Source organism: Dermacentor albipictus, chromosome 7, assembly GCF_038994185.2.
Source record: "Dermacentor albipictus isolate Rhodes 1998 colony chromosome 7, USDA_Dalb.pri_finalv2, whole genome shotgun sequence".
Taxonomy (NCBI): domain Eukaryota; kingdom Metazoa; phylum Arthropoda; class Arachnida; order Ixodida; family Ixodidae; genus Dermacentor; species Dermacentor albipictus.
In genome coordinates this window covers 94869401-94937821 of record NC_091827.1, presented here as the reverse complement: position 1 = coordinate 94937821, position 68421 = coordinate 94869401, and the positions used below count along the sequence as shown (strand labels likewise).

The following is a 68421-nucleotide window of genomic DNA, read 5'->3' as shown; positions in this document are numbered from 1 at the left end:
TGGCAGCGCAAATCTCTGTTGTCCATGATCGGCGTCTGAAAAGATGCCGCACCGAAGTACCATTTCAATTCTCCTTTCGAAGCAACGCTCCATCTTTCTCCAAGTACAATGTAGTCCACAGCGAAACCAACATGCCAGTAAGAGAGCTATCTCCATTCCTTGTGACCAAATGCCTGAAAGATATAATCGGACCTACCTACAAAGCTTTCAAAATGTCTTGCGGGGACCTCATCCTAGAACTGAATAATAAAGATCAAGCAGATAAGCTGTCTATATTGGCGAGGCGACAGTGACTGTTTCAGCGCACAGAACACTTAATACAAGCAGGGGAATTATATCTGAAGAATATTTTATTGGTTTAAGCGACGAGGAACTGCTGGAAGGTTTCCAGGAACAAAATGTTACCATAGTACAAAGAATAGTAATCCGCACAAACGATCAAGAAATCCCCACCGAACACGTTATACTCACTTTCGGAACAAGCGTAATGATGCTTGATGCATCATTGCCTCATCATGCCTCGCTTGATGCAGGTTATGCCAAAGTCAATGTGAGACCATATATACCGAACCCCCGACGATGTTTCAAGTGCCGAAGGTTTAGACACGCTTCACATGCATGCCGAGGACAAACAACTTGTGCTAAATGCAGCTCCAACGAACACCAATCTGAGAATTGCACCTCTTCCCCACATTGTGTTAACTTCAAAGGAAATCATCCCGCTTACTGGAGGTCTGGCCCTTGCTGGAAAAAAAGAAAAAGAAGTAATTGCACTAACTGTGAAAGAAAACATCTCATTCTTTGAAGCCAGAAAGCGACTGTCATACCTTTCGCGACGTAGTTACGCCGATGTGACGAAGGTGGGGGCGTCGTCACAGAGGCCTGAGGAGTCCTGCGAACCCACGCACAGTGGTCCCGTACTGACGCCTCCCGCCTCCGTGGTGGAAGCAGTCACTACTGCTCCACCCTCTTCGAAGGCCGTGCAGACACCAGTCCCGCAGGGCCCTAAGATCAAGCGAACACCAAGGCCCGAGACACATGTCTCGGTGCCAAACTCTCGGTCCTCCAGCGCCTCAGAGAGAGCGATGGAGGTCGACGCAAAAACCCCGATGTCATCGACACCGAAGGACAAGCGCTCGAGCGCTTAAAGAGGGACAAACTCCCAATAACTACCCAAAATAAGAAGGTAATAACCTAATCGGTTATCGCTCCATTGTATCTGCCTTCTGCAGATCCATGTCACCTAACATCTTTCTTATCTCCTATTCACTCGTTTTTTTACCTTCCAATTTTATAATTCCTTTTATGATCCATTGGAATTGTAGAGGTTCCTTAGACAACCTGGGTGACGTTAAAGACATGTTAAGTAACTTCTCTCCTGTGGCCCTGTGTTTACGGGAAACAAACCTAGGCGAAAAACACAGAAACGTTTTAAAAGGTTTCACGGTTGTAAAGCGCGACCGTACTCCGGCCAACCGGCTGTCATGTGATGTAGCCATTGTTCTGCCAGGTGGTATAGCAGCCAAAGAAGTTCCCATTAACACTCACGTAAAAGCCGTTGCTGTCACCGTTTTAGCTCACAAAACCGTCACCATTTGTTCAGTGTACATTCTGCCGCATTCACATTTTACCGTAAGAGATCTAGAGTTAATTTTAAACCAGCTACATGAACCATTTTTATTAGGCGGTGATGTTATTTCGCATAACAAGTTATGGGGCAGTAAAACTACGGACAACAGGGGTCAAACACTTGAAGATTTTATCCTTACAAATGACACATGCTTTTTAAACGCCGGTGCGGCAACTTACTACTCCCCAAGCACAGGAGCTATGAGTTGCTTAGATCTGGCAGTGTGCTCTCCATCTCTCTTTGGCGATTTTCAATGGGATGGTATTGACAACCCCTATGGTAGTGACCATATGCTTGCTATCATTAAAGGAACGTCTCCTTTTCCTACCGTACCGTTAAGACCACCCCGTTGGAAACTCCGCCTAGCAGACTGGCCTTTCTTTAGTGAAAATGCCACCACGGATAACATATCAGATGAGCTAAAAATAAACGAAGTGAATGAGAAGATTACCGCCTGCATACTCGCTGCAGCAAAACGGACAAATCCCACAATCCTCTAGCTTCTTAAGAAAAGCCTGAAACCCTGGTGGACGAAGGAATGTACACACAAAATAAAACTACAAAACAAAGCGTGAATTATCTTTCGGCGATACCCAAAACAAGATAATCTACTCTCTTTCAGAAAAGCAAAAGCAAAAGCCAGGTACACACGCAGACAAGCCGACAGACAGTCCAGGAAAAATTATGTCTCGTCTATAAATACCTCCATAACATCCAAACGAATGTGGGATCAAGTTCGTAAGTTTAGAGGTGACTACGCTTCTTACACTATCCCTACACTATCACTGCCAGGCACGCAAACAAATATAGAAGAACAAGCAGATATTTTAGGGTAACATTCCCGTGATATCTCAAGCTCAGAGAACTACTCTCCTGCATTTCTAAAACATAAGCAATTATCAGAAAAACTAAAGCTTCCGAACACAGGAAGTTCAGAAAGACTGTATAATGCCCTCATAACACTTCCAGAAATCAACAGAGTACTTACTAGTGGCAAAAAAACAGCACCCGGTCCCGACACGGTACACTATGCAATGCTAGCTCACCTATCCCTTAAAGCAGTTGAGACCTTGCTTCATTTCTTCAACATAATTTGGGAAACGGGAAAAATACCCAAAGAGTGGAAGAAAGCCATAATAATCGCTTTCTTGAAAGCTGGAAAACCTCCCACAACAGCAACCAGTTATAGACCCATAGCACTCACAAGCTGTCTAGCAAAGTCCTATGAAGCCATCATCAACATAAGATTGACATACGCCCTTGAAACGGAGAACCTGCTAGATTACCACCAGTGTGGATGCAAGAAAGGTTGCTCCACAATAGACCACCTAGTCCGGCTAAAATACGAGATACGTGCGGCCTTTCTACACAAGCAATATTGTCTCACAGTTTTCTTTGATCTTGAAAAGGCGCACGACACAACATGGAGGTTTGGTGTCTTAAGGGACTTAGCAGGTTTAGCAATCCGAGGTAGAATGCTGAAATATCTAGCGAATTTCATGTCGAACCGAACATTCCAGTTGCGTTTAGGAATGGCGCTGTCACGTGTATTCATTCAGGAAAATGGTGCGCCACAAGGATGCGTATTAAGCACAACACGCTTTATAGTAAAAATGAACTCTGTTAATAAAGTCATCCCCTCTCTGTTATGCCCTCCATATACGTCGATGATCTGCAAATAGCATGCCGCGCCTCAAGCTTACATACATGTGAAAGACAGCTCCAGATAACAATTATTAAACTAGTGACCTGGGCTGAGAAAAATGGCTTCCGCTTCTCTACTAAAAAAACTGTTACAGAGCTATTCTTGCAAAAACGAGGATTGTACTTAGACCCGGTTCGAAAATTGAATGATGTCGCACTGCCGTTAAAACAAGAATATAAATTCTTGGGAGTAATCTTTGATGAAGAACTAAACTTCCTAGCGCACATTAAAACACTAAAGATTAAGTAAAATAAAGCATTGAATATCCTAAAAGTTTTATCTCATAAGCAATGGGATTCCGACCGAACCTTTCTTTTACGTATTTACCGGTCTCTTGTCCGTAGCCTTTTAGACTATGGCTCCGTGGTTTATGGCTCAGCCAGGCAGTCCTACAGCGAACTACTTGATCCAGTACATAACCTTGGATTGCGACTGGCAAGTGGTGCCTACAGAACGTCTCCCATTCAAACTTAATAGTGTGAGTGTAATGAACCGGCATTACAGCAGCGCAGATCATTACTCACATTCTCTTACCTACTCAGCATTCAGTCATCACCGCGACACATATGCTACAACATCGTCACACAGTGCAACTCACGCTTACACTACACAAATAAACCGAACATGATTAGTACAGTTGTCCTGCGGTATGAGCAACACTGTCGGGATTATGACATTCCCCACGAAGTCTTCCAGGTTGCCAAGAAACCGCAACGGTTGGCCCCGTGCTACGATTTCACACAGTTGTGTGACTGGACATTAACTCATTTAAAGAAAAGAGACACTCCACACGAACGTATTACACAAGGATTCCGTGCTTTCAGGACAAGTATCAAATTCACATGGAATTCTACACGGATGGCTCCCAAACAAAAGAACGGGTGGGTGTAGGGGCCGTAACAGAAAATTGGGAAAGAAGTATTCGTCTACCAAAACATGCCTCTGTTTTCACTGCTGAAGTTTATGCTGTATGGGTTGTAGTTAAAAAGATTATCAGTGGCAACCATAAAAACACAGTCATATACACTGATTCCTTAAGTACACTGAAGGCTCTAAATCTGAAATCTGAGCGTGAACCCTTGTTAGGAGACATACTAAACATGGTCGCGCTTAACAAATACGGGAGATCAATCCGCTTCTGCTGGGTACCAAGTCATGTTGGGATATCGGGTAACGAAGCAGCAGATAGATGTGCATCGATGGCAGCATGCAGATACATAACAAACACAACACTTCAACATAAAGATAGTATCCGTGCCATCAATGAGGCCTTAACGTCAAGGTGGCAACATGAATGGGACCATTGTAGAGAAAACAAGTTATATCTCACTAAACCTGTACTTGGTGAGTGGAAGTCGTGCAACCATCAGGAGCGCTTCTTTGAAGTAGTTATACGCTGACTACGCATTGGGCACACACACCTCACACAGAATTATCTACTTACAAAAGATGTGCCAACTTGTGAAATATGCCAAGAACAACTAACAGTCATGCATATATTACTCACACGCACACACATTGAAGTACACAGACGAAACTTTTTGCACATCCTATATCGAATGCACATACCTTTGCATCCCGCTTTAATTTTAGATGATTCGATAATCCCATTACCTGACCTGCGTAAATTCCTAGACGACACTGGCTTTTTACACAAAATATAGACTAACACAGCCTTTCTCCTCTTAAATAGCATTATGAAACACCTCGTGTTTGCCGCAGCATAGTCTTAGCCGCTTTTGCGCCACTAAACCACATTTAACTAACTAACCAATAAGAACAAATTCATCATACTAAAAGGGAATGATATCGGAATTTTTGTGCCCAGTTAAGCGTATGCACATCGATTACTGACGTTGAAAAAAATTTTTTGGCAAGTGTTTGAAAGTGTCTTGCTGCGGTTTTCAGCTGCGTTTCCCATGGTCAGAAGAAAATCCTGCGTGAGAACAATATTGCATTTTGCAGAAATGCAGGGAATGCTTGCTCAATATATAGCAAAAGCTTTGTTATTATTTGTTTATTTAGTAAAGTGAAAAACATTTATTGAACATTCCTTTTTCATGCATAATAGGACGTTCGCATAATGTCGTCGATAAATCACACAAGGCACGTTCTTTATTTCCAGTGAGAGTAAGGGCACGGTAGACGATGATAGTATACGTAACGTTGAAAGCACGCGCGTTGAAGGCCCCTTGACCATATTACGCGTGGAGGTCTTGTTGAGCGTTTTGATGTTGTTTAACGAGAGACGCGTATTTGAGCCTCTTTATCTGGCTGGACTGCAAATTCCATCGGAATATAATTTAGTGACCCTCAGTGGAAGGCTAGGAAAATAGATGTGTGAAGTTAAATGGTTGTTGACCAAGTACCGCTTTGATAAAAACTTATTCAAGTGTTAGGTGTCGAAGGGCCGCTATCACCTATGCAATTCTAAATGTCACGACTGAAGTGCAGGTTAATGCATGTTTATATTAGACAGAAAAGGTGATCTTGCTGAGTACTACTATGACAAAACGTGCACATTAATGACCTAAAGAAAAGCATCACGAATAATTGCTGAGTCCACTGTTTTATTTTTTAACCATCATACGACCTTTTTATTTGGTTTCTCTGGTGTCCTTGGTCAAATAAACAAGGCGCACCATATCTATATTTCTCAAAAATAAGGGACACCTTACGGGTAATGTGTCGCAAAGGTCAAAGCGTGCGAACTCACTACTATAGTTCCACTAAATAACGTATCCTAGCGATAAAGGGTTTCTTATGCTTAATATTTAACTAAATATACCGATTGTAGGCCGCTGCCCTGGGAGAACTGTGAACCCAATCGAGATAAAATTTAGCTCATATTATAGTGGGGATTGATATTGGGGACGGAGGGGAAATTTTACTGTGGCCAATGTTACGGCCGAAAAAACGAGTGGACCTGAATTACTGATACCTTACAAATGTATTGCCTAGTGGTAGAAAGGGTTATATGCTGGCAAAGTATCACAAGGCGCCGTCATAACAGGCAACATTTTCAAGCGCGTGATTAAATTAGAGGAACTGATACTCTTTCATTAGCAGTTCTGGAAATAAACACCTTCTCTGGAAGTTGGCTTGTGATTCGGCAAGGTCGCACAAGTCTTCTTTAGATATATTTTATGTATCAAAAAGACTTCAAATGTTTCCTCGTTCCTTTGCTCTCGGTGATCAGTATTTATTGTCATCCGCTTTGAAAGGGGCAGGGACAAACCACAACGTATTCTTGCACAGTCAGCCACCTGTTGGAATCTGGCTGACAGTGTGATTGGCTAAAACGCACAGCGAGACTGCCTGATGTGGAAATGGTTAATGAGTTGGCGTGTTATCCCAGACAATCGTTTACATAACGATTTATCTGGCCCACGTAGAACCAGCTGCCCCATAGCATAATCCCCTGAATTTTCCCATGGGCTCTGCGCATACTTTCTAGCGTATTTATTTTTGTATGTCTCGGGTACTTTTTTTTCCCTGAATAAGTACTCCGCATACGTTACGTTGTTGCCGTTGTATGAAATTGAAGGCAAGAAAGAAACTCGTACTCTTGCTAGCGACAGCAATGCGTTTGTCTCTGTATTGTATGGGCTTTGTCCAAGCGCTTTTCATCGAAAATCCTAGCCTCGCTACACTTACCGAGCCAATTTCGCTCACGGGAAATAAAGGGAAGTGTATCTTCTTTTTTCGAAAGGACCAAGCCGGGGCTACAGATTAAAGGTCCGGCTTAGGTCACTGCTCCCCTGTTTAGTTTGAAATATTACATCGCAAATCAAATAACATGGAGAAACAGTAAATAAACAACACCTAAATCGCAAGGGCACTGCAAGTGTTGCACAAGAGCAGCTACCATGCAAAAGTAGCACACTCAGCATATCAAAGCATTCATTTAAACTACCACGAAACATCTGAAGGGCTCACTGCTGCATCAATGCACACTCATTTATTGTATTTCGATATGCACCTATTCTTTATATAGATGAAAAAATACAGAGCACAGGAAATTCCGCCAGCCCATTGAAACAGAATCAGCCTATGATGTGACAGGACCAACAAACTACAATTATCTTGTACTGCCTATAGCTTGGAGCCACTAGCGGAAAGTGGCAAACTTGCCGCGTTCATGTCGAAATTCCAAATGTGATACGGCAGACATAGATGGCGCAAGAGCCGTGAGTGCATCGCAATTGGGCCAGCGCAATAGTGAAGGCCAAGGATCGACTGCGATCACCGTGCTTCAAACCGAGGAAGTGTAACGCTGAGCTTAGTTTCACAAACTGTACGCGACAGCGTCTTAAATTTTGAGTAGAAGCAAACAAAGCGTGTTCGTACATAGATAACCTTCGCCGCACCTATAAGTGTTTGCTGCCACTTCATTATCAGCCGGCCGTGGAAGCGAGCTCCCGTATCTTCGGTATCGTAGGACCGCGGGAGTCGTGCGGAGATAGCAGTGGGTTTTCTCGTATGTGAAGCAGTACATGCCCGCTTCATGGCCTTCATATTAGGCTGGAAGCAGCGTAAAAGCCCCCATATACAGCCTTATTTGGGCGAAAGCCTTGAGTGCCTCATGGGTAAAGAAAGCCGTAGTCCACCTTTGTCCGAAAAGAAAAATAAACCACCCAAGCACTCCGTACAGATGGTGAACCAGCGAAGCTGAAACATGCGGCCCCGGTATTTAGCACTGGGTTAATGCAGACTGTTCATTAAACGACGGTTTGGCAGGCTGCCGGATTTCCGGTACGCACTTGCTGCTTGCGCTCGGCTGCACGAGTCTATTCTTGTGCCCAAATTGCAGAATCGGCACGGCATCGATGAGCTAGTTCCTGGTTCTGCTCGTGACGTTGCTGATCGAAAGCTGCCGGCAACTCAGGAGTACGTATGACTCGTGATCTACCCCTTTTGTAGCCGTGGAGAAATTGCTGCACGCGCGCTCGGCTGCTACGGAGACCAACGCCGTCATTAGTGGCACAGCCAACAGACCGCCTTTGCATCACTTTCATTTTTTTACGCATGCGCATCGGGTTGCTCCGGATTAGTTTTCCGCATACACGCGACGGACGGACGGATGAAACGGCTAGCCACATACAGCTTCGCTTTAATATTGACTGTCTCACGTTCTGGCTCCAAATTCCAATGGCACCAAAATTGATGATGCCTCCCTGGACCTTTGGTGGTAGCTGAACCCTCTACATTTGGTGGGACCTAAATGCAATAGAACCAAAATTGATGGTGCCACATTTGATGGTCGAACCAACGACAATTGCTGGGAGTCGAGTCTGGAACCATCGGCGTGGATTACGGCAAATTAAGGCACAGGAAATAAAGGTACAGTCCGCTAAGGCACTGGTAGCCACGATCTTCGGTGCGAGTCGAAGCTACTACTTTTGGGTGGGACCAAAATTAAATTCAACCAAGATTGATGTTGCCACCATTTATGGTAGAACCAACAACAGCTGGTGGCAGTCGAACTTACAATATTTACTGCTAGTTATGGCGAAGTTAAGGCACAGTTAGTGAAGCTACAGTTAATTAGGGCACACGTACCGACGAGCTTTAAAGGATTCAAAACGACAACCTTTGGTTTAAGAACAAGGTAATGAATATATAGCTAATTAAGGCACTTGAACCCACAAGCATTGGTGGTAGCCGTATCCTCGACCTTTGGTGGAAGTCGAACCCACAACTTTTAGTATGGGACCACATTCAATGGCACTAAACCTATTTATTTTTGTATGTATTCATCTCTATTGAAAGTATTCATTCGCTTAGACTGTATACAGCAATTTACAGCTGACTGCGTCTCTTACAGGAATTACTGTAATATGACTGGGCGTCATTATAGTGCTGTGAAATGCAGCTATGGTAACCTGTACATTTTACGGAAAATACAGGGCAGGCGATTCTACCGGGAAAAGTCCTGTACAAACAAAGGCGCATTTTGTTGACATAGCAATAATATGAACACTCCAGGCGAATTTTCTGCCGTCGGCGTCACCGTGACATTCAATATAAATACCAAGAGTGACAAAGTTGTGGCAGCGTGCCATATGCTGCATGCGCCAGTGAGATCATGCGAGGGGGAAGGGCTGATTGCGGATCAACACGCTAGCGAGGGAAGCGGAGAGGAAGCGCGCCGTCTTGCATCGCGCGCAAGGATCCGGCGTGGGGAGGGTGAGGGGGAGGTAGGTAGGGCGGGCGGCGCGTTCTACTTATTTATTTTTTTTTATTTAATGTACCCTCAAGACCGAAGTATTACAGAGGGGAGTGGGTAAAAAAAACATACACAAGTAAATAAACAAAGCAGCAATAAACAACAAATGTGGGTGGGCGCTCCGGGTGGGCGCTGCATCTGTAAAGCAATTTACGAAGTGCGCAGAGTCCACCCAATTGCTGTGTTCTCGCGGCTTAGTTCGCGTTTGTGCAATATGCAGCCCGAAGTTCAATTAGATCGATGCAGCGGCCGCACTTGCTCACTCGAACGATTTCATAGCGGGTTTCCGCGGTCATCGAATGAGATGTGTTCATGTTTGCTTGCGCGCGTGACAGAATTCTTGTTAATTTAGTTAGCATGTCTATGTTTCCAACTTTATATGACCAATAAAACTCCTCTCCTCACTAATTTACTATCACTTTGGCTTTCGGACGACATTGTGACTCTTTTTACAGTGCTTTCACCGGCTGAAAATAACATTTTTGGGGGGCGTGGAAAGGAGAGTGCGGAACAGTCATCATTTTAGATTTCAACCTATGGCATAGAAGCTGGTGGGCTCACCTTTGCGCGCCACTGCAGTTTGTTCACGCAGCTACGGCGAAGCACATTATTCAATGAATGTAATCCGTTCTACATACGAAATAGAGTAGGTTTTGACGAATACCTTAGTCGGGGGCCCCAGATTAATTATAGTATGGGCGATCGTTTAGTGTTATTGCAACTGCTCTCGTATTCTCACCGATTGCATTGCACGCATTGCGGCAAGGACTAGAAACCGCATCATCTTGATCCATATAGGAGAAAACACTCGGTGAAGCTCACAATAGTGATGCGCATTTGAATATTTCTTCTTGAACCAGATGTGAAACACATTCCCATCAACGTTGCTCTTAGAGCATTATAAGTGATTGGGGGTGGAGAGGACATATTTCAAGATGTTCGCCGAGATTATTGTTAAGGATAGATTTGCAATCACTGTACCTTTTATATACCTCGTACATTTCTCATTTTCAATCCATTTACCTACATCTGTCACGCCTTGGAGCGGCACTCTCCTGTTTTGTCCTGCCCGAGTCTCGGTGTAAATTGAGGAAGCATTTTGGGAGACGTTACATGGCAAAACTAATGGGGGTAGCAAGTCAAAATATTCCAGCGAATGATGACCACATGCCCATGTATACAACGAGCACAGGCGTTAAGAGTGTGTCAGGCAAATCTATTTGACGTAAGTTATCGCAAATTGAAAAATACCAGATGCGCGGGCAGGCGCATATTAGAGAACGACACTAACCACGATTTGCCACTGTGCGAGTCACAGAAGATTGACTTTGTAAGTATACTAACCAATAATCCTAGCCCAGAAGCAGAGAGCAGAAAGGCCAACGTGAACTATTTTAAGTAGTGCTTATGCCTCATCACCAAAGACAGACATAATATGTGTTATACTTAAGTACTTTACTGAGCAGCCTATAATAAAGAGAATGCAAGGAAATTTCAAAGAAGTCGTAGGCGTCACGGCAGCCTAAAGTGGTAGAGACCCTTCACGAGGTCTCCCCAAGTCACCCAATTTTTCTTGCTAATGTCCAAACAGTCAGACTACACATTTAAAAGCTCCGCCATTGCCTAAGATTACATTTGGCACACGCCTAGGATGACAGGGTTTCACTGTCATTTGACTCTATTTTCGTCAGAGGCTGAGTAGCAGTTTTCTGATTTTAGCTTCTGTTCTATTCCAAAGAAATATGTTTGTCATATTTTACAAAATGCTTTTATTCCTCCAAGTGGTAAGCAACAGACGGGACGCATTTTCCAGTACCTCAAATACAAGTCCATTAGCAGCAGTTGTCTGGAGATTACTTGATTATTTTGCGAAGTCCCTGAATGTTAATATTTTGTCAGTGCCTTAATACTTTATTCGTCGCGTCATAATTTCTGTTTTTAGGCATGCGTCTTAGCCACTCATGTATTCTCAGTGCGCAGCCCGTGTGGGCGGTGTAGCAGAACGGGTATTGTGAGAAGGTGTGTTGTGACGCAACATATTGGGGCCACCGCCGTAATGCGTCACATATAAGGCGCGTACTACAGCGGGACTTTTCTCTTGAACTTCCTCCATGACAAGCTGTTCCATCCAGGCGCGCCACCACCAAGTCTTATGTGCTACTGCCGGTGCGCATGAGTTATCTGCTGCAGCCAATCTGCCATCTCCCGTATACCTACGGACACGCTGCGCCATCTAATGGCGCCGCAGCCAAGCCGTCGTGTAACCTCGGGTATGCATGTCGCAGCGGTGCGTGTTAGCACTCAGAAATCAGTCACACATGATGCTTGCACTGCCGCAGGGCTCCTATTTCGTGATTCTCTATGGACACGCTGCGCCGTCTAGTGACATTGCATAAAACTGCGAGATGGTCCTATCTCGCACTCGCTAATAGTTCCACAAAAGATACACCAGCTTATTTTTATGTATGTCCGCAATCGTCGCTTCACGATCAGAAACATTTACGTGGCTCCATAACAAGCTCGTGGCGAATACAAAAATGAGCAGGAATCAGAACATGTCCGTGGAAGATTACTCTCCAACAAAACTATTGATTTTTAATGCCATTATAATTCGTGGGTTACGTGACGCAGTTTTTGCTCCCCGACAGCCTTCGTGTCGAAGATTTTCTTCGACATCTTCAATAGAAATAGACGAATCATTTCTATTCCATCCCGCGCTGCGTTGAATCGAACGCATGTCACATAGGTTCCTCAAGCACAGCAGCAGATGCTTGAGCGGGCTGCTCCAGGAGTGCACAAGTTAAGTGATGCTCCTTAATTAATCCATCTCAAAGAACGCTATAGCACACTGCGCCATGACCCTATGTGCCGCTCTTCAATGAACCAATTACACGCCAACTAGGGTCACTGGGTACGCGCAATAGGGAATGCGGCCAGCAAGGAAACCATAATCAGGTCAGGTGAGGTCAGTTTATTTCCTGAAAGGCCCCTTTACACTGGGGTACATCTTGCAACAATTCAACATGATAACAAACGGAACTTTTCAAATGTGGTAGAGAGCCTGTAGAAACAGGTACATACTCATCACAAATGGACAATTAGAAGAAAAAGACAACTATTTTGGCCGAAGAGAAGAGACAGCAGCAATGAACAATTCACTTCAGTAACTACCGGAACATTTGAAAAAAGGTAGATACATTGCATACAATAAAAATGCAAGGTATAATAATGAATTTGTTCAAGAAACGGTAATTATTATGACAAAATTGAAGCAACCTAAGCACTTAACCCATGGTGATTATTTGTATATACAACATGCACTGCAACATGCAACCATCAGTGCGCTCATCTTCCTGCTCGCCACGCATCTCGTAGGCTCTCGGGGTATGCTCTCGAGATGGCGGGAAGTGCGGAAATCGGTCCTTCGATGCCTGAACCACTCAGCAAGCCTGGCCGACTGGGCTCCAGTCTATTTCAGGGGCGCTGATATATCTTACTCGCAGAAAATAAAGACATTCCAAGCCACTCTTACGGTGCTCTTATCGGCAGCTCATGCAGAGGCGAAAGCAAAGCCCGTGGGTCAACTGGCGGAAAACAACTGTTCGTTAGGTTTTCGAATGTCTCGCTGTCCTCGACAAGGTCCGCTTTTATCAGAAATATGCATGAAAAAATTGTATAAAACAAATTGTTACAGTTGGGCTGGTTGTTATAGTGTTTTATAACAAATGCAAGGATTAACTAAAACAACTTCTATTGCGCCAAAGAAACGAAACCGCTTTCTCTTTCCATTTCCTGAGTGTTGCAATTTTGTTTGAGGCAGCTTGACGGTGACGGCTGACGGCTCCTCAGCTCAGCTGGCTTAGCCCATCATGCCTGGCGTGGGTGTTGTTGAGTGTTGATCGCTTTTTCTCCGCCTTTGGGGAAAAAATAGCTTCACCAAAAGACCGGTCATGAGAAAATACGGCACCATCCGCATTTGCAGCATGCCAAGAAATGACTGAATCGCAACAATTGTGCGGCTCTGTGGGTACGCCAGGTTATTTATAATCGCCAAATCGGCAGAAAACCGATATGTTGCGGGAATTTTCACTATTCAATTACTTTCGGATAGTCGCGGAAACAATAAACAATCTGTAATAGCTTTTCCCTTCTGCTTCGCGAAAGCTTAGTTGAACGTATTGCACATTCGATGAGTTTACTTTAACTTTGTTATTTTTTAGCTTTGCAATAGTAATTTTTGTCCCTTTAAGAGCGCAAGTTTGTTAAAAAACAAGCTGATTCTCGCACCATATCATTGCAGTGTCTGAACGCATGCAGTGAACTTGCAACAATTCGCTATCGTAACGGGAGTGTGTCTGTTGTTTGAGATATGCGATGGTCTTTTTCTGCATTTTTTTTTTTGCTGTCCCATTGCTTAGTGGCCATCCTAATTGCCTGGAAGTAAAGCAACGTAGTTTTGCATTTTTTTGTATGTAATGAACCAGAAAAAAATAACACTACACTGAAGGTAGAGATGCGGGGGAGCGAGCCAATTTGAAAGTTCGGCTACCCTTATTTTGTACCACCAGAATAACAGTAGCTGAACTGCTGCAGCCTTCTGTGGTTATACTTATTGCCATCGGGACATATATTTCAGTCAGCGGTTATAAATGCGTCCAGTAAGGGGAGGCAGGTAATGATGGTATCAGTGCCATGTTCCTGATGAGCAAAGCTATCCTTCAAGAAGCCTCTTTCTTAATATTTAAAACAAAAGCTTTTACGCATAGCTGAAAATGTCATACCTTATTCTTATCCTTAGGCAGGCATTAGGAAAGCCAATTATTCATTAGTCATTGGCCATTAGGTCATTTATATTGATCTCGCTTTTAGGAAACAACCGAATAGCCGATTGTGGAGGCAGCGGCTGCCTCGATGCATGGCCTCCTCACCAGGCATGGTGTCCTCAGGGCTGCAGAAAGGTGCAAACAGCGTTCGCTAATAGCTTTGTTGCTACAATTTAGAAGTAATTTCAACAGTGACCCTGTTTCTTAGCTTGCTGTTAAAAGGAAAAGAAAGGTCTTGTAAGACATTTTCACAAATGTATTATAGAGACAGCAGTATCAGTTCCTGCCAGAATGTAGAATAACATACGTATTAGAATGCATGTAGATCGCATGGCATGGCTAATAATTTATTTATGCTTATCCCCCGTCTACAAGTGCTATGTAAGAGCAGTGAAGCAGGCCAAACCTGCAGATCCCCAGCTACTCGCAAACCTGCGCCAGTCAGGGCAACATAAGGGTGCCCAAGGCTGTTGTTAACTTGGTGTCTTAAGAGAGTTTTGCAAATAAACAAAATGTATAAGCAGACATTTTTAAAGAGGTATTTTTTAGATATCTAAGTTTTATAGCACTACCACACGTGGCAGAGTAGTTCCAAACACCTAGTGATAGTCTCACGCTCGTCTCACGTTCCTTATCGCCTAAAAGTCGCTATCACGTTGCTGGGATGGCGCTTTCTCATGGGCTCAAAATGTTAGCCTGTACCAACAGCTTTATGTCATGCTTCCATCACATTCAACAAGCATATTTACGTGCTTGTTCGAAAGTTAGTTTTATAAAGCACCTTAGATAATTCACGGTACACATACTGGCACTACAACAATTATTGTGCAACGTTACAAAATTGTTCACTCAATTCGTTCAGATGCAGGCTATACACCACGCTGACAAGTCTTTGTGTGGTAAGGGCTTGTGTATGATGCTCAGTTATGCATTACCACGAATGACATCGTTTTGTACATGCTGCGCCAATAGACAGTAATGGAAGACAATGTTATTGGAGAATGTTTCGAAAACTTTGATGAATTGCTTCACTGAATTGTTGTCCTGAATTTCTATGGGCAAGGACGCCCCAAGACGGCTTGGAGACTCAAGACAGTTTCAAATTTTTGAACTTTGGTCAACGCGAACGTAAGAGGAGGAGGAGGAAACACTATATTTTTGTCGTATGTTGGAGTTCTTCGAATACCTGGGCAGTTTCTTCTCCCAAGCGACGTGAGCTAGCCGCAAGTTCTGGACTTTCGACGATCTCTCAAGCACAGTTAATGTTCCGCAGCTGTGCTGCCTGACCCTAGCTGCACAGTGCTACCTCCGAGTCCGAAGTGTTAATAAATTAGTGTTCGGCCTTAGGCTTTAGCAGGGGCAATGACCATGGCTGGTTTTGTATTTAGGTGAGAAGCAGACGCACTATACACTGAATACTTGTGAGGGTACGCAAATGGAACAGTCTGCAACTGTGTCCGGGTAACGTGTTCAGCCTTATCTAGTGATTTACATGGCGGAGGCTGTTTTTGTCTACATTCGTGGTAGTGCATAGTAATTTCGTGGGACACCACCATGCGATCCCTCGCTAAACCCAGGTCGAGGCGTTCCACATAACGGTTGACCAAACCCCGGGAGTAATTATGGGCAGCTTCATTTGGTTCGTGCGAGAATTGTGCCGGGACCGAGATGATTTGAATCTGGCGATAATGTGGTGGATATTTGTTTAGAATCAGCAGGGCCGGTTTGTAAATTTTACCACTGGCAAAGGTTTTGCCTGCAGTTTTATAATCGCCAAAAATTATATTCCCGGTGTTGCCATTGACAGCAACGGCTATAGCTGCCTATTCTGCTTCCTCTGGATGCATACAACTTATTTGATTTGCATGATATGACACTGGGTCTGCTCCTGCTTAAAGTGTTTTCACTCTCACTGCCGCTTGTCGTATTTGTCCAAAGGGTGCTATCATCATCTTATAGTGAGTGCCTTAAACCAAGGATTGCTTTAGGTACGGTACCTAGCGGTATATGAGAGATATGAAACATCAAAGATGATAGTACTGATCCAGCTGAAGTTTATTTCCTGCAAAGCTGCAATGTAGGAGATGCGATGGAGCCTACCTGTAGTTTGGCACGCCTGTCAGGGAGGAGGGCTTTCATATAGTTCTAAGTCTTGTCTCTCATCTTGAGCCAGAAGAGGGCTGTGGAGAACCGCCTACCATCTGGCCGAGCTGTTAGCGATGATAGAGCGTGACCGGGCACACTGCCAGAGCATATGGTATAACGCGGCTATATCTCCACTATCGTGGCAGGTAGTGTTGGTGTAAGTACCCGGATAGATTTTATGCAAGAGCGATGGATTCGGATAGGTATTCGCTTGTAGTAGACGGAGCGTTAATGCTTGAGCTCTACTGAGGCGCGGATGAGGAACAAAGTAGGTTCTGCGGCTGAGATAGTAGTGTTTAGTAATCTCGTTGTAGGTGGAGGGCGTGTCACTGTTCTCTGGAAGTCGGCTTCCGATTGGTCGAGGGTAGCGCGGTGGGCAAGTGCACGCGCAGCCCCATGAGCCGACTCGTTGAGGTTGGGAGGAGCACCCTTTATATGACCCTGATGTGCCGGAAACCAGTAAATGAAGTGATGCGTGATTGCCTTGCCCCCAATATGTCTGAGGGCCTGTTTGGTAACGGTGCCTTTTTCAAATGCTCTGACTGCAGATCTTGAATCACTATAGATGACATCCCGTGAGCTATCAAGCAGGGCTAGTGCAACAGCCATTTGTTCAGCTATTTCGGAGTCCCTCGTCCGAACCGAGGCAGCATTGGTGATTCCTTGCTGACCATCAACAGTGACGATGGTGAACGCCCGAAGTCCCTTACAAGAAGCGGCATCCACAAAGCTGACCTGTCGCTGATCACTGTGTATTTGCCTAAGGAGATTGGCCACCCTTGCCCTCCTTCTACCGCGATTATGATCGGGGTGCATGTTCCTAGGTAGTGGCGCGACCACAATGTTCTGACGAATCGACGGATGAATGTCAGAGAACTCCTCCGCAACTCTATCGGGGTAATATCCAAGTTCCTGGAAGATGGATCTCCCTGCCTTCGTTGTTGTGAGGCGAGTTAGCTGTGCGCGCTCCTGGGCCTCTGCAATCTCTTCAAGAGTGTTATGAATGCCAAGCTGCATTAAGCGCTCTGTACAAGTGTATACGGGTAACCGGAGAACCCGCTTGGTAATCTTCCTAAGCTGTTCATTCAATTTACCCCGCTCTGCCCGTTTCAATCGATGCATGGCTGCCACGTATCTAAAGTGGCACAGAACGAAGCCATGCATTAGTCGAATGAGGTTATCCTCCTTGAGTCAACGATGCCAATTTGATACCCTCCGAACTAACCGAACAGCACTTTCAGTTTTAGCAATTAGCTTGCGTATAGTCTTGCCATTTGTACCCCCTGACTCAACGATAATGCCCGATGATGATATGTAGTGTTTTATGGCGCAAGGGCCAGGTTTGGCCAAAGAGCGCCATGACAGGTGGTAATGTTGACGATGTGTTGTGGATGACGTGCACAATGATCGCATCATGGTAAATGAGATATGGCTGTAAAAGGGCCTAAAAACTTCCGCTGTAAGTGGAGTAGAATACATAGGTGCTAAAATAATGACGGTGACTAGGATGTGATGTGGGCTATGGCAATCGGCTTTCGTTAAAAACATGATGCAATAAAACTTAACACTGACAACAGAGTTTCAAGAGAGCCCTTGAAAGCAGGGCTGTTAGTCGTGTGCTTAAAAGTTGCCTGGCCAGATGATCTTCAGGGTGTCCGTTTCGGCTAAAAACTCTAAGACTGTTTGCAGATTAAAAAGAGGTTCATCGCTAAGAAAAAATGCAGGGTGAAGGGGTAAATTCTCGCGATATGCAGCAGGGAAATACTTTTTCTTCTCTGTTTCTAATGCAGGGCACTGAATAAGAGCATGGAGGACAGTGAGATTATTGCGGCACTTAACACAAGTTGGAGGATCGTCCTCCGTCAAGAGATGAGAGTGGGTTCCGTATGTGTGGCCTACCCTTAAACGGCAAAGGAGTACTTCCTTGTACCTTGCTATTTTCCCATTTATCCAGTTTCCCAGTTTTGGTTTTATTATGTGAAGTTTATTCATTGCCTGTGTGTCCCATTCACCCTGCCAGTGATTCCTCAATTTACTGCGTAGAAAGGGCTTTAGGTCTGTGGCAGCGATGGGGATATTTGAATGTGCATGACTAAAAATTACTGACCTAGCGCTTTCATCAGCAGCTTCGTTGCCTTTTATATCTTTGTGGCCAGGTACCCAGCATATGACAATCACTTGATTGCACATATATAGGGAACACAACAGACTGTACAGCTCACTAAAAACTGAGTTCTTGTATTTTCTTGGACTAAGTAGGGCTCTGACTACACTCAATGAATCTGTAAACACAATAGCCCTAGAAAGTTTTGTGAGCCTTATGTTTTGTATAGCCGATAGTATAGCGTAGGCTTCAGCTGTAAATATACCTGTGTGTGGATTTAGTGCCCCGGATTCTGAAAATGAAGGTCCCAGAGCTGCGTAGGAAACTCCTTTAGAGGACTTGGAAGCGTCTGTATAGTATTCTGTACAGGAGTACTTCTCCTGAAGTTCACGAAAATGGAATTGTACATGTGCTTCTGGTGCCCTCTTAGTTATTTCTACGAAGGAGACGTCGCATTCAATGGTCTGCCATTCCCATAGTGGGAGCAGGCGAGTGGGTGCCATTTGGACATTCTCTGGGAATAAGACACCTGTTTCTTCTGCCAGTGTTGTCAAACGAAGGCTCAACGGAGGTCTAATAGCTGGGCGGTTACGAAATAATCTGGCTGTAGGCTCTTCATGAATAAGTGAGTGACATGGATGCTGAACATCTGATTTGACCTTGAGAGCATAGCAAAAGGTTAAATATGTCCTTTGGAGATGTAATGACCATTCATTACACTCCACATACAGGCTTTCTACGGGACTTGTCCTAAAAGCGCCTGTAGCCAGGCGTATACCCAAGTGGTGAAGGGGATCTAGCATCTTTAACGCACTAGGTGCAGCAGAGCTATATACTATTGCTCCATAGTCGAGACGGGACCGTATAAGGCTTTTGTAGAGGCTCAAAAGGCATCTCCTGTCACTTCCCCAAGATGTGCGGGACAAGAGCTTTAGCGAATTCATTGTTTTCAGACATCTCGCTCTCAGATATTTAAGGTGAGGGACAAATGTTAGTTTAGAGTCTAAGATGATTCCTAAAAATTTATGTTCGTGGCTGACAGATAGCCGTTGTCCATTAAGATAGATAGCAGGGTCAGGTAATATACCTCTCTTTTTCGAAAATAGAAGGCATGTGCTTTTTTGGGGGTTTAACTTGAATCCATTCTCGTCAGTCCACTTAGATATTTTGTTTAGGCCAAGCTGTATATGTCGCTCACAGATAGAAATGTTGCATGATTTAAATCCTATCTGTACATCATCCACATACACTGAATAAAACATTGTTCGTGGTATTACGCTATAGAGGGAATTCATTTTTACGATGAAGAGCGTGCAGCTCAGTGCACCACATTGTGGCACACCTGTTTCCTGCGTAAATTGACGAGACAGCACTTCACCAATCCTCACACAGAACGTACGATTAGAGAGGCAGCTTTGGATCAGGTTCAACAGATTTCCTCTGAAACCCATACTAGCCAGATCACGAAGAATTCCAAAACGCCAGGCTGTGTCGTATGCCTTTTCCATGTCTAAAAATACCGCTAATAAAAACTGCTTGTGCACCAACGCATCTCGGATATTCGCCTCCATACGGGCAAGGTGATCTGTCGTAGATCTGCCCTCCCTAAAACCACACTGCAAGGGGTCTAGTATTGTGTTGCTTTCAAGATAACGAATTAGGCGTCTATTTACCATTTTCTGAAATAGTTTGCATAGGCAGCTTGTCAGAGCTATAGGCCTGTAGCTGCTGATCGAAGTTGGATCCTTGCCCTCTTTGAGAATAGGAATTACGACTGCTTGCTTCCAGACAGATGAAATATAACTAATGGTGAATATGGAATTAAAAAGTGATAGTATGGTGTTGTGTGTTTCGGCGTGTAGGTATTCGATCATCTCATAAACTATTCGATCGCCACCAGGAGCTGATCTGTTGCAGCACTTCAGTGCAGCCTGAAATTCCACCATGTTAAATGGCCGGTTGTAAGGTTCGTTTTTATTTCCTCTCTGATTCAGAGGCTGCCGTTCCGCTTGTCGCTGATATCTTAGAAATGTATCTGAGTAATGAGATGAACTGGATATGTACTGAAAATGTGTTCCTAGCGAATCAGCCTGGTCCTCAATAGTTTCTCCTTGAGTGTTTACCAAAGGTAGAGGATGAGTTTCGCGGCCTTTTATTCTGTTGACCCTATTCCAGGCTTTTCGCTCGTCTGTATATGAGTTAATGCTACTAATGTATTTTTGCCAACTTTCCCGTTTGGCCCGGCGGCGTGTTCTTCTGCCTAGTGACTTTATTTTCTTGAAATTGATCAGATTCTCGGCAGTTGGAGATTCGCGAAGGTGACTCCACGCCTTATTTTGATTCTTAGGAGCTTCCCTGCACTCCGCATTCCACCAGGGAACACGTCGTTTGAAGAGCGATCGATTTGATTCAGGGATACATAGTGACGCCGCATCAACAATAAATGCTGTTAGATATGCCACGGCGTCATCAATAGAAAGTGCAGAGATGTCTTCCCAAGTCATGTGGGTGAGTTCTTTATAACGTTTCCAGTCGGCTGACTCGGTTTTCCAGTGGGGGACGTATGGAGAGGATTCATCACGTTTTGTTGATTTTATGACAATTGGAAAATGGTCGCTGCCATATGGATTCTTAAGCACGTTCCACTCTAGATACGGTACGAGTGTACCAGATGCAATACTCAAATCGATCGATGAAAATGTTTTGTTTGCCACGGTATAGAATGTAGGCTCTTTATTATTTAGCAAACATGCACCTCTAGTGAAGAGGAGGCTTTCTACTAGGCGTCCCCTGGCATCACAACGACAACCTCCCCAAAGGGTGTGGTGTGCATTGAAATCTCCGACGAGAATATAAGGTTCTACCAGTTCATTGATAAAGCTTTGGAATCCTGTTTTTGAAAGATGGCAGTTCGGAGGGATGTATACAGAGGCAACCGTTACTAGTTTATTAAACAGTATCGCACGAACTGCATCTGCCTCTAGGGGTGTTTTAATTTGTAATTGTCGGCAAGCAACACTCTTATCTACAATTATTGCCACGCCGCCGGACGAGGCAAAAGCGTCGTTGCGGTCTTTTTGGTATATGGCATACTGCCGGAGTCGTGTGTGAAGAATTAAGATGTGTTTCTTGGACACACAGCATCTTTGGATTATAGTTATTTAGCAGTTCCTTAATGTCGTCTAGGTTGTGGAGAAAACCCCTGACGTTCCATTGTATTATCTGCGTATCCATAATGTGTGTGTTTTGTGCAGTGTGTCTAAGAAATATAGATTATACAAGCTCACGAGACCTTTTCAGGCCCCTTGATACGAGCTCTCTCTTTCTTCCCGGCGCGCTCGAGGGAGCTGCGCCGTTCCTTGGGCGTCTGAGACGCTGGGTTTGTGCTTGTATCCATCACCTCGTCTGAGGTGGTGGATAATGCCCGCGGGGCAGGCACTTACGCGAGATTGGTGGGCCGATCTGTACGAGCAGTGGCCCTGGGTACAACAGGCCCGGAGGCCTGCTGGCCCTCATTTGAACAGCGTTGGCTGTTCCAGTCAGGGGGGGCGGATGGCGTGACCACCGTCACTCTCCGAGTGACTTGGGCGGCCGCCGAACGATGTGGCGCTGCCCCCCGGCGTGCCACCTCGGTGTAAGAAGGACTCGTCTGATTGTTGGAATGGAAACGCTTGCGTGCCTCTGGGAAAGTCAGATTTAGTTTTACCTTGAGTTCTATTATTTGTTTTTCTTTTTTCCACGAAGGGCAGGATCGCGAGTAAGCAGGGTGGTCTCCACAGTTGGCACAGTGGGTTGCTGAACTGCAAACGTCAGAAGAGTGTTCGATGGAGCTACACTTGGCACAAGTAGCACGCCCTCTGCAGGTTTGGGACCCGTGCCCAAAACGTTGACACTTAAAACATCGACGTGGGTTTGGAATGTATGGCCTGACACGTAGCTTGCAGTAACCGGTCTCTATTGATTCAGGAAGAATGCTGGTTCCAAAAGTTATGATTATGTGCCTAGTTGGTATTTCCTTGTCATCTCTTCTTATTTTAATCCTTTGCACCTTGACAATGTTCTGTTCTTGCCATCCTTCTAGTAATTCACTTTCACTAAGTTCCAGAAGGTCATCTTCCGAGATGACCCCGCGCACTGTATTCATTGTCCTGTGTGGGCCTACTGAGACGGGAATGTCCCCAAACGCTACAAGTTTTGAGAGTCTGTCGTACTGTGGCTTGTCGCGAACTTCGAGAAGAAGATCACCGCTTCCCATCTTTGTTACTTTATATCCTGTACCTATGCTTCAGTGAGGGATTTCGCTACAATAAAAGGTGATATCATACGGACAGTCTTAGTTTCATGTTGACTGTGAACGACGTGGTATTTCGGGAAGGACTCTTTTGGTTGCATAAAAAAGCTGAACGGTTCATCGGTGCGCCCCCTCTTCAGGGAGCGATCAGGTAATAGGGGAAAAGCTTCAGCCATAAAAAATTGGAAAATTCGGCGGCGATGGTGGCCACCCACCACCGAGCCGGGACGCTACAAGGTCGGGAAAATACCTGCAGACGCCAGCCATGCATCGCCGCTATAACCTAATATACGATACCCAAGGTTGGAAAACGACACCAGGTTAACCCTCGCCACCGGGAAGTCTGGAAGTAATAAGAAGCGAAGAGAAGACAGGAAAGATTGAAAGTGAGAGAGAAAGACGAAGATTGAAGAGAAGGACAGGAAAAGGTGACTGCCGATTTCCTCCAGGTGGGTCAGCCTGGAGGTGCCGTCTATGTGAAGCCGAGGCCGAAGAGGTGTGTTGCCTCCGCCGGGGGGCCTTAAGGATCCGAACACCCAGCATCGGCTCAACCTCCAGGATCCCCTTTTCCCCAGACACGGCTAAGCCGCGCACGGCTACACGCGGGAGGGTCCAACCCTCGTGTGCTCGGGTACGTGGTGTCGCAACACACCAAACGCCTGCTTGCGCAGACGCCCCTGCGGGGGATCATGCCCGAGACCTTGATTGAATCGACTCTGTGTATACGGCAACCGTTTCTTGTATATAAGTTAATGTCTCTGTCTTCTAACGACATCCATCCCTTGGGCATTGGACCGCGTTTCTTGGGACTATACAGCAAAAGTTCCGACTTCATACCAGAAAATATTACCCCCGTCGTGTTTCTCGTGTGTTCAGTTGATTAAATGTATTATGATTCTAAAAGCAAACGGGCAGAAAAAATTCTATCGGTTACGATAATGGTTGCCGTGTCCCAGTCAGTCCTGTGCCCGGTTAGTTCTTGATGTTCAGCGAAGGGGTTGGCAACTCTGGGTCCTTTGGCGACGTCATTCATTTTCTACCTCAAGCGCCGTTGAACATTTTCGCTCTCGCGAATGTATGACACGTCTGACTCCTTGCATGGTATCCGTGCATCACTGCAGGGTAGTCCGTGTGCTTCAAAGGGTCTTCTGCGCGAACCAGGCGTTGGCCAAGTCTTCGGGAAGTGGGCGATCTGCACACCACAGCCCTTCAAAAAATTTTCCAAGTGCTTGTTCTCCGTATAGTCCAAGGTACCGTCATGTGCTTTACTCTTTATATCGCCGTGTTACGGTGGAGCTTTGCTGATCTGCTCTCCAGCGTTCAAAGTAGATGCCAAACATGTCGTAATGGCGAAGCAGTATCAAGTATCGTAGTACGTATGCCGCGCGAGAGGTATCCAAAGTAGAGACGAGTTTGGCCGGGGGACCGCACGACCCACGGGCCAATCGACGACCGCGGAACTGCACGCCACCGGTGACGCAAACAGTGGTTGCAGCATCTCTCCCAAGCAAAATAATTTCCGCTGGATAAAGTGGTGCCCAAATTGTACACTTTGTGAAAAATAATATCCACTGTCAAACGTTAAACACGATCGAGAGCTCTGATACTTTTTCGAGCTCAGCTGCAGCACACGGCTGCCGACTGCAGACGACCGGTTCGCCTGTGGTCGCGTCGCAGCCGACTGCGCCACTAAAATTGGCGCATTTTCTTCTTTGTGTATAATTATTGCGAAGAACGACGATATTGCGAAGAGGACGCCTGGCGACGATACCGGCGCCGCTGAATGGTCAGCGGCGGTGAGGCTGACGTCGATCCCAGAGTGACTACACCTCGATCACTGATTGGCAACTTCGATGTAGGGCAATAATGGGCACCGGCCGCATGGTTTCTACGGCAAAGAAATCTTCCCGTCCGCGAGCAACAGCACCGTCGAACGGTGACCCAATAGCTGCAAGGGGTGTGCAGCGAGTTGCCGTGGCGGTGACGTTGACGGGCGTTAACCATCCTATTTCACAACGTGCAGATCTTGCTTACGTTTAATGGGGCTGGAGCTGACGCGGAACGCCCCAGAAAAGAGTGCTGTGGTGACGGCACGCTTCTAATTGTGTTCGTCGAGTCGAAGCTAACGTATTTCCCCGTGTGCGTTGGTTTTCAGTAGTCCTCAAGCTGTTTGAAGTTCTCTCATGGAGGACATCCAGGAAGGGAATGCGCCCATTCGTTTCAGCTTCAGCCGTCAACTTTATGTTTGGCTTAAATGAGTCCAGGGCCGGTATTTTGTAGCGATGCCTTTTCCGATTCTATGCCTTTTCAGGCTTTTCGCGCTTGGCCACTGGTCAGAGCGACGGTCTGCCCACATTATCAACGCGATCAGACGGCCGTGTATGGTGGATGATAAGAAAAGCATAGAATAAGGCATAAGGCATCGCTACAAAATAGCGGCCCAGGTGCTCGAGGAAATGTGTTGCATGCCGGAAACGAATACAATAGAAGCAGCCGTCCACGTATATTAGAGCTGTGGCCGCGTCCTGATAGAAGACGGCACCTTTCACATCCTCCAGAACAATTCTGGCATAAATGACAGACATAGATGCAGCCATTGCAGCGCATAATGCCTGTTCGTAATACTCCTTTTTAAAGCAGAAATTACGTATTCTCAAGGCAAAACTTCAGAAGGCATCATATGTCGTGGGTTTAGAATGGCGTGCGTTCGCGCAAAGAGCCAGCCTCGAGAACTTTCCTGCAGCACTCGCCCCCAATCATATTATATTTACAAAGACAGTGCGCTCAGTGCATCCAATAGGCGCACTAGCCTTGGAACCTTTGGTTTTAAATGTAGGACATTTCTTTTTTGATCACCTTGTGCTTTCCCCGATTGTTCACAAAGCAGTTCCAGAACAAGCCATTTTAGGCTTAAGAAACAACAAAACGCATTGCTACTATAAGAGAGTAGGCTATTATAATAATATTAGCTTGTTACGCACAGGCTTCTGTTCATTGTCATAGGACACACAAACAGAAATATTTTACGTAAGAAAAAAGAACGGGCCGCAGCTATAGATAACCTTTCTCTGGTAAAGAAATGAACAAAAAATCTTGGCTTCTTTAAAAAGAGATTGACAGCCAACATTCCCGATTTTATTCAGCACACATACATACATCTCTGAAACCAAGCGAGAGCGTTAAAATTAATGTCATTGAATATTTACTGTGATAACACATTATATTTTCATTATTTTTTTTACTCCTACCGGTATCATTCAGATTTGCTAGATCCCTGCCTCATCGTGGCTTCGGAAACGGCGCCTTCCGTCCCCCGCAAGCCTGCATGCATTCACTTGCGGTCCTGAAGTTGTTGCCGTTGCTCTTGCAGCCGCCGTAGGTGAACGTACGACACGAACTCGAGCCAGCATCAAAGTAGAATCGGGTAAAAGCTGCCCTGCAGGGACCGCTGGAAGGTGGCCTATGACATACAGGTCCGAATACTGAAAGTAAGAAGCAAAAAAACAAAGTTTTTTTCATCATGGAGAAGGAATAACCACCGTATTCAACAACTTTCCTTAGTAAAATACTCATATCATGTAAACTGCAGGAGCATATCCGCCTCTCACAAGACGCTGTCTGCTCTCGCCGAGAATGCTGTTTCATTGCTTAAGTGCCTAAACATTATCACAGGCACGGTCAGCGACTGAAAAATAACGTGCGAATGGAAGTGCTTTTGCAATTCCTTCCTCAAAGCAGGAGTTCCTAGCGATTATCTTAAAGCCCAATGTGTACAATACTGAAATACGGGAGCCACATTTTTCTTCACGCAGGGCAACAGTGGAATATTTTCCTGTCAGGGCCAGCTCTGCGCGTCTTAGTCGAACAAGCAAAATACTGGAACATGCAAACATGTCCTTGTGGCTTGATTGAATCAGGGAATATGTGCCCCGTCCCGTCGCCATGACGGCGCCGGCCTCCGTCTCTATAGGGTGTTTAGTTTTCCTCGAAAACAGGATGCCGCCGACGTTTAGGTCATCGGCCGGCGTCGTCGGCGCTGCGTTCCTCAGGTGAAACGAATGAGAAAACGATCTTTCATGGCAGGCGTGGGCATCGTGACAGTGACGGGACGGGACACACGACGGTTGTGTGTTTCAGGCCTGACAGAAGGAAATCTCAAAAGCTACAGCAATATGAAAAGAAAGCTTATTGCAATCCTGATTCAAACTCTTGTTCTGTTTAGATAACTGGATTAATGCGCACATGTTTTTGTCGGCCGTAAACAGAGATAAGCTCTCAGTGTCAGATCTCGTGCCTACAACGAACTTGAATATTGTAGTTGTAATAGTTAAAACAAGACTCACGTTACGGCCGACATCATTTTTATTAGAAGTCAATGAAGAGATGGACAAGAACAAAAATATCATGTAGCTTTTTTAGTGAGCCAGGAAGCATGCATCCGATAATGAAAATAATTCCTTTATCTTGTAAACCGAAAAGAAGTTATAAGGTGTCAATTTAAACAACTTCATTGCTTGTGATACCACAATATAGAGGTAACAGCGGCACGGTGGACCGTTTCCTTGGATAGAGAGATGAAAATGGCAACTAAAATAGAACTCTCTGCCAACTTCAGTTGTTTTTTAGCCGATCTATCTATCTATCTATCTATCTATCTATCTATCTATCTATCTATCTATCTATCTATCTATCTATCTATCTATCTATCTATCTATCTATCTATCTATCTATCTATCTATCTATCTATCTATCTATCTATCTATCTATCTATCTATCTATCTATCTATCTATCTATCTATGTACCCTCTTACGCAGACCCAATGGCACAAGTTGTCTTCCTGCTTGGGCCACTTTGTATGTGCTCCTGGTCGTGATGTCATGGTAATAGTTCCATTCTCGTCATTCTAGCTCACTCTCGTCAAGACCTTGTGGTCACGCCTTTTACCCGGAACAAGTGGCAAATCTTTAATATCATGGGTCATTATCCATGAGCTCGTAGTGGTGGTGCCGTCGTGTTTGTTGCATCGTCGTTGTTCCAGCATTGTGATCCGACACTCGTCATGGTTTCGTCATGCCTTCGTCGCCATGCACTCGTCATGAAGTCGCGGTCACACCACCATAGGATGCCGTGCACTTCATTAAATTGTCGTCTTTACAGGTTGGATATCTGACTCTCGTCAAGGTGTCGTGGTCACGCCTTCTATCCCCACCCAGTGGTCAAAGTTGTCCACTATCTAATGGCGGGGGGCCCATTGGGTATAGGATCATGTTAGCGATGTCGTCGTGGTCATTGCATCACCGTCATTCCAGCTTTGTCATCCAGCATTCACCATACCGTCGTCTTCACTACATCGTCGTCATACAAACGTTATGTATTCAAATTCACGGCGCCACAGTGACGTCGTCGTGGTCGTTGAATCATTGTCACTGCAGCTTCGCGACCTAGCTCCCATGATGCTATCGACGAAAAGCCTTCCACTCTACCCAGTGGTCAAAGTTTTCTAATTGCTTAGAACACTAGGTATGTGTTCGAGGTCGTAATGCCGTCGTGGACGCCGTCGTGCTCGCCATACCGCCGTTTTATGATTGTCCCTGCTTGGAGAACGTCATCCCATTGAAGGTATGCTGTCGTCTCAATACCACTTTCGTCTTTAATCGACATCAACCTTTCTTCGTTATTGCAATTTGATCACAAGCTAGTCTTTCCATCGTGATTATGCCACCACTGTGATGCCGTCATTGTCAGAAAGTCGCTATATATGCCTCCATTGTCAGGCGGTTGTCATAATGCCGTCGTGAAGGCGCAATCAATGACCCTGCAATTTCTTCACCTGCGTCTCGTCATGCCTTCATGGGCATGCCATCGTCGGCATGCCATCGTCACCATAGGTTTCGTGGTACAGTCATCCTCACTATATTCTACGCATACACAGGTCATCATCCTTATATACTCATGCCGTTGTCATGCCTTTGTCGGGAATGCATCGTCGTCACGTGTTCGTTCTCATACCATTGTACAGGTGCGTCGCGGTAACTCCATCGACATCAATGTAACTTTGGAATTCGATTCGTGTGATGCCATTGTCGTGACGCTGTCGTTAATTCATTGTCATCGCTTTAGTATCATAATCAACTTGAGATTATGATATGTCAATTATGATTATGATTATGTCCTTCCTTCCTCGATCGGTCGACGTCGTTCTTTGTTCGCACTGTTATGGTGTGGTCAATGAATTGTGTTCTGCCATTGTTGTCATTGTGTCCTCTTCACACAGACGCTGCCTTCCACCCGTTGTCATAACGACATCGCCCTGCCGTATTCGTCATATCATCGTCATTGATCCCGATTCTTCATCCGGTTGACGTCACGCCATCGTCATCATACCGTCATCGTCATCTCATTGTCCGAGTTGTCTTCTTGACATTGTCGTCGTTAATCCATCGTTATAATGCAAGAATCCACATCTAATTTCCAAAGCGTCATTATATGTCTGTCATTCCATCGATAACGTGCACCCTATGTATTGCATCGTCACTGCGTTGGTGACGTACAGTCGTCGTCAAGCATACATGGTTATTGACGACACAGGCAAGCTGGTGCCATAGTAAAGTGAGATTATATCGAAATAGGTTGTATCTCACTGAAACAAGGAACGTTTCAGAATTACCACTACCCGTCATAAGTAAACGTTGCTTCAGGAATATGCTCTGTCGATACATTGTTCGATATCTATAGCAATACTGTCGACATCCACCGTGAGATGAGTTATACCATAAATATTTTCTCTGATGGCCGTGTGCTGACGGCCTAGAAATATTGCGAGTGATATCGTAAGTGAACAGAACGTTCGAAGCGGTGTAGATTTGTACTACCCCTGCGGTCGCGGTGCAACCATTTAAATGCCCCACTTGCTCTTGGCAGTTCAGTCGAGTGATGACAAAAGACAGAACTAGAGACTTAGAGCTTCGTCTGAATTGTCCACCTTGCATGCCGCATATAGTACAATTGCACTTCATTATGACGCATATCCTTATAGACGATCGAGGCGAATCCTTGTGATAGAAATCACAAAAAAAAATTTATTTCTTAATTAAGTGAATTACCTGTATAACTATTGGTGCGCGTTTACTCTGAGAAAACGATTCAATTGCTTTTTTTTGCAGAATGAATGCACAATTCACTAGACAAAAATATGGATTTATTACAGTGCAATTACTAGGACATGATAGAAATCGTCCAATGCGCCGCCATCTTGCTACTTCGACTTGCTACTTCGACCTTCAGTAACTTTACTGACAGCCCCTTATAAGTTGTTATTGAGGATGTTACGGTTGCAAGTTTTTATAGTGTTTGAAGAGTTTCCAAAGTTTGTACTGACCACCTCACGCCTGTAATCTTTAGATAACCGTGCAATAAGTGATAATTAATTTCGGACGACACATACTACTTTGAAGGGTCTGAACATTGCGCAGCGAATTGGTTTTTATTTTTTGTAAGTGCAAATTTTGAACCTCACTGCTCCTTAAAATATTTATACTTTTGTTACTCATTGTCGCTTCAATTACGCGCGCCACAACACTCTTTTGCATGCAGATTTAACATGCTCCCCGTTAAGCCCACCTCACGTTGATGTGTAGGCGTTCAATACATTGCAGTTTTATGCCTTGGTGATTGCATCCTGCCAAACTTACATAAACATCGCATGTGATTAGGATTACGTCATCTGCGGTGCCTTTACTAATAATGTTCGCTCATTTGGGTAAGGCTCGATAAAAACCAAAATGATAGTTGATATGTTCCTTTCAAAGTGCTTCGCATAGCACCTATTGCATCATCGCGTGGATTGTGCAACACTTTTTGATGTTAGGCCAGGGAAGCTGTAGGCTAAATACCAGAAATAGTGTGGCGCATACCTGAAGCATAGATGTAATGCTTCAAACACAAATGTCAGAATAGAGCAAGAGTTGGAGATTATCTTCTGTAGCCGGGGTGCATTGGGGTGATTCCAGGAAATCTCTGGGTCAGTGGTGATGCCTAAAAACAGTGAGCTTCATTGCGTATAATCTTTAGGGCTACTTACTCTATCGGTAACGCGTTACACGATGTGTCAGTAGATATACATGGGGTCTAATGGGGCTGCATAAGAGAATGACCTAGGACTATGTATCATCATCATCATCCTCATCTGCCTGTTTTATGTCCACTGCAGGACGAAGGCATCTACTTGCGATGATTAATTACCCATGTCCTGCACCAACCGCTTCAAAATATGCGCCCGCGAATTTCTTAATTTTATCGCTCCACCTTGTCTTCTGGCATCCTCGACTGCGTTTTCCTTCTCTTGCTACCCATTCTGAAACCCTAACGGTCTAATGGTTATCTAACCGGCGCATTGCACGACCTGGCCAGCTTCATTTTTTTTCGCCTAATGTCAATTAGAATATCGGCTATACCAGTGTGTTCAAACCAAAGAAAACGAGGCCGTCTTACTGATTTCTTCAACTTTACGTCACATACAGCTTAAAGTGAGTGGACACAACCTAATATATCGTGTCGACAGTAGAGATTCAATATCAATGCTGAAAAGAAACGCAGAAGCCATATTCACAGGCAGATCAGTCTTTGTATGAGGTTATGACGGTTGTGAAAACAAGCACTACGAATGGAAGATCTTAAGGGTAAAGTATTATTCGCAGTACGCAGAAGTTCTTGTCTTGGTGATAGAAGGTGTCGAATACCACTTTCTTTTCTCTCGCCCGGACGTTAAACTGTTGAGGCTAAACATTCATTGAGCACCGGCGCAGCTATCAGCTCATCAAACCGCCTTTCCCTCAGCTGCTCTCCTCTGACATCAACGGGGTATTTTCGTGACCACTACGGCGCCGTTTGTGAGGCAATACAAGCTTCGCTTGAAAACTGTCTTGTATATGGGGACGAGCTAAAAGGAAGAATCGGCTTCCACAGCGAACGTGTTTAAATGACATCCTAGGAGGGATGAAGGAAAATAAAGGGGGGATGCGGGAATGGAGCGTGCCGAAAAAAAAGTCGGAGAACATCATGGGGTGCCAGAGAAGATACCCGGTAACTCGATACCACGATAAGTTTTCGTTATACACTAGACACTAGAGTCTAGAAAGTACTCAAATTTGTTGTTTAGGGTTAGCGAGGAGGCATTACGTACTCTAGAAATATCAATTTGGGGGAGGGGGCATTGTAGAGGTTATCGCAGAGTTTGAGCTGTTCTTACCTGCATAAGCTTCAGCATTTTTCGAACATGTACATAGTCATACCGCTAACATAAGTTCGGCATTGTGTTCTCCATATTGTGCATAAGTAACTTTCACGAGAAATTTCAGTTTTTGATGGTTCTCAGGGTGGCTTCTTCGCGCAGTCCCGAGCTCATCAAGCTCGCTGACGAAGCGGTCAAAATACGCCCCTGCTATCAGGACTCAACATTTTCTTCTGATATCTCGGAGTTTTATCACTTCCTCCGGAGCTGCGCGCGGGGAGCTACTAGCACTAGTGGCTTCCTGGAAATGCTGGTGCAACCACAAGCTTTAAGCATTTTTTTCCTGTCTCTCTATCTTTCTTAAGATTTATTTTTCCACTCTCTATCTGTCAGACCAAATGATCATTTCAAATCTATTACCTGCGTTTTACCGGGGGCGACATAAAGCTGCCATAATTCCCGAATACGTCCGTCGAACAGGACTTGTTGAGGGGCATTTATCCGGATGAAGCAATTTCAGCGTTCGCAACTCGCAAGAGCTATAATAGGCACTTTTAGATGAGAACTCTGCTGTGTTTTGCCGTACTGTCTTATCTATTATTTTTCTCTGTGAATAATAATACTTGTTATGAGCCTACTGTGTATTGTCTTATTTGATTGGTGCCCTGTGCAAAAACGCGGCTAGCTTTCTTGCTGTCTGCTATATCAGATGGCGAAATGGTGGTCAGAATGCACACGCCCAAATCTAAACGTAGAGTCGTACAGGCTTCCTATGGTATTCGCCTGGATGGTGTGCAGCATTTGCTGATTTACCTAAATTGTCCATGTATTATTGAAATTCCGCAGCGAATGAGACTTGCCTGCTCTTTCTTGTTTTTTTTCTTTTTTGCTGTTGGAATGTATCAGATTGTGCATTTGAGATTAACATCCTTGGTTAAGTGATAGCGACGTGCTCAAAGCGTTAGACAGCCTAACAGTCGCTGCGGACCGTGGTCGCTTGCGTGATCGCCTACACATTTTTACGGGCACGAAGTACGTCACTGTTTCACAGAATACCACCCGAAACGTGACGAATCCCCGTCAGAAGGTGAGTTGGTTGCGAGCACACGTTTGAAGGCGAAATGTGTCCTCGTTTCCCTGAATCCGTCCAAGGACACAACCTGTTGTCATTGAGGTGGCCTTCGCGTTGTTGGGCATAATGCGGGTGACCCGACGTTTTCGTGCGCTAGAGACTCGGCGGCTGTCTCCAGCATAAGTGACGAGCCGCGTCTACGTAACGTGTGGTGGCCTGGTGCGTTACCTGACTGACATATAAAAGACTCATCTGCGTCACACGCTTGAACATTCACCAACCTCGGCGTACGCGTTTGTCATGCAAGCCAGGTGCGCCTATTACGAAACACCCCCAGCCGCTGCACACAAAGCGAGCCGACTAGAAACTACCGCTTATCTATCGCGTGATTATGGCCTCAATCTGTATATTTTTTCATCTCTAAGCTTCAATATTGTCACGTGATGCTCCCTTGAAGTGTATTTTTTGTCCATGCTAAACAAACTACATGGTTCATTGCTAACTCTGTGTAACATCTCAGCAATATCTCAAGACCCTAATCGCCGCGTGTAGCTTATACGTACTGTGTTGCACTTACAATTTACACGGCCCTTCTTGTCACTGATAGCTCTCCGATGTCTCTGGTTATCTGGAAAGAAAAAAAACCGGAATAAGTTCAACGAGAGGATCTTCTATAGAAGACAGTGTTCCAGCGCTCACCTGAAACGCGTTAGTGGTAGACATCGTATCGACACTGCGACGGAGCGTAATAGAGTACCTGAATCATAGCAGAGTGGAGACAGTGTGCGCACCTAATTGTGTTCTAGGCATGATGTCGTCTGAGAAAAGTTTTCGGATAGTGGGTGTTTTGTGTGTGTGTGTGGTGCAACCCATGCTTGAAGCCACATATACGTCAGGTACGACAGTGTCATTAAACCTAGTTTAATTAAAAGAGGTACACTATCCCTAGTCCGGCGGGAATTCCGAGAACCCATTTCTGTACTTTGAGAAGCGGAAATGCGGAGTCGTATGAGAACTGCATTCCAAGTCTTCTGGTTTGGCTACGTCTACAGTTTTCTGTGAACTGTGCGGTGGCGCCGGGGGCCGTTACAGTCACCGTGTACTTATTTTGCCTTATTTTAGAGGAAGCCATGAAAGCACGTGCATCAAAACGGTTGACGGAAAAAAGACACGATACAGATAGCTCAAGAACGAGGTTGACCAACGGTGTATGGCGGCAGGACGTTGATGTGACCAGTTTTGTGGCTTAAGTGTGAATTGAACAAATCGTAATGTTGTTCTTCTTGCTTTGTATTGTTTAGTTTTGTTGACGCTAATTATTAAATATCTTGTCGTTATTTTGCTATATTTAAACTCACGATCTGGCAACAGGATCATTGAAAGAACTTGCAGTGTGTGACGTTACAGTTACGGATACGGTAATATAGCTTTAGTTATAGCAGGTGAAACTAAATAAAAGCAATATTTTGGAATTAATTTTTTATCTTCTGTACAAATACACATTACCAGCGTTTCCATAAGTAATAACTAATGCACTGATGTTGCCTTCCATTTAAACAATTTTTTTTTCTGTCTACTAACTCACTTTACCTCTTAGCCAACAATTTTCCTACATGTGAGGGCACACAGCTAAAACATTCAAGTGGCTACAAGAGTTGATCAGGAGAAGTTGCAGGAACATCTTATCCAGTTAATAACAGGTGCCTGGGGAATTACTTCACTCGGAATGAAGTCATTGATGGAATGCATGTGCCTTGTTTTGTTTCATCACATGCTAAATATTGCTGACCAAGAGGTGGTGCGCATGGCAATGTAACAATATGTTTTCCTAACTCGAGGCATTGCTTGTTATAGCAGTTCTGTCTTAATAAATCTCATTACTAACTATGTTCAAGTTGTGCAGAAATGACCGATTGCCCCAGTGACAAAAATAGTGCGTGCGTTTCAATCCTAATAATTCCCCCTGATTGCAAAGAAAATCAATCTTTAATCATTTCACATAGTCAAACGTTATTTTTTGCACATGGACAAAGTCTTCGCGGGCTCATACGTATATTGAAATTTCGGATGACAGGTCCTATTTATCGGAATCATAAAATGTGCTATGTTTCGGAATGCTTGAATAAATAAACGATCTATAGGTCTCTGGCTCCAAATTCAATGTCCCATGCCGACTTTGCCGGCTACTATTTTTATTAATATACCTCGAGTAGAAATTGTGCTACTATACCAGGCAGTCACTTTTAATGGTACTAACACTTAGGATTACCTGTATTGCCGCAGAAATAAAGATGCAGTTTACCGCAGTCGTATTATGTATTTCGATGAAGAAACGAAATCAGCGCTCATTTTTTTCGCAAGCCCCAATTCATTCTTTCCGTGAGCCCGCTCAAAGCGGAGAATTAGGCACTCACGGTAATGTGGTCTTTGCTTCAATCGCAACTGAGAACGAGCGTTTGATTACGGTATTAGTAGCAAACTCGCTGGAGTGTCACCTGACTGCTACACGTGATCATGACAAGCTACTTCTGATAACTTCAGAGTATATTGATGCCTTGGCAAGAGTAAGGCTGCACACATAGTCGTTGTGATGATGACGGAATGGCAAGCTGTTGCCTGCGTCACAGTTTGGAGCGGGGGAATCCTTAATTTACCGTGCATCTGCGCTATAACCCAATAGCTGTCTCGTTTCCGCTGTAGCCGTCGAAAAAAATCGAAGGAAAACGTCTACTTGCGCTGACGTTAAAGACCGCACTCTCATTACGGCGTTCATGCATTCGAATTCAAAAACGCCTTTTGCATACAACGCTCTGATAGCTGTACCAGTACAATCTCCGACGGAAAAGTCAAACTCACTTTCATCTTGATCTGCCGAGCAGGTCTTTTCACACGCCTCTTTGGTTTCGAAATTGTTTGCGTTTCCGTTGCATCCGCCGAAGTAGAACTCTTCGCACTGGCTTGTCTCCGCGTTGAACCACCATCTGAGCAGGGGCATTTTGCAGAATCCTGGGTGGGCTGGCAGTCGACACCGGTCAGGAATGCCGGAAGCCGCTGCAAGAAACATGGCAACTAAACCATACTTCCCACGAACAGATAATAAAATTCTAAGACATAAACACTGTGAAGCTACCGGTTGTGCACATTATTAAATGTGAGTTTTACGTGCAATCGCTTCATAGCTGGTTTTAGAGCATGTTGCAGTTCCTAATGTACGTTCAAAGACCTGATTGCGACCATAACTACAAGTCGAAGTGAAGATAAATGTAGAAAAAGCATTTAAGTAAATTTCACCTTATTCGCGTTTTTATTTCTGCCGATAGCACCTTAATCGAAGACAAAATCTTGTCAAGTCGTCATCGTGTGTCATCAAGCCAGGACTCCTGGTATTTTTGTTGCAACAGCAATTACACGGACACTGGACCCACACTCGCGCAGCCAACGTTTGCTTCGGCGCGCGTCCCCTGTCGACGGCGTTTCCGGGGTACGTGAAGTAGAAGGTTTCGTTTCGCTGCAAAAGCGACGAAACGAAGTGGACGCAACCACAACGCGGCGTTCAGTTGCAATGGCGGCATAGCCAGAACAACGTTTTCTCCGTTTCCGACCGCACCGATCCAGCGTGCACGCACACTGCGACAACAATATAGCGTTCCTAGTCAGGTGCTGCGTGCATGCGCTAGCCTAAGTGTGACAGTCGCTATGTGTCAACCCGACGTAATCAACTATTTCACTGGACACTGACAACGCCGGCCGCTTCACGTCAGTGCCCTCGTGCGCCGCCCAGCTTCGAAGCCTGCGACCCCGCTGCCGGCGCTCTCGATCACGCCACCATTGTGAGAAGCCGGGACGCTTTCGCCTCTGCCCAGCAAGACGAGTCTCACGTGCTTCGTCGTACCAACCGGTCGCACCAACTTATAGTTAGAACGCCGTGCGGTGGCTTCAACAGCCACTCTAAGCGATTTCATCGCTGTCAGTGATTCTCCCTTCGGGAAACACGGTGAAATATTCTCGCTGCACTAACACATCCAGTGATTGAAAAAAAAAGTAAGCGTTACGTCATAATAATTTGCAGGTTGCCAAAAATACGTGCCTAGCAAATTCAGAAATTAATAAAGAAAGCTGTTTTGCCTGGAGGGCTAATGTTCCAACGTGATGTCGACCATCCTATTCTGTAAGAGCACGGGCGGTACAGAAGATAGGAGAGCAGCTGTAATTGCTAGTACATGATGAAAATAATATACAATGCCGGCATAGCTTTTTATTACGCGTACTCTTACCTATTCATCTTACCTTTCCTTTGATGTTCGTGACTTCCTGAGCAAGAAATTTGCCAATTAGTTGCTCGTTGTGAAATTCGAGGCACAACTAGACGGAGTTGAAGGCACGTCCCCTAATAGTTAGGGATCGTTTCATATCTGGGACCTGAGATTACATTTGAGGCTCTTTGTCGGCTTCATCTCTTTGTAACTGGTTCAGATTAGGATGCTTTCTCCTTAAAATGAACGGTTTTTTATGAAGCGTAACACTCGCCATACTTTATTTTACATCAGTTAAGCAGAGTTAACAGTTCTTAAATTACATAAACATCTTTATTCATCGTCTTTCTTTCATTAAAGAGTCTCGATGTGCCTACAGAACGTCCATAAAAAATCTGGATGCGTAATCATCTCTTTAGCTTCCTAAGCATGAGTAAAAACGGATGCGTAAACAACCGGGAAAAAATGCTGGTTAAATTTTGTATAACTTACAGTCGCTTTTTCTGTACTTCGGAAATTTTGTATGCCGTAATAGTTCCTCTTATAATCATTCTTATGGAAGCTACTCACCGTTGGCACTAAGCTGCAAACGGAAAGCTAAACCTTCGCGTATTTGTCAGTACGTGGGCAAAATATTGCATAGTTTACAGGTGACTGATAGTATTATGTCTGGCCACATAACTTCACTCAGGTTTATAAAATGCAGAAACACGATATACGCGCAGAGCATTCACGCGCTGCGGTTCCTGGTCACGTTCGTCTGTCAACGGCAATCCTTGCATCCGAATAAACCAGATGTAAAATATGCCTGAATAAAGGCTCATTTGAAGTTAGCTTTTTACACTTATTCAGGGTAAATAGGACTTTCAGGGTTGAAAAACACATTACAAGGGGAAAGGGGGGTCACGGATACAAGGGTTAACAGCAAAGAAATCTCATTGCTATTTATACAAGAATAGCTTGTACAATAATGCTGTAAATTAGTAAAAAACAGTATTGTTTTCTTACTAGCTTTAATACTAGTTTTCTTACAATACACAATATGCGGTCAAATGAAATAGAGAACGTGGTACATTACTGATGCATTAGATACGTGTGCAATTAAAATATTTCAGTTATTCACTCATAAACAACTCATAGTCTTAAAGTTAAACCGTTCGAGAGGAAAGATAATTCCACTCTTTTGCTGTACGTGTTATACACAAGTTCAAGAAGTTATGAGTTCTGCACGACTGTATGCCATACTTCATGTATTTGGTCTAGTCGCTTTCACACGTGCAGGGGAGAAAGTAGTTGGTGACGCAAGTGGGCATGGTAGTATAACTATTGAAAAAGGGCTAACCGGTGTATATTGAGACGGTTGTGCGAGTTGGTAAATTTATGCCTAGGTTCTCAGCTGTTATACTCGTGGTACGGCTTTATTCCTACACAATAAATCGACCGGGATTGTTCTGAGCAGTTTAAATTACATGCGCTAAGTGTTCCTGAATAGGATCTCATATTGACGAAGCATATTCAAGCTTTGATCTAAATATTTATTTACCTAAGAGAAGCTTTCAGGAAGAAAGTCATTAGGAAAATATGACACAGACGTAGGCGACCATACGTTATGCGTTATTTATGATGTACGGTATGTGCAGATTCCAAGTTCGCTTACACGTGAGTTGTACGCCAAGATATAGATTTCAAGACACATATTCCTATTGCACCTATTCCTACGATGCGTTAATAAGTCAGTAAAGAAGCAGTGTGTTAATCGATCGAGAGACACGCTTAATTTGCTCTTAGTATGGCTGAAATTTTTTGGCCATGTCTTGCACTAAGAACAGACTGGATGAAAGTCAGATTGAAGAATTTTAACGCCGTTGTGGAAAGCTATTTCCTTGAAAATTACACATTCCTCTTCAAATAGTTATAACCTTATGAAACAGAAGAAGATCGGTCGAATATCTGAATAAGGAAGCGCAGAGGATCAAGCAGTGAATCCGTCGGTACACTGGAATTTACAGCACTGCGGCGTGAATTAGTGCTGTTAGCTTAGACGAAATGTAAGCAATTAAGAAGAAAACAATCTACACAATCGCAAATTTTATGATCAATGTTCTGATATAAAGGGCAAAAACAGGGATAAGGTGCCTCGGAAACACTGGCCAATGTTTCGGTAAGAAGACCTATCTTCGTGAAAGGCGACCTCATCTTCCTCGGTTTTAACAGTTAGCAGGGCGACGCCACGTGGGGTTGTTGTCGGCGGCGGCTGGTTGTAAAGGGAGAGACTGAAAAGAAAACAAATGCTCTCACCTGGCGTCTGTAAGTGTTGTTTCTAAGACGAGGGAACAATATTTATTTATTTATTTATTACAAATACTTTCAGAGCCCGAGGGCACTACAGAAAGGAGTGGGTAATACAAGCAAGTGTGCAATAATACAATTTATGAAAATACAAGTTAACAAAATAAGTAACTTTCAATGGCACTTCTGAACTTAGTGTCGATAATGGCAGCGATGGATGCAGGAAGGTGGTTCCATTCTGCACTGGTTTTTGGAATGAAAGAATAATTATATAAGTTGGTTCGGCAAAATGGCACACCAACCTTGAACTTGTGGTCCACACGCGATGAAATGTGCGTCGGTTGAAGAAAAAGACAGCTTTTCAACACTTCATTTTGATGATAGATTTTGTGAAAGAGGCAGAGACGAAGAAATTTGCGTCGTAAAGACAGATCAGGCAGGTTTAGTGTGTTCTTCATAGCGGATACTGAAGCGTAGCGGGAATAATTTGATAGAATAAACCGGGCTGCGCGATTCTGAACAGATTCCAGGGAAGCGATTAGTATGGATTAACTGGGGTCCCAGATGCTGGATGCATATTCTAGTTTTGGACGGACTAAAGTTTTATAAAGAATTAATTTTAAGGAAGACGGCGCTTTGGAAATGTTTCGGCGCAGGTAGCCAAGAGTGCGGTTAGCATTGCGGGTTACGTAATCAACGTGCATGTTCCAGGATAGGTCGTTAGTAATGTTAATGCCATGTTAAAAAAATTAAATTATGGGGTTTTACGTGCCAAAACCACTTTCCGATTATGAGGCACGCCGTAGTGGAGGACTCCGGAAATTTCGACCACCTGGGGTTCTTTAACGTGCACCTAAATCTAAGTACACGGGTGTTTTCGCATTGCGCCCCCATCGAAATGCGGCCGCCGTGGCCGGGATTCGATCCCGCGACCTCGTGCTCAGCAGCCTAACACCATAGCAACTGAGCAACCGCGGCGGGTGCCATGTTAATGCAATGTTAATGTTAATAGCGGGAGAGTGGGGTGGTAAGTAGAAATAAAAGACAATACATAGGTGATACTGCACAACAAATTTATAAAAGACTGAACGGTTTTCGCGCATACGCAGAATACAATTAACCTGAAGCAGTAGCCAGTCACTTCAATAAGCATGGTTATATATTCGACAAAGCAAGGCTCTAGCAAACAAATTTTCGTTCACTTCGTGAGAAAAAAGTATGCCGGATCATACCTCACACACAAGTTTAAATGGCTACACCCGACGGGAATTAATGTGGCACGTTGCAGCTTAGCATCGGTAAAAGCCGTAAATTAAATCCAAAATTCGCGCATCATTTACCAAGGCACAATATAAATGCCACCAGTTAACCTTATTTCCTAACCTCACATATTCCTTCATTTCCGATGTTTTTTCCTGACTACTGCTCAATTTATTAAACTCTTCCACGTTTTTACGCATATATCAACTGTAAGAGCCCTATTCCCATACACACCTGCCCCCTTCCGTTTTTATTCATGTCACCCTCCTAACTGTTATTCCGGTTTCGGCTCCACCCGCCTTTTTTCTGTTTTATTTTGTCAGATTTTTTGAAACACCCTCACCAACATATTCCAAAGCCCCAGGCACAAGGATACCTTTTTCGGCACCTCAGCCAGACAGGGTGCAGCCACTTATGTATACCGCTGTGACGACACCTACATTGAGCTACGAAGGCTAAGGTTCCTTGAGAGACTTTCCAGCAACCCCATGCATTGTACTCCAGACTCATTGTCGCCATCTTAACTCCTTCAACACTGCAACCGATGCATTGCTCCTACGACACTCAGGTCATTCTTTCAACTGATATCCTTTTGGTTATTTTTGCTACTCGCGCACTGACCAAGTGAGCGACTCTTTTAAAGCCATAAAAGCATGCCGCCAGCGACAACCCTGAATGCTTCCTACCTTCTCGCTCCACAAACCCATGTCTACGCCCTTCTTTTTCTCGCCTTGTTTTTTCTTTAAGTTTTTCCCTGTTGGTGTTCTTATTTACTTTTTTTTCGTTTTATTGGCCTCGCCTTCCACACTCTCCCGCTCTTGTCCCTCGTCTTAGAAACCACGCTTACAGACCTCAGGCGACAGCGCTCACTTTCTTTCCAGTCTCTCCCTTGACAACCGGCGGCCACCTACAACAACAGCAGGTGATGCCATTCTACTAACCCGTTAAAGGGAAGCTGAAGAGTCTACCGAATTCAATAAGACGCTCATATACGGATGCGAGAACTTTATAAACCATGCACGTAAAACTTTTCGCGCGATTTTTCAATTAGGAGCGACGTAATCGCCGGTTAAAACTGCGTTGTCGCTCCGCCCCCCGTCGAGCGCCGCGCGCTGCTGCTGACGCTGACGATGCGAGCGCAGACCGGAAACCGCGCCGTAGTGACGTCAGCACTGGTGTTCCGCTCCTTTACCGTGCCTGGCCGCGCTTGTTTCTGCGTGCCTGCCATTATAATCTGCCTCGCTCGAGCCTGCATTCCTTTGTTTGTGCGTATGGAGAGTGGTAGTTGACGTGCGCAGCATCAATTGAAGTGGTGGGCAGATCACGCCGGCGTTCTGTGCAGCCTACGGTTGCACGAACACCAGCGGCCGCGACAATGTTCCATTAGTCCCTGCAAGACAAGAAGCTTGCAGCTAAGTGGGAGGCTGCTGTGAATCGAAAGAATTTCAAGCGCTCAAGAACAACAGTGCTGTGCTATAACCACTTCCGTGATGACGATTACTACCAAAGTTTATCAATAAGGCGTGCATGAGTGAGAGCACGACTTTCTGCTAGGAGGCTTTCTACACGCAGCGCGATAAGGTCGGGGCAACGAACGCACAAAGGCAGGACGGGTGCGGGCGGACGGATGGTAACTGGTCTTACAAGACCTTTTGAATACACGAACTCGTCCAAACCTGGATATTGATTTATTGCTGGCTCCTTCGTGTTAGCACGCTGAACGGAAGATACATGTTCATCTGCCACTATTGACGCATGTTCGGCCGCAAACCACCATTGATTTTCTATTCGCACGTGTGTTGTGAAACAGCCAACATGCAGCTACCATAATGCAGTGCAAGTGTAAAGTTTTCATGTGATAGAAAGCCGGCGCACCCCAGGACGCTGCGCTCCCCCTCACGCACAGAGAGAAAGCGGCTGTTTCACGTAGCCGACGGAATTCACCGCCTTTACGGCACGCTGATGAAGGCCACTACACGTGCTACAAGAGCCGGAAAACTTTTCCCGCATGTACACTGTCTGTGTAGATTGCCGACAGCTCTGGGACAGCGCACAAATGCCGACGATCGCATCCCTCGTTACGTTCCATGAGGTGGCATGCAGGAACATAACAGTACAGTTGTTTGTCCGTAAACGAACTCACTGAATCGCTGAATACCGCTTTGCAAAAAAAAAAGACATACTCACCAAGAAACGTTTCTAACACGAGGAGATTCCAACACTTCGCTTTCGTTCGCGTCGAAAGTACTGCATGCTACAAGCATCTTTTGCTTCTTGGAGAGGCCGGCTACGTATACATTTAGGTAGCAACGCCGAACTCCTCAGAGAGACGCAAGCTCTCGAAATTTACCATTACCGTCTCACCAAACCACAGCGCCAAACCACCTTGCACCGTGCTTCCTGTCTGGTGGCAGCGGCCGGTCCGGACGAACACCAATATTGACGTCCCGAGGCGCCCGACCAATCACAGGCGGAAACGAGGCGCGCGAGCTGCCCGAGTCTGCTGATACACTTTTCGTCGAAATAAAACCTGTTTGCGCTCTCATTCGCTTAATTTCGATGTGATATCCGGATTCGGAGGGTTTAAAACCATTACGTAAAGCTCTTCACTCATCTTTTCTGAGAAATTGTTCAGCTTCCCTTTAAAAGTAACATGCCGACGATGATTAGGCCGCCTTTGACGAAGATAGGCTCTCCTTTATAACCTTTATAGCACCAGTGCGCTACTCCATCTGTCAGCCCCGTTCTTTATTTATGATCAATGTTAAGTACACGAAGGTTGTGTAGAAGCAGTTTGTGGCAAAATTTGTTGACTGCCTTGGAGAAATCGAGAAAAAGGGCCACATCCCTGCGCGCGACACGCAGAACAGTCACAGCGAAAGCTCGACGAGAGGCTCCATTGGAGCTGAATCAACACGGCAAGCTGGGTGAGTTCGTGATTGGACATGTTCCTATGGGTGGGTAGCGCAACCCGGACGAAAGATGGGAGGAAGTACACAATACAAGCGCACACCATAGGAGCTCAATTTTCGGCACCCTGCATTACAGGGTCTTCGTGGCAAAGAGTATTTGCGTCGTTTTCACGAGAAGAATATAAACTATCCGCCTGGCGTCGACGGCATGCTGCGGATTGTGATGCAGCTTGTCCTGCTGTCTGCACAGCGGTCTGCTGAGTCCGATGTTCCCTGGCGGCAGCTGCGCGCGTAGCTCTACCATTCGCTCCTTCAGAAGCGGAACGTACCTTGGGAGGAGGCCCCATGACGTGTACTAAAGAGTAAACACAGGCATCCAGACTACAAGGCGCTCATGTCACGTTCCTTGACCCGTGGCACGGTATATTGACGTTGATGATAATGGTTTATTGGCATCCCCTTCAAATCAAGGTGGCGACAAATATTCACCTATCCTGCTCGAGTTAAAACCGGGTCCAGTTACATGCAGCATCCGAAAGCTATATGCAACTGCTACACGTCGGGACACCTGGCGTTATATAATGTAACTGCACTGGAGGGTTCACACGTATCGACGTTACTTGGCGCGCATGTCCCATCGCGTCTCAAATGGCACTATACGATGATCATGGTCATGATGATACAATGGCATTTCCTTTAAAACCAGACGGTTAAAAACATTCACCCAGCCTGCTTGAATTATTCAGGTATGGCATACACGTTTTTCATTACATCAATATTTGCACATCTCAATAATCTTTTCCGTGAACAGGACTTCTAATGGGTGCGAAATGCGAAGACACCCGTGTTCTTAGATTTAGGTGCAACTTGAAAACCCTAGACGGTCCAAATTTCGGAGCCCCTCACTACGGTGCACCTTATAACAAGACCGTGATTTTGTCACGCAAAACTCCATCGTGTATGTCTTTCTTTCAAGACTATCTACCTTGTACCGCTACCTATGCAACTCCTGCATGGTGTGCCACCTAGCGTAATAATATGCAACTGCCGTGCATATTTGTTGCATTCTTTTATGCCGAAAACCTGTTCTGAGTGGAACCACCTTCCCTCTTCTATCGGCACCTTAGCCGATGCATGATCATTCATGACGGCTATAACAGATCATCTTTTAGGATGACTCGAATTTTTCTTTTTGTTCTTTTTAATTTGCTGCTCTTACTGCCTGATTATGTCATCCTTGTCCTTATAGACTTGAATATTTTTTTGTTTTTAAACCATGTAGCCACCCCCTCTGTAATGCCCATAGGGCGCTGAGGGTATGATAATAAATAAAGAGCGCACGTATAGAGGCTATGCGGCGCTCATCTCACATCGCAAGACATGTGAGGCGATGCAATGCTAATGATAATGATGATTATTATTTATTGGCATTATTGAAGCGTGGCTGTAACAGAAACCTCGCCATCTTTATTTGACAAGTGGCACGATACGATGCTGATGATGGTGATGATGATGATGATATACTGGCATCCCCTTTGAAACGCTGTCGTCAACTAGTCACCTAGCTAGCTTGATTTAATGAGATTCACGATATATATTTTCTTCTACCAAACTTCTATACACCTCCGTAAACTTATTCTTCCTCAAACCTTCTTTACTTTCCTTGTAACGCTACCTATACATCTGCTACATGGCGTTTTACGTGGTTTGATTATATGTAACTACAATCCAAAATGTGCACTTTTTTCATGCTATGCGGCGCCATTGTCCCATAGTGTGTATCCATTCGCTCTAGGACGCATTTAGAGGACGTTTTCCAACTGCAAGCTAGCAAGCGCTGGCGTGGCTCAGTAGTATAGTAGTTGACTTCCACGCATTCGGCACCGGTTCCTTTCCGGTGGGAACTCGGTACGGTTTTCTCATTCCCGGCGGTGGCTGTTACGGACACCTGACACCGGCGGCGGAGATGGCGGACACCATTGCCAACCGAAACGGCTATTTGAATGTGTTCGCTCCAGCATACGCTGAAAAATGCCATTGGCTAATGAACTATTAACCAGAATGGCGCTTAGATTATACACGAATGTTGCTAGTTGTGTTTCACATGCCTAAATTTTACCAATGCCGTGCTGTGATAAAAAAAAGGGTTAGATTCAAGCACGGTTATGAATTTATTTCAATGCTGGGGATTCACGTGCCGAAACCACAATTTGATTATGACTCACGCTGTACTGGCGGACTCCGAATTATTTCGGACCCCCTTGAGGAATATTAACGTGCCTTCAATGCACTGGACACGGGCGTTTTTGCATTTCGACCTATCGAAATGCGGCCGCCACGGCCTGGATTCGATCCCGTAACCTCGTGCTTAGCAGAGCAACAACACAGTTGAAGCAAGGTTATGAGACGCGAAAACAATATTTACTTAAGAATAATACGTGTTATGCTGGTAAGCCACAGATGAGACCGTAATTAGGTGGGAACGCGCGTTACCCGACTTACATTGTGGAATTCGAAATTTTACACATTGGTAGAAGAGATCCGTCGTTGAGGCACTGCCGGGAGGTCACAGACAATTTGATAGATAAATAGCACGTCGTGCTTTTAAATACCGTACTGTTAATTAGGCTGCAACGAGGTGCAGGAAACGATTTCAGTTTGTGAAACAAAGTTTTGTAAATGTAAGAATTCACCCTGGCTATAATGGTGGATTTGTGTGTAAAATTATCTAAATCCATTAGATTGTGATACTTTTACCTCAGATATGCTCCAGTGAGTTTTACGTTGCCACTCTCAAATCCAGCCGCAAAAGTGTCAACAAACGAGCTAAGTTCTTTGCTAATTGCATGAAAGCTCGCTTTTTAAAAAACTCGCGTAAAATGCCGAGCTCTCTTATTGTCGTCGTTTACATGAAGTTCGATATTATGCGTCCTTATTTCCGTGTTTGAGTTACAGACCACAGAAAATGCGAAAACCTTTACGCCGGCGTCCAGCTTGTGTATCGCGAGAGGCATGTCCGAAACGCGATTCCAGCTGTCGTAAACTGCATTCTCACTATCCTTCGAGTATCGGCTCTGGCGATAGGGTATGATAGATAGGGGGTAGCGATGGCTTGTGCCCGCGCTTGTGGCTGCCACGGAACATCAAATATTTTCTAAACTTCAATCATTATATTCAAATTGGGGCTCGAGAAACTGCCATCACTGTCAACATCAGCAATGGGCTGTCGCATATCTGGTGGCAATGGGTAAAGCAATGAATTGAGTTCCTCCAGAGCGCTTTTGAGGTTGATGCATTGACGGGAATGAAGTCGACGACCCAAAAAAACGAGCGGAATAGCTCGATTTATGAAGAGTTTAACGTCTCGTAGCAGAATTCGAACTATGATAGTACCTGGGGCCCCCGGAGTAACTTTAGCGTGTTAGTTGGCTCACCTTGATTTGTAAGCTAAGTGTGGCGCAATGGTGTTTTCGAATTCACCTGCATCGATAATGCGGCTAAGTACGCGGCCTGGAAACTGTGCCAGTAAGTTATCTTTTACCAAATGAAAGTCATAGCCGCTAAGCCACAAATGTGACTCATGCAGTTCCTGTTCAGCATGCAAAAAAAGAGCTTGAAAGAAGCACTGCCTTTCGACATGCTCGATTTCAATAAAACTTACATATCACAGATAGCCCGTAAAGCAAGACTTTTATTATGATGGCTATCTAAATCACGTAAAGATTGTTGAAATAATGTATACTCAGTCTCGGAAAGGGTCTATAATCGACAGGACATCATCATGAGACGCACAGCTTTTACTCCTGGTATATTCGATAACGCCAGCTGCAGCAACGCTAATACTGCATCTTTCTACGACTACTCAAGAGGAAGCGTTAACTCGGGTGCTCCTATATAAATGCATGTCAATGTAGAATTCGCTTTTCTAGGCACCCACTGCACGAAATTACAATTATGTGAATTGCGTGTAATAGTACATCTAAATCGGACAAAATTGTTAGGTTACTCATGAAGGTTGCAAAAATTTAGGAATTACGAAATACAGCTTTTGCAGAAACCTTGTACACAATGCAACGAATTCACGTAAGATATAAAATGACATATCAGATTTGTCCGCTTTCAATGATCTAGTCGGTGCCATTTACTGAACCGCAATATCTACTATTTATGCAGGGCTAATAATTTATAAACTCCTTGCTTCAATTTCTTTTCAAACTTTCGAGTTCTTAAAAAAAGTATCTTAAAAAAATCTTTAAAAAAAGTAATGCCCTAAATCGAAATTCTCCTTCCAGCACGCACTAGAATTCACCTTTCTATCTCAAATGCAACAAATTTCCTTGAAATGATCAAAGGTTATCTCAGTAAAACGATCTTTTTTTTTGCGTTTCACATGTATTTGAATTGGCTGTGTCGGAGTTCGGCGTAACCTAAAGCTTCCTCTTAAACAGTTATTAAAGGATACACTACAATTAGGTTAAGAAAGCTATATACTAGCCCTGCGTGGCGAATTCTTGCCCCAACAGCTATTCATCGATGCAAAATGTATTCTTGTTCAAAGCAGGTTCTTGCCGCAGAGTCTAGGAAGGTTATCAAGAAGCGTGATACTTGGAGCGCTAAGCAATTTCCAATGCAGTTTCGAGCGGATATCTAATAGGGTATTCCAATGGCAGATTCGGAGCACTTCCGGATCAACATTTTCTGCTCTTTTTGGAACAAGACTCTTCCGATGACAGACCAGGAGCACCAAATGAGAGGTTCCAAAGGCCGATTGAGAGCGCTCGCGTAGGCGATATCCCTCCGTGGAGCAATCAGAACCGTACTGCCAAAATGGACCGGAACTCTCGACCGAAACATTTCCTCAATCTTCCCAATATTTCACTAGACCTCTGTTTACGCCATTATAAACGGATGCAATGGACGTCGCTATATCGCACTGTGTACTTTTGGTCGCGCCGCTTGAGAGCGACAGCTTCAAGTGTTGCTGTTTAATTTCGAACAGGCTAGTGACGAATTTGACCATGACGCTGAACAAACGCTTACGAGCAAGCCTTCTAAACCGTGTCTTGCCCTCCTGCCAAGAGACCAAAAGTAGCTAGCTACGTCGAAGACGTCGTTCGCCGGTACTCGCTGAGCAGCTGCATGCGATTTGTATAGATATGATGGTATGAGAGTGGACTGTAAGTGATATCACAGTGTCCTAGGTGGATGAGATACAAGTTACTCGCTGGGATGTCAGGATCATACTACTTACCAGACCGAAACATTACTGACCGCGATTGATGTGACTTGCCCTGTTCACCATTAATGATATCAGAAGACTAACTGCTGATGTCGGCTGCGTTATATCTATCTTCAGGAGGCTCGAGGAAACGAAGATAATTGCGATCCGACCTATTAGGCTACAACTATTCCAACCGTAGCGTAACTACAGTGGCTTTAGCGCAACCGTTGCGATGAGCGATTGAGAAAAATATCTCCGATTAAGCAGCATTCTGTCGCTCTCCGTGCACTTCTATAGTGCATCGCCATGTCCGCACCGTTCTTCCTGATAGAGGAAGGCTGTTTTCACTTCGTACCACGGTTAGATTTCGTCAATGCACTATAGTTTTCTGGAATCCCGACAATCAACACTGTGCACAACGGTGCCGTTTCCATATCTGTACCCTTAGCTCCCTCTCGGGTTTACTTCTAGGCACATCTGCTCGCTCCGTCCCCTTATGCATTTTATTAGACATTTTAGTACGTCGTAGCTTGAATTCTTCCTCTACCTGTTATCTTCGAGAGTCTCTCTTTTTCTTCAAAGATGCCGACAGCCTTATGTCCCAAGCCGCAACGCGGCAATCAACAGTTTGGTAAATGTTTTAATATCATTTTCTGTGTGCGCATTGATTGTATCCCGCCTTTTAGGAAGTAAATCTGCCATTGCTAGTTGGGGATGGTGCTGTTGCCTGTCTGTAGGTCCCTGTTGGATTGTGCGTGCTACATGAAGTATTATGGAGAAACCACCGTTGGTGAGCGGAGACACAGATGAACCGGCACGCAAGAGACCTAAGTCGGTCACCCACTCCTACCATGACTACGAAATTCAACGTAAGCACTCATTATACTTCCAAGATTAACTTTTTGTACGTATTCTTCAAGCACTAGCTGACCTAAATGTGGAAGCGGAATACGCGCTAATCATAATAGAGGAAACGATAATCAATGATCCATAGTTGGTTTCTTCTTAGTCCACTACCGCACTTCTCACGCTCTGTGGCTTCATAAAGAGTAGTGATAAATAGCAGTGTGATAAAGAGCGAAGTAGTTATCAGGTAGAAAACCGCATTGCCTTTTTATGACTGTTCCCGTGATGCTCGGAAATGTTTGCGTGTGGTAGACGCCGATGCCACAGATGATGTAATAACCAAACAGCTATTCCCCCAAAATGCATCAAGAATAACACTTCCTATCTGACGACGCTGTTGTCCATGCTTGTCTCAGCACACGACTCAGCTAACCCGTTTAAACACGCGTTATATTTGCACACAGCTCGGCGGCATGGCAGTGAGGTTAACACAGCCCTTCGCATCCGGCGGCACTGATGTTGCACCCGAAGCAATGGTGATTAGGCCGCGGCTATCGTAAAAAGCAAGTTCGAAGGCCTCATGTTGATATGACACTAACACCGACAACGTTAAGTTACTTGGCTTCGAATTACCACTCCGGAGCATTTAGCGTCTAAGTTGTTCAGCTTGTACAGTCCTGTATAAGTGGGCTCAGTGCAGTGTCAATAGTTCTGTGCAAGAACACTTAAGGACGCTCTACTGTTACGTCAGAACGGGTGAGCGCGTACGCATCGTAGAGCACAGCAGAAAGCACGCTTCAGCGATGCTTTTCAGGTAGGGTTAAGACAGAGTTTGGAACCGATAATCTCTCCATAACGCGTGAAGGCGTAGTCTGCACATGTACTCGAGCTCTAAGGACAGAAAGTGTTCTGCTTGTGGAGAAAAAATCCGGAGCAACTACGGGTTTCTCGCTTCTTCAAATAAGGGAGGAAATCGTCCAATACACACGCTGCATGATATGTAGACGACGATGTGAAACGCGGGACTGATTCGATTTTTTTGACTTCGAACAATAAAGAGACGTCTATGGTGGTCACAATCTTCCCCAGAGCGCTCGTACGCGGAAAAGTAAAGGTAATAGCCGCCCCATATTTAATCAAAGATTAATTCCTTCATTTTAAGCTTGAGCACTTTCCCATTCAGTCGGAAAGAGTGCATTTGTAGTTCTCCGCATCAGATTTCGGGACGCTATTTTAGGCGACTAATCTTGAATTACATAATATTTATTAAGTGTTCATAAAATTCTCAAAGAAGAAAAGCCTTGATATTTGTTGGGGCCTACGTAAAGTTACAATTCTCAAAACAATGCTTACACGCTACATGCCATCACTATATATAACTCACATGCACCAAAAACAAGCGCTTATGAAGCACGTACCAAGGGCTGCACCGATGAGAGCTAGAAGAATGTAGAACTTCATGTTGCCGTTCATTCTGTGATACCCTTGTGCAGCCTCTGTGAGCTATGACTTTATACCAAGCAGAAATAGGAATTTCTGGAATCACCAAGCTTCTTATCTCGCTGCAGATTGCTTGCCAAGAAGCGGCAATGTCACGTGGCTCCGCGAAACAATAGACCCTGATAAACAGCTCCTGATGCACAATCATTGCTGCGGAACCAGGTCTGCAAAAGCTCGCTGAGATTGTAAAACATTGGAACTCAGTCGAACCACCAAAATAAAATTTACAATTTATGCATTAAGTAAGCATGTCTGGCATTGAAGGCAACGTGCTCCGCAACTATAGAGTCTTGTTTTTTCCAGGTAGTCAACAAGTGACGTCCATTTTTTCTTCAAAAACGCTGCGAGAGAAAAAGAGATCCTTTGAATGTCCGACTTCTGTTATGGTCATGCAAACAGACTCGCAATGCAATCAGTCCTAATTTTTCAAACGGCTTAGCAGTGTAAAGAACCAAAAACCACGAAATATTTCAGCACATGCAATGTTGCAGTGCTCAAACTTCTATTTTAATTGACGTATGGTGTGGATCACACGTCCAGTTTCAGTGAGTGAAAATTCAGGAGCTTCGCTCATTGCCTACTCACAGTCTTGTTCACTGCAGCTAGAAAGGAGGTTTCGCGCACTGTCGTAGTTCTGTAGTCATCGTACATGGAATAGTTCACTTATGGCTAGATGATTCGCGTGCTTGTCATTCACAAATTCTAATGTTCTGTGGCTCTAGTCGCATCCTGTTCAGTGTGCTTCATGTCAATGTGCACATATGTCAGTGACTCTTTTGACGCCACATTGTTAGTCAGCGCTGTTTTCCTCCTATTCAGTGCAACGCTTTCAAAAACTTTCTAATGCTCTGAGCGCCTATTGTTTAGCTACCATATCTTCAATGTCGTTCTCAGCTTTCGAAACAGACTGCCATAGTACCTAGCAAGGATTGTGATTTCTATTGATGCAAACACTCTCTGAAGAGCGACATTTTTCTCTCGCCTCCGAAGGAAAAGATCCATCTGAGGAATTCAAAAGACACTAAGTGTTCTGACAGATCAAATAGTCACACTATTTATTAATTAGTTTCCCTCTGTTGGATAACCAACAGCTTGCCCTTTGAGTTGGCAGTTCGTCTGAGGGCTGAGTTGGAACCACGTGAAGTGAGGCTAAGTTGTCAACTTCAACTGGCGTTCCCTCCAGTGATTACGTTTCTTTTACCAACACAGCCTTCCCCTTACGTAGCAATTGGCGAAAACGTCGATGCTGTTAGGTACGGTCACATTTATTTATTTAACATTTATTAATTTACTTTTACATTTAAATTTAAATCTACATTTAAAATTTATTAATTTGGTATATTTCTTCGCTTCGCCTCTTCGGACGTTTCGATAGGAGGATTTATTTATCGAAAGAAAACGTACACAAATCACTTGTCTAGTCCATGGAAGGAATCCTAACGAAGAATAATATAACGACATCGGATAACAAAACATTTGAATCTTTTGTTGAGCGTATGAGGAAAATGTGAGGGGGATAACCCAAATATAACCTCACAGATTTTCCTCTTATGGTGAAGTCGTTTTGAATAATAAGTCGCCGGCTTGCGGCACGACAGCCTAGAGATTAAATTTTTAGAGTTAAGGTACCTTCTGCTAAAAATAGTGATATTTATGTGGTGGTTTGACAAGTCATTCGAATTTATTGCTGCAGCGCCCAACGGCACCTCAACTCCAGAACCCATGGTGCCTGCAACTGGGGCCCTCCCGTCCTCACAATCACATCGTGCAGTTTGCGCTGGTAGACGCAGAGCAATATGCAAATAGCGCGTGTGGTGGCTCTCGTGCTACCAGCTATTCAAGCAAGAAATCTTACCAAGGTATTCTCTCGCCTTCACCTTCCGCCACCAGACCAGAACATGTACGAGGGCCTCAAGACCACCTTCTTACAACACTTTAGCGTACCAGTGGCCTATCGACTCCACAGCACGCCACAGTCTACTTCAACGGCTCACGCTTCTGAAGGAGGAGCTACAACTACGTCGAAGTCTTAGCCATCTGAGCTTGGTCATATTTGCGCCACTGCTCGACAACCTTCACCACAGCGGCACCTACACCATAGGAGCCACTGTGGACAGACAACATGAGTACTAGGCCTCGCTCCTTCGTCTTGTTCGTTCCACGACGACAAACAACTTCCCGCCCCACCAACTGCCACCTTGCATTGACGCCCGAGCGTACCAAGGCGTCGGCGTGCACTATACATGAGTTACATGCTGCCTACATGCCCCCCCCCCCGCCCCCAGTGTCCATACCATGGAGATGATACAGCCGCGAGCCCTGCTTTGGTGACTGGCGAGCCGTCAATCAATGCGTCTGTTGCGAGTGACATCCTGTGGCAACACTGCGGTCAGACGGGTTCCCTAGCTATCACGTGCACGGCACTGCCTATATACGCTAGTGTATTTCCTGTAGAAACCTTCTGCGCCCTCTATCAGCGCCTATTGAGTGGCTCGGCTTGCACACCCCGAAACATTGCCTTGACGATTCACCGCAAAAAGGGGCCTCCTCGATCCTCTGGTTAAGTACACGGCGTTGGCCAATTCATCCCCAGTGCAGCAAACAACCCTGCTGCTTCCCATCTTTATGTCGCTAGATCTACCTCATTTTCCACACGTGCCAGGTGAGACGCTGCTATCACGCACTTTGAAAGCCTAGACAATGCGATAACCTCAATCGAGGAATCCGGGTCCCATCGTCGCGAGCTTGAGACCCCGGTCGCAACTTGACCCGGTGCCAGATCCGATGTTGCTACCGCAATCTTCATCCCTTGACCAGCTCATACTAAAGTGAGGTCATTGTGGCAACTGCATTCGTCGCATCACTCTGAACTCGATCACCCATGCACACCGACCATGCAGCATCTGCAGATTAGAGAATGAATGGCATTGTACTTGCGTGCTCCGCAGTGCAGCAATATCTAAGCCATATTTATCAAGCTACCACCCCGAAAATCTCGTCCACTCCTGCACTCCCAAGCCAGACTACAGCAGCGGAACCCGTACATTTCGTCGTTCCGTCTGTGCGGAGTTCCTGTAGCGCCCATCGACACCGCCAGGAGTGGACGCCAAGGTCGGCACACTCAGCCGCCGCCTTAATGCCGGGTACGAAACACGGCGATAGTAAAGATGGGCGCTGCGTGCTCCATACGCAAACAAGAAACGCGCTGCGGTGCTCTAAAAGCATACTACGCTGGTCCTCTTGTTCTGGCGCTCCGCTGAGACTCCTCCGTGCCTTACAGTGCATTTAAAGTCTCCATCATACAAACGGAACTGCCCAATCCTGCTAAACTTCAAGTTGGCCTATAGACTGAACACTCTGAGCATTCTCACAAACGTTCCCATCCGGTGTATATATGCTGCGCGACATGGGTGAAATATCATGGCTGCTGACATTTTCTTTGTCATCTGCTCATGTTTCATCCTCCAATTCCGATAGCCGCCAGTGTTTTATAATCTGAGTGGTGCGGTAGACTTCATCTTAAATTGGCAGAGGAAAAGACACCCAGATATTCCTATTCCACTGCGTTATATACACAACTGTTTGTAGGTGAACAATAATCAACCATAATTTTTAATTATCCATAATAGCCTGAGTTGGACACATGTGATTGCGGCAACCTTTCTCACGAAGAGAGGGAGGGAGAACCCTTGAATGAAAGGCAGAGATCAATAATTTGTTTCTGCCTGACGCCACTGCGCAAATATCCTTAGTATGCTTGTCTATATATATATTGCCAATACTGCTATAATGCCTTTATATATGCATTTCCGGAGATATTCTGATATATCACGTCATGTTTCGGCGAATTCGAATGCAACTCTGTGCATGTCTGTGCTAACTACGGAACTCACAGATATACAAACTTGTTTATGCGCACTATAAGTAAAGGCTACAATACTAGAGTGGCATAGCACCAGCTGCTGAAATTCCTTCAAACCAGAATTGAATACATGTCATGCATTTTAACTGATCAAACGCTAAAAAGAGGGGAGTCCATGTGGAAGCGTGCCTATTTCGGAGCACGAACTATTGGGAGAAAAGCTAAGGCAAAACAACTAAAGCATTCGTGCCTTAGCTTTAGTCCCAGTTGTTCGCGCTCCAGATCAGCCATTTTAACTGATTGTAGCACCTTATCGTCCCTTGATATCCTATTTCCTATAAACTGTGACATTCCACAATTTATTATGAAAGGAAACTGCTGTTGTGTTTATAATTTTGAAGGCAGTCTTTTGCTGTATTCAATTTTCCAAAGCAAATTATTTTTGGGTACCGGTAATATCAGTGTAAAACAGACTTTAGTACTTTAGTAACAAGCCATGTCATATAAAATGCCGGGCTTGCCTGTGGACTTCACGAATTGCCGTTAACGCAGGGATGGCGAAGCATGTTTGGACCCGTCGCAACATTCTTGTGCACAAGGACATCCGTGATAGTATGGTTCTATGACTGATAGGAACACGCGACATTTAGAGGATCAATTTCGTTGAGGGCTTCACATTAATTAAAAGCATACGCGATCCTTAAGAGTTTTGGCAACTGTTCTCGCATTTCCACCCATTGCAGTGCAATGGGTGACAACGGTGAGGGTGCACCCTCGGACATGCAGCACCTGCCTGCGTATAGCAGAAAACACTTGATAAGATTTTAGGATTTGCCCTGTAACCAGGTGCTCAACACATTCCGCACAAAACCGGCTTAAAAATTTAAAGAGCGGTTGGTGGAGGAACCAGGCGAACTACAGCACTTTTCTTGCTGAAGACATTCTGCAAAGTGTAAAGCAGGTTTGAAATATATATCGGTTCCCTTAGACGCGTCATCAAATGCGTCATCAAATGACGCGGCTAACCACGTCATTTTCCGTCTTCACTTTCTGGAAGGACAAAATTTACGCCTTGAAACCACCCTGTCCTGTTTGGTCCAATCCGAGTCTCGGTGTCAACTGCAGCGAAAATTTTCGAAGAGTGAAGGCGGCCACACTAATTGAGGTAACAAATCAAAGTTTAGCAAGAATGATTAACACACACCTGTGTACGCAACGACGAGATGTCTGAAGTGTGGGTAACCAACAATCGAAAAGCCATAAGTAATGGAAAGGCTGCCGTACATTTCGAGTGCGCAGGCCGGTGCAGTTGAGAGAAAGCAACTTTTCATGGCGTTAGACACTGGGAGTTCAAGAAGGCTGCGTTCGCTAATGCAAGCAACAATAATCCAAGGTCACACGTAGGGGACCCCAGATGTCAAGGTGAATAAATGCAGCTACTGATTATACCTAAAAAGAAACCAACACACAAATGTGATGTATATAGAAGTTAGCGCCTTATCAAGTGTCTGATAATAAGAAAGCGAAAGCCATATTGTAGGATCTGATGGATGACGCGGCAACCTGGAAGTCACTGAAAGTCTCCCGAAAATTCAAATTAAGGTCGTTAACACCACGACAGCCTCAGAGAATGCTCTGGCATTACTTAACAATACATTAGAATACAGCCGCAAGCTGTCAGTGTTTCGCTGTCAGATGACTCTCTTCCTTGCAGGCTAGTAATAGATTATAGTACTACTTACTAATCATACTTCTTCCTGCAAAGAATTATGTTGGCTAGATTTAAAACAAAGTGTTTTATTTTTACGATGGCGCTGCAAGAAACATGATTCATCTGCGAGTGTTTTAATGAGGACTTCTACAGTACCGGTAGCCTGTGTTTCTACAAAAGTTATTTTGTCAGAGACGCAGAATTATTCTCTTTATCGGCATCTCATTACATTTTTTGTCGCTTCGTGGTTGCCGTTTTCCGCGCACGCGTCTCAGCAAGCAATGTCTTCTCAGCACGCAGCCTCTGTCGGCACTGACTCATAGCGAGCGCTTCGCTTATGCCACGCGCGGCTCCGGCCGTACGGGCATTGGAGATGCGCAGAAGAACATGCAGTCACGGCGAGACTCAAAGTTGTGGCCGTTGCTCTCGCAGCCACTGTACACAAAGGGGCGGCAGGTTTTGGCGTTGGGGTCGTAGCAGGAACGTGGGATGGCAGCTTGGTAAGGTCCCGCATGCGGTAGGTTCTGACAAACGGATGCAGCGGTTGCGAACGCTGCAGGAAAAACAAAAACAAAATTGAAATCAGCCACAGGTTACTGTCATTCAACAATGCCTTCTCTATTACGAGCTGCATGTCAGCGCTAAAGATTGACAGATCTCGCCAATGTCTTCAGATATTGATTATCCAAACTTCTAGCACAACGTTCTTAGCGAAACGCAAAACAAGAAAAATTCGCTGCGAGCATCTAGAAAAGCAGTCTGAAACACGTAACACAGATGTTCTTTTTAAATGCGCAGATAAGCTGGTGATTTTGGAGTCACAATCTTAGCATGGCTTTTATTTTCTTTTGCATCTTTTCATTTCTTCCTCTTTCTCTGTCGTTTTTTTTGTTACCAGTATACATTTGACCAAGTCCACGATATATTTTCCGTGTATCTGAGGCAACCTCACTTGCTTCTGATCAGCAGGAGATCCACTCGTGCACTTCTGCTGCCAAGGACTGATGCTATATTCACATAAATGAATTGCCAAATAAAATAGTTACAATGATGGAGTCATACCATCGAATAGAAGCTTCCCACTTCAGTTATATTTGTTATAAGAAACTGGTTATCTTTGCTACCAGAGGTACACATAGACCAGCAAGACGTGCTCACTCCTCCGGCTACTGCAATTCCAGTCAAAGGAACAACAACCAAAGCTAGCTGAAGAATAAAAACAAAGCTTTCAAATCATCAAAGCTGTTTGCTATGGGTGGAAAGGGGGAGGACAAGTCTACAGATTTTCAGAGGACACAAGAACTTAGCCAAAAACAGAATGCGCAGGTTACCTACCGCATGCGTGCACCATATGTATGCACATCACACAGCGTCGAAAAGGGGCTGAGAAAGCGCTTTTCTGCAGATGCACCATAACGTACTTATGGGCATGAATTCGAAACATTTATTTCACATCAACTAAATATAATAATCAGTGCTTCTCTAGATATTTGGGAATCTTCGTGTTACAAAGGCCTTTTTCGTACTGCACTAGGTTCAACGAAATAGGAAAAACATTGGCGTAAATCTTTACGTGATCGTATTTGCAAAATCTTTTGGTATTAGCCAGCTGAAGCATATGAAAGAACACTACTCACAAATGCCTATGCGCGCTCGAATATTGCCTACATAGTTTCTTCTCGAGGGGCACGAATATTTTGGATCTTGAGCAATATTAAAAAGTTGCCTTTTTTACATTTACTATTTTATCGTGTGGTAGAGAATGCTTGAACATATTTTCATAATGCAGCTCTCTGAATATTTTATAAACATCTCGCAAGCGTGTTGCGTATATTTATTCTGACTAGATGAATACGGGCTCCTCTGATGTTTTATTTGAGTAGTAAGCATTCACCTAGCCTGATATATACCAGTTACTATATTCATATTCGAACTTTGTTGATCCAGAGATGTTCGCTGATCGATCCTATTAGGAGCCCCCATAGCTTGTCTCTGAACGCTGTCGCAGTGCGGTGCTCCAGATAAATGTCTGCCTTCTGGGTTTCTTCGGTCAAGGCGGAGATCTAAAGAGGCTCGCTGTTTCGTTTACGTGACCCATCTAAATGCCAGTGCGATAAAGATAGCCAGCACTATCTCAGAATTATAGCACTGCCACAATTTAGACACTCTGACGAACGCGGATTCAATCATGGATTGTAATTTTATTCGCAACTAGACCTCCCCTTGACAGCAGAGGTAAGCTTTTACAGCTAACGAAGCAGATAGAAATGCATACCAGGAATAAAACCCTGTGTAATTCGCAACAACGGCTCAAAATGTGGGTATGGTCTGAGGACTGCTGAAGATGAAAAAACAACAATCGAGCTTTTTTAGGCTCGCCTCTAAACATATGGTCGGAATAATGAGGCCAACCCCATGAACTGGCAGTCTCACTTGTGAGCGATTTTCAAGTTTGGTTGTACTTATATTGTAACGTTCACCCCGTCCGAAAAGCTGAAATTGACTGAGTAGTCATGTTACAACAAACAATAAAGCAGCACGACTGGGCATAACTCTGTCTCACCCGATTTCTTACATAGCGCTGCTATTTCAATTCAGTATGTTTTCTAGTTGGAAACTTGTTTTCTACATATTGCGCGGTTACGATGGCTTTCCAGAAGAGGAGGGAATTGTACTTGGTGGATAAAAGAAAGCTGCATAGATTTTAAGTTGTTAAACTCAGGGTTCGTTATTTGATGACAAACTAGAGCGTGCTGTCGATCAAAGAATCCGGTGACTGAAACGTATCAGAAATAGGCATAGCGGCAGGAAGGAAACGAATACGATCCGCATGGTACATGCGTTCGTAACCACCTACCTAAGGTACGTCGCCTCCTACCTGAAGAGGCAGGCGACCAAACGAACAAAGCTAGACCGCCTCATCAACAAGGCATTCAAACGTGCCATCGGGCAACCGATCAATGCTAGCACGGATAAATTTCTCGTATTGCGGTTATGCAATACCCTAGACGAGATAACTGAAGCGCGCAACGCGCAGTACGAGCCTTTGGCAAAGACCAGGACTTGACGACAGATCCTCGAGACGCTCCGCATCAGCTGCCACACGCAGCACGGTGAAAAGGTCGGGAGGCTCACACCTATCCGCCAGTGCATCGTCGTTTCGCCGTTGGCCAAGAAAATGCACCCAACACATAACGTAGGCCGGCGCAACAAGTGCGCGGGAGGCCTGGGAAACAAATATTGCATTGTAGCCTAAAAAAAGAATGGTTTACGTAGACGCAGCCCCTTACGAACGGTGGCGCCATTTCGCGGTCCCAATCGCGGACCACGGAAGAACTTGCGTCGCGAACGCGGCGATACGCTCGGAAGAGGCGGAGGCGGCCGAAGAAGCAGCGATAGCCCTCGCAAGGCCACCATGGACGCTGAGGTCATAATAAGCGACTACCAGGCGGCGATACGCAACTACGCTAGCGGCCGGATCTCCCGGGAAACTTCCACCATTCTACAAAGTCACAATGGCAATATTTGCGGCAAAAGCGACACCTATCGGAACCCGGCGATCCTTCGCCTCTGCCATCCCCCCCTTCATTCATTCGACGAATGCACCGATACACCGGTACACCGGTGTATCGGTATGAATGCACCGGTACACCAAGCAGCAGGAGTACCCGATGAATGAGGTATACATGGCAGTCTCGAACTCCGGGGCGCGATGGTAGGCGTGATGGAGGACTCGAGACCATCAACTTGGCTGGGGCGTTTATGGCCCCACCCCGTCCAAATCGCCGGACATTTTGAATAACGTTTTCACTCACTCACTCCTAAATACTGTGAATTATTCTCATTATGGTTGTTTTTACGTAGTACATGCTCTCCATTAGGCTTCCTTACTCTTAATTACTCGTTAGGAGTGGTATCTAAAATTATTATTCACCTCATACTTATTCCTACTATTCTTTTACTATATTTACTGCTCTTAATACCTCTTCAGTGCTCACTATATACAATCGTAATCATAAATCTCAGTAGTCATACGGCGTTCTCATATCTATCTACCTACATATGACCCTATGTATACCTAAGGAGCGTATTATGCCACGCATTTCAGATAGACGGATGGATGGACAGACGGACCGACAGAAACATTTCCGAGGGAAGAAGTCCTAGAATGATTACGTATTTTATTATAAGCAGATCCCCAGCATAGTGTAAGTGCATGTTTGTTGCCTACCCATTATCATTTGGAATTACGCAAAGCGTTACACGATTACTGCTCCGGCCGTTCGGTGCGAGCTGGTGACATGTCGATCGTTCGTTTTTACTCAGGTACTAGACGATAGTAAGCCATCAGAGGTTATATGTTATGCAGTCATACTTTCCTGTGACTATGGCATGTGGTGTGTGTTAAAACGACGATGTGAGTTCCATTTTGGCAATGACATGTTCACAGATTTTCGACCTGGGCCAATTATGAAGGGGATACAGCATCCTGAAGTTTCTAGGAAGCGGTAGATGCGATGAAGAAAACACCGGGGCAAGCGTGAGCTGTAACGATGAAAAAACGTAACAAACTGACACGTGACTCACGCGCCAAAGGACTCAACGAGCTAATAAGCTTTGGCAAGACAGGCGCATGCGTGCGATTGCGGCCTCATGGTTTAAGCATTGGGCAGCTGTGATTGAAAGCATAGGTTCGAGTGTTGTGTCCATGATGTATACCACCCTTTAACAGACGTCCTAAGTTTGGCGCGTCTGAATATACCGACCTCCCACAAAGTGCCTGGAATGATGGAAAGACTACTTCGCAGTAAAAGCAAAGGGAATCGACCAACAGCATCCTTCGAGCTTTCCTTTCAAAATATAAGTGCAGCCTGTACTGCCTGCAATGTAGGGAAACTTATCGCACAAGAAAAACACATTCCTTTTGTTAGATGCTTTTTCAATGGGTTTAAAAATTGAGCAACTCTTTTACTAGGTTCAAAAATTGTTCATAGGAGTGGGAAAGGCATTTTACTGCACCGTAATTTAGGTTAGCTGCCTCGAGTCACAGGTGCCCGAGGACGTGAATTCCTTTATTCGCCCGACATAAGACAATATTGTAAAAATGGAACTTAAATGCATGGTGGTGAATTTCAGTATATTATCTTGCCTCCAAAGAAGATAAGACATAAAACTCAATATAGTGCCATACAAAAACACATGATTCGTAAAAAATGTTTTCCCAGTAACACTAGGAGTGATCAGTGACCTGTGAAATAAAGTTGCTCAAGCACTAGCTTTATTCCTTTCGAATGCCCTTAGAGTCCCTTATTCTTAAAATCTTAACCAACTGGCTTTTCACCTATGTGAAAATGACCGCGATTCATCCGAAGGAGACCTACTCTGCTACTGAAGGCACAAATTGCGTTGTCTTCACACGAGGGCACTCCAGATGAAAAACGGAAACTGAGGAGGAACCTCTCGAGTTTTTTTGTTTCATTTATCATATTGGGGACGGCATTTGATAACACTTACAACGATAAGGCAGTTGCACACGATGATGCAACGTCCGCTGTCCAGCTGGGTGACCGGAAGGCCCCGATAAGGAAGATGTTTTTCAGTGCTGCATTTCAAGCTTCTTTGCACGTGAACAAGAAACAGTTTTCCTTGACCATGCTTACATCACCTGTAACTCGGAATGTACATATGAAGTGAAAGTAACAGGATATCCAGTCCTCTGAATTGGAGAAAGGCAGTTGGACATCTCTTTCCGGCAGTAAAGCTCCAATTTTTAGTACTCTAAAAATGTAGCGCAATATGAGCAGGATGCTGCCATTGCCTCGTTGGTTGCACCTATGGATACAACAGCACGAGCACAAGGCTTAGATAACAGAGGATACTGTAGCCGTAGCCTCGCGATTGAGTGCCTGGCTGAAGACGTGAATTCAAAACCGCGCTGCCTCTAGCGATCTACCATTGACCTCAATAATAAAGCCGTCTCCCAGCCTATCATTCGGCTTCCTTTAAGTCTGGAGAGTACTGCACAGTTCCCCGCACTTCGCAAAATACCACCGAACCATGTGGGCACAACACAATCACAAAAAAAGTGTTGGTGTTGAAATCCAGCGGTAGCAATTTTCCTTGTGGAGTCACAGTGCAAGGACTAGGTGTGCGCGGCCTTAAGTCGCGAAGAAACAGCGCTTGTCAAGCATCCAGGTTACGTAATGACTCAGTGCGCTAGTACCTATTATATGGGGATGCACCCGGCGGCAGCTTTAGTCTGCTTCCCACAGCCATGGCAGATGCTCAACAACAAAGCTACCTGCGACTGGCCAAGAGTTGCCCGGACACCACACGTATTAATTTCGATAAGGACCCCATTACGAAATGCAGACCCCCATAAATAGACGAACGCGGCGACGAGGGACGTCACCACGCATTATCAAACCTGTAAGTACCCGGAACCACCGTGTTTAGAACTCAGGTCACGTGGCATAGCAGAGAAAGCCTGGACCACTAGCCCACCTATGCGTCAGAGTACATTGTGCTACTCCGTCTGAGAAAGCACCAAATTATTCGTCTTCGAATGTCGAGCCTCCAAACGCATATTTCGTATCATGTTCGCATTGCTGTTCTTTTTTTGTGCGTGCCTATGGTACATATGTCTTTATTTTGCTATTGGTTTTTCATATTGATTTGATTTGTATTTCTTAGACGTTGTTTCCTAGCTTTCCGTGAATCGTACAAAATTATTTGCTTAGAAAAGAATAAACCAGGTGGAGGCCAGCGCCTTCTTTCATCCCTTCCTTTCTCTCGTATCTAGGTTTGCTTTTGTGATGTTAGTTTAAATTAGGACTTTTTCGTTTCTGAACCAGACTAGGTTCTTCCAGAAGATGAAACTTAATAGGGCTAGAGAAATGCTGCAAACAATCAGAAAGACCTGTGCAAGAAGCACGTGGTTCTCGATGGTCCTAGAAAATGCGCAGTCGCAGTTTTTCTTCTTCGCTTTGTTGGTTCTCAGGCTTCTGCTGCATCTTACATTCCTACCTGAATCGATAATTTGAGATTTTGACGTCGACGCAGCTTTTTCTCGTGATAAGTGCATGGACAGCTGCTGTTAAACACGGCCTAACCAGACGCCACTCTGAGTCTTTGCAATCCAAACTGAAACTTTTAGCGTTCTTCTAACCCTCACAATATAATCGTACATCACTGGTGCTGCGCGAATAGCAGATTTTGAGACGGGAATCAAATACGAACTGACCAGTACAAGAAGCCGATATAGTCGAATATGAATCGAATAGTGCCCCAAGCGAATTAAATAGCATATACTTCGGATAGCTAGAAAACAATGGCTATCCTTCATATCTTTAAAATACGTTTTCATGACACGGTATTCATAATTGTATTCAAGCTTTTGTTATTTCACTGCACGTTCAGGGGCGTTCATTCTACAATGCACGAAGAAAGCACTAGGGGCAACTAAACAGCTTGTTCGCCGACTCAGTACACTTCTGAGCGTACGTGGTCAGGCATTACGATACTCCGTTTTTTACAGTTTAACTAGTTCATAAAACAAAATCGTGGTTACTATCGCCATAGCAGCAGAAATAAACATTCTATACGTATTCAAACTATGCCCAATTGTTTGAACAAAGGTGTTTCATCTATAAATTGTATTAAGCAATATACACTACCGAATGCATAATGAAAAGTTATATTGAGAGGGATCGCGTTGAGGCGAGAAAGTCTGGCTTTCTGAGTGACGCATGTATGGCAAAGAAGTCCGACACGGCTGTGGAGGACACGGAGGACGTGGACAAGAAGACGCAACAGCGTAGGCTTAGCCGGTACAAAACCAGGAACAGCGTCTAGCCCGAGCCCCACTTCAGTAGCGCTGGCGATCCGGCTGCGGAGCTCGGCACGGCGCACTTCTTCTTCCTTACAACTTCCCCCCTCGCTGAAGACGGAGCCGCACAGGAGGCCTAAGGCGTGGTGAGGACGAAGGGCTCGTGATACGGCTTGAGCCGATCTACATGCACAATTTCGCGGCCTCGGCGGCGCAGGTCCGTAGGGGGCGTCAGAGGTTCGATAGCGTAGTTCACAGGAGAAGTTTGGCGTAGAACCCGGTAAGGTCCATGGTATCGGGATACGAACTTGGAGGAGACACCTTGTGTCGAAGTAGGAGGCACCCACAACCAAACAAGAGCGTCAGGCGAAAACTGGTGGTGGGGGTGCCCGTCGTCATGACGAAATTTCTGTAGCGCTTGTTCTTGCGTTGTAAGGGAGCGAGCTAGTTGCCGACATTCTTCTGCATACCGGGCGGCTTCGGAAGCCGGTGTACCCTCTGATAAGTCGGGACGGTAAGGGAGAATAGTATCGATGGGAAAGGATGGTTCGCGGCCATATAGAAGAAAGAAGGGAGAAAAGCCCGTCGTTGACTGGGGTGCCGTGTTGTAGGCGTACGTGACATAGGGAAGGATGAGGTCCCAGATGGTGTGGTTGGAGGCGACATACATTGAAAGCATGTCGCCAAGAGTTCGGTTAAAGCGCTCTGTCAATCCGTTTGTTTGCGGGTGATATGCAGTGGTACAGCGATGAATGACGCGGCATTCAGTGAGCAGTTCTTGAATGACGTCGTCGAGAAAGACGCGACCTCGGTCACTCAGGAGTTCGCGGGGAGCGCCGTGACGTAGAACAAAGCGGTGAACCAGGGAGGAAGCAACGTCACGAGCCGTCGCGGCTGGTAGAGCGGCCGTTTCTGCATACCTCGTGAGGTGGTCTACAGCTACAATGACCCAGCGATTGCCAGCAGCTGTGTATGGCAGAGGGCCGTAGAGGTCTATCCCAACCCGGTCAAAGGGCCGCGAAGGGCATGGCAAAGGTTGCATTGGTCCAGAAGGGCGGCAAGGATCAGGCTTGCGGCGTTGACATTCTGTGCAAGAGTGAATGTACTTGTGCACAAATGTGTACATACCACGCCAATAAAACCTATGACGTAGTCCGGTGTAGGTCTTGAAGAGACCAGCGTGTGCGCACTGAGGGTCGGCGTGGAAAGCGGCGCATACATCAGTGCGGAGCTGCCGAGGTATTACAAGCAGCCATTTGCGGCCGTCGGAACTGTAGTTGCGGCGATAGACAATTCCGTCGCGGATGGTGAAGTGCGAAGCTTGTCGGCGTAACGCTCGTGATGGTGGGCGTGCAGGTGAATTAGAGATGTAATCTATCAAAGACGAAATCCAGGAGTCCTTGCGCTGCTCCAAAGCCATGTCGACAGAAGCGAATGGGAGAAGTGGATCGGATCGTCTAGGACAGACACACTGACAATGTCGGCGTGGACAGGCGAGCGCGAAAGAGCATCGGCAACGGCGTGCTTCTTGCCTGAGCGGTACACAACCCGGATATCGTACTCTTGGAGCCTCAGTGCCCACCGGGCTAGGCGGCCGCAGGGATCCTTAAGAGACGACAACCAGCAAAGTGCGTGGTGATCGGTAACGACATCGAAGGACCGGCCGTACAGGTATGGGCGAAATTTTGTGATGGCCCAGATGATCGCGAGACATTCTTTTTCCGTGACGGAATAGTTCGCTTCAGCTTTCGTCAGAGTACGGCTTGCGTAAGCAACAACATATTCTTGGCAGCCGGGCTTTCGCTGGGCGAGCACAGCGCCAAGACCAACACCACTAGCATCCGTATGAAATTCCGTGGGAGCAGTTGGATCGAAATGGCGCAGTATCGGTGGTGTTGTGACCACGCGACGTAGCGTCGCGAAGGCATCATCGCAAGTCGGGGACCATGCGGAAAGATTGGGGTCTCCCCGAAGAAGCTCTGTCAGAGGTGCCATAATCGAAGCGAAATTTCGAATAAAGCGGCGGAAGTACGAGCAGAGGCCAATGAAACTGCGCAGGTCTTTTAGAGACGTCGGCTTCGGGAATTCTTTAACAGCATGGAGCTTAGCGGCATCAGGGAGAACGCCGTCCTTCGACACGACATGTCCGAGAATAGTCAGCTTGCGCGCCCCAAAGTGATATTTTTTCAGATTTAGTTGGAGGCCAGCGTCACTGAGAAAGCGTAAAACCTGCTCCAAGCGATGAAGGTGAGTAGGAAAATCTGGTGCGAACACTACTACATCATCCAAATAACACAAGCACGTGTTCCATTTGAGTCCTCGAAGAATAGTGTCCATCATCCGCTGAAAAGTCGCGGGCGCGTTGCAAAGTCCGAATGGCATCACACGAAATTCGTATAAGCCATCTGGTGTGATGAAAGCAGTTTTAGGCTTATCTTCTGCAGCCATAGGCACCTGCCAATAACCAGAGCGTAGATCGAGGGAGGAAAAGAACTCTGCACCTTGTAAGCTGTCGAGGGCGTCGTCGATCCGCGGCAATGGATAAACATCCTTTCGGGTTATTTTGTTTAGGCGACGGTAATCCACGCAAAAGCGGATTGAGCCATCCTTCTTTTTAACTAAAACAACTGGCGATGTCCATGGGCGGTCGGACGGTTCAATGACACCACGCTTTAGCATGTCACCTACTTCCTCATCAATGACGCGTCGTTCTGTCGACGAGACGCGGTAGGGTCGCTGCCGTAGCGGTGAGTGAGAACCGGTGTCAATACGGTGACATACAATCGTCGTTCGGCCCAGAGAAGTGCTATGGCTGTCAAAAGCAGGGCGAACTTTCTCGAGGAGACGCAGAAGGTCATGGCGTTGCGTGGGGCTTAAGGCGTTGTCGATGACGTGGTTGAAAAGGTCTTCAGGCGATGTGGCAGGTACGGGACTACAGTAGAGGGTCTTGACCCTTGACGACCCAACAGGAAGTTCTGACGTGGTAAGGGTGTCGTAAGGCTTCACAGAGCCGAGAGACTCACCGCGAAGCAACGCAATCGGGAATGGGAAGTGGTTGTGTAAAGGAAGGTGAGTAGCACCAGCTTGAAGGCTAAGTAACGCAGTTGAGAGTGGTGAGAGGTGGTGCGTGAAGAGTACGGTAGAGTCGGAGGCAACGGAGCAGGATACAGGTGCCAGAACGGATGCGTGCGGAGGTATATGGACGTCGTCAGTGAGGGGCAACTTGGTGCAGGAAAGCGAAACGTCATCAGATATGGCATTGGCAAGCGAAGAGAAGGCGACTTCTGCACGGGAGCAATCAATAACAGCTTGGTGACGGGAGAGAAAGTCCCAACCTAAAATAATATCGTGGGAACAGTGGGGAAGAACGACGAACTCGTCTGTGTAGAGCACTCCTTGAATTTCAAGTCTGGCGGTACACGCAGCCACCGGCTGGACGTGCTGTGCTGTGGCCGTGCGGAGTAAAGGACCGAAGAAAGGCGTCGTGACTTTTCCTATTGAGAAGCATAG

General features: G+C 45.3%; 1 protein-coding gene across 1 annotated transcript; it reads right to left on the bottom strand.

The window, feature by feature from the left end:
- Positions 1-26025: 26025 nt before the first annotated feature.
- LOC135897009 (thrombin inhibitor hemalin-like) lies at positions 26026-51539 on the bottom strand. Its single transcript, XM_065425570.1, has 4 exons — positions 51429-51539; positions 36086-36280; positions 33807-33857; positions 26026-26409 (listed from the first exon to the last, which is right to left on the bottom strand). The coding sequence occupies exons 1-4, from the start codon at positions 51481-51483 to the stop codon at positions 26207-26209; spliced, it is 504 nt and encodes a 167-aa protein (XP_065281642.1). The 5' UTR covers positions 51484-51539; the 3' UTR covers positions 26026-26206.
- Between the last annotated feature and the right edge of the window lie 16882 nt (positions 51540-68421).

Bases quoted from the DNA above. Each gene is read 5' to 3' on its own strand.
- LOC135897009 (XM_065425570.1), bottom strand. From the start codon at position 51,483: ATGAACGGCAACATGAAGTTCTACATTCTTCTAGCTCTCATCGGTGCA. The intron at 33,858-36,085 runs GTGAGTTTGACT...TTTTCTTTCCAG, and splicing joins CTCGGCAGATCAAGATGAAA to ATAACCAGAGACATCGGAGA. The intron at 26,410-33,806 runs GTAAGTGCAACA...TCTTACTTTCAG, and splicing joins CAAGAAGGGCCGTGTAAATT to TATTCGGACCTGTATGTCAT.